Raw genomic sequence first — 72,089 nt, forward strand, 5'->3', positions numbered from 1 at the left:
TTTCGGGCGCCAACGTTGGTCAGGACAGCCGTGTGGACAGTGCCTAACCAGCTCCCCTAATTGTGCAACTCCGTTCCTAACAATTCGTATGTATTTTTCAATCGTAGATACGTGTGTATACATGGGTGTATGTACTTGATCCTTAAACTCTGAGCGATGCACTCATTGTGTGCCCTCTGCCCAGTTTCCTTCAGGGCAGTGGTACTCGTTAGGACCTGGAATAGGCACTGGGGCTTCAAAGAAAGCAATGCCAGCCCTCTGTGCTGCTGCTTAGACAGACCTGGCCGTCAGCAACGTAAAGGAAGGCGGAACTGTGTTAGGAAGACAAGTGCACCTTCACAGCCCACCTGGCAGAGGGGCAACGTTCATGATTTGGTTTTTGTGTTTTGAACGAAATGAGATCCAGCTTTTTGCCCTCCCCTCCCTGGCTGGGAGGACATCACAAAGCCGTTTGGGGGGACGCTGGCCACCACCACCGTTACCACTCCTGCCTCCCCATTGTATAGATCGCGAATCCCAGAGCTTACAGCAATGGAGTGGGACCCGGCCCTTAGTTCAGGGTGTTTGCTCTCACTTCCCTTCCTCTTGTTTCCCAGGGCTGAGCCTGATCCTCCGTCATCTGTCAAGCGTAGCTGCCACCAAGAAGCCTCTCAACAGTCCAGGCTGCTTCAGCCTGGGTCACAAAGCTCCAAAGCCAAGAAGTTCAGTGATAAGTTCCAGACAGCCATATACCACATCATCAGAGGTCGTGACACCTTGAGGCATGCGTGGGGCAGGTACTGTCTCCTCCACTCACAGAACCTTCCATCCTCCAAGTCTCAGAACCCAGTTCTCCTTGGGTCCATCTATGCCTCTGCCCACTCTTTACCTCCTGTAACTTTCTGTTATCCAAAATGACAGCCTATATGTCCCCCCACCCCTGCCACCCTGGATTTAGAGAAACCCCCAGGCGGGGGGTGGGGGGGGGTGTTATCTTTTACTTCCCTCATGATAAATCTGTAAATATATTTCTTTTTAATCTATGGGATTAAGAATCAATACTTTTTATGCTAAGTGAAATAAGTCTGACAGAGAAAGACAAATGCCATATGATCTCACTTATATAGGGACTCTAAAAACAAACAAACAAACAAACAAAAAGAAACCCAGACTCTTAAATACAGAGAATGAAGTGACGATTAGCAGCAAGAGGCAGGTTAGGGAGGGTGAGGCAGAGAATGGGTAAAAGGAGTGAAATAGGCAAAAGGGATTTATCGGTACAGAAAAATTTAGGATAGGGGTGACTGGGTGGTTCAGTTGGTTAAGCATCCAACTCTTGATTTCAGCTCAGGTCATGATCTCACAGTCATGAGATCGAGCCCCACATCGGCCTCCATGCTGAGCATGGAGCCTGCTTGGGCTTCTCTCTCTCTTTCTCTCTCTCTCTCACTCTCACTCTCAAAATAAATAAATAAATAAACATTAAAAATTTAGGATGACTTTGGTCGGAAGGATAGAAGTAGAAACTAGAGGGATCACAAGGTGAGCTTTTGGGATGCAGACAATGTTACTTCTTGATCTGGGTGACAGTTATACAGATGAGTTCACTTAAAATTGATTGAGCTGTATATGATTTATGTGCTTATCACCATGTGTTATACTTCAGTCTTTGAAAGTTTAAAAAACCCAAATGCTAAAAAGGCATATAGTAAAGGGGCGACTGGGTGGCTCAGTCGGTTGAGCAGCCGACTTCAGCTCAGGTCATGATCTCATGGTCCGTGAGTTCGAGCCCCGCGTTGGGCTGTGTGCTGACAGCTCAGAGCCTGGAGCCTATTTCAGATTCTGTGTCTCCCTCTCTCTGACCCTCCCCTGTTCATGCTCTGTCTCTCCCTGTCTCAAAAATAAATAAAATGTTAAAAAAAAAAATTAAAAAAAAAAAAAAGGCATACAGTAAAAAAAAAAAGAAAAAGAAAAATCCCTTTCCCACACTTGGTGTTCTATGGCCCATTTCCCCTCCCCAGGTGAATAACGTGTTTAGGAGCTACAGCACCTTGTAAGCATTGGTAGTATTTAGTGCTATTCCACTTCTCCTCCTTGCAGGTACATGGTCTCATTGCATTTCCCGGCCCTTCTGGAAACATAAGGAACTTAAACTGGTTGATCGGGGTTGTGTAACTAGTTGTAGCCAGTAAGTTGTAAGCAGAAATGATGCGTGTCACTTCTGGGCCAGAGTGTTTGACTGCTACAATGAGATCCTGTAGACTTCTCTTTTCCTCCTACCACAGTGACGTGCATGTTTTAGTTAGTGTTCTCCATCTGCTTTGGTCTCCGAGGGATTATGACAAGGAGCCCACTCACAACGGACACAGGCGAGAGGCATGAGCAAGAAATAAATGTTTGATGTTTTAAGCCACTGAGATTTAGGGATTGATACTGTACTGATTCAGAGTGATACCTCCTGGGAGGTGTGTGTGTGTGTGTGTGTGTGTGTGGTCTGTATTTCTCTGAAAAGTACACCAAGACAAGAAAGTTGAAGTAGACACAGAAATATGAGGGGAAATATGCATGTAGGTAATATATCTGTATCTGTTCAGGTATTTTCCACTTTATGGAAACCCAAACTGAAAATTGCTTGCACAGTAAGACTACTGCTAATATAAAAGAGGTATGGTGCTTCTAGGATTGCTTAGTTCAGCTGCTCAACTGTGTCCTCAAAGACCCACATTCTTTTCCCTCTGCCATTCTTGGTGTGCTGACGAACTCCTGTGTCGGCTACAGCAGATTCATGTAATTCGTTCCCTCCCTCTCCCTCTCTCTCCCGTACATACTCTTACCCACATACACACATCCAGAGACAAATAAGAGACTATCCAACAAAATGCTGAGAATGACAAAAGAAGCAGATCGAGCTTATTGAGGAGAGTATCGTTTTAGCAATTCCGTGATGGTGAGCGGAAGTCTCTGTTAATGGTTGGTGTATTTGTTATTGGAGATTTTAACGCAAGAACACCAAAGTGTTCTTTTGGTGGACAACCCCCAAATCAAGGAAGACCTGTGACAACCAAGGAATGACATTTGCTATTTCCCGGTACCTTGATGCTGCCCGGTGCTAAGCTCTGTGGTTTCGAGCGAGTTACTGACATCTCTCAAGCTCACTCTTCTTCTCCTGCCCATAAAGGGATTAACAGTTGCACCTCCATCACTGCTCTGCCGTGAGGCTTAAGTGAATTAATACATATACAGTACTTAAACAGTTTCTGGCACGTAGTAAATGCTGTGGAGCCAGCAACCATTATCATTATAATAGGGCTTTGGGGAGAATTAAATAAGTTAATGCATGTAAAGGACTTGAAATCATGTCTGACATGTAGTAAGTACTCAATAAATCTTTGCGGCTGCTACTACAGCTATTATTATCATAGCTTTAAATAAGAAGATTGTAGAAGTTAAGGAGGGTAAAATAGAGCTAATCCTTTAAAAATGAATTTGTCAGTACGAAGTATCGTTGTCATGGTATTGGGGGGTTTTTTGACTGTACAAGGTAATTTTAATAAATCAAGATCATTTTCCTTGGTAAAGGTGAGAATACAATTTTGTTTCTTAGAAGCAATGTCTACCATATCGTTTCCATAAGAAATAAGAGCTGGAGAAGTTGCTATTCAGAGATCAGGATCAAAAGAGAGAGATTCTTCAGGATGTTGGAAGAATGTGAACACCAGGATCATTTCTGCCTGTGACATTGACTTGAGTCTTGGTGGGAACTTTTGGCTCCATTCATGCTGACTAGGTCAGCCCATGAAAGTACAGTATGCGCTTTCTCAGATGAGTGGCTTTTATGTATGTGTGCGTGTGTGTGTGTGTGTACACACGCTTCGTAAGACAGTGTCTAAAGAACGCATCAACAGAAGCAGATGCACGTTTCCTGTTTTTGAATCTGATGCTGAGCGGGCATTGATAAACGCTAACTGGCATTGCTTACGGGTGTAAAACTGATAATGGAGTTGGATCTGATTAGGAAAATGAAGTCAGAGTTCTCAGTGTTCTTGTGTCCCACCCTGAGATAGGTAAAAAAAAAAAAAAAAAAGGGGGGGGGGGTGGGGGTCGTCTACCATCCTGTCACCAAAGAATCATTCATTAACCAAATAATGTAACTTAAAATAGTACATGGCATCTAAGGAGTAAACTAGTACGACAAACAAATACAAACAAAAACATTTTCCGAGCACTCTGATGTGTTAGCCTCTCTCTAGTTTCCCCGGGCTGCTAGGGTTGAGAGGCAGTGTCTCATGGAGCATTGTGGTGGAAAGCGGCAGTGAACTGGTAACAGCTATGAAATGGTCCCTTAGAGGTAGGGAGGGCTGTGACTTTGCTTTTATTTTGTTGTTGTCGTTTTGTTTTAATTTTTTACTTTGAAATAACTTGAGACTTAAAAGTCTTTAAAAATTGGAGCACCTGGGTGGCTCATTCAGTTGAATGACTGACTTTTGTTCCCCGCTCGGGTCACGATCTCACAGTTCATGAGTTCGAGCCCCATGTTGGGCTCTTTGCTGATAGTGTAGAGCCTGCTTGAGATTCTCTCTCTCTCTCTCCCTCTCTCTCTTTCTCTCTCTCTCTCTCTCTCCCTCCCTCCCTCTCCCTCTCCCTCTTTCTCTCTCTCTCTCTCTCTCTCCCTCCCTCCCTCCCTCCCTCTCCCTCTCCCTCTCCCTCTCCCCTCCCTCTCTCCCTCTTCCTCCCTCCCTCCCTCCCTCTCTCCCTTTTTCTCTGCTTCTCTCTCCTTCTCAAAATAAATACACATTTTAAAAAGTATTTCAAAAATAGTATAGAAAGTTCACATGCTGCCATTGATCCAGAAGTTTCTTCAATGTGAACAAATTATGAGACTGTAGCATAAAATTCTCCCTCAAAACCAGGAGATTAACATTAGTACAATGCTATTCACTAAACCACAAACCTTATTCCAATTTCACATACTTTTACATAACAAGAAAAATGGCAAGGGCAAAAACTTGAAGAGCAGATCTAAAAATGAAGGCTGCGTGTATTGGAAATGGTCAGTTTAATGCACTCTTTTCTCTTTCCTTGAAAAATTGTCTTTTTTTTAAAAAAAAACTGTCCAATTTAAAAAAAAAAAACTTTAACTGCCAATATTCCTCTCTCTTCTCTTCAGTAGGCTCTTTCCCAGGGAAATAGGGTTGTTAAATTTAGCAAAACTTAATGCAGGGCACATAGTTAAATTTGAATTTCAGATATGCAGTGAATATGGTTTTTGTTTGTTTGTTTGTTTTAGTATGACTGTGTCCCATGCAATAGCTGGGACATACTTCTGTTTAAAAATTATTCTTACTTCTTTGAAGTTCAAATTTACCTAGGCTTCCTGTATTTTATCTGGCAATCCTACAGGAAAAGAACATAAACATGGAGAGTGGAGCTTAGTGTACTGCACCTGGGAAGGGTGATGATGGCAGGATGTCTTCAAGGTAAGGAGATGCAAAAATTATTTCTCCAACATTCTTGACCATGTTCTACTAAAGGGACAATTTCTCTATCAGAGGACAGAAAACAGGTGCATGGAAAGGAAACTCATTAAACTATGTCTTAAACTATTTCGAGTTATTTCAGGAAACTGTTTACTGCAGCTATTACCTGGGCCTGACCCACCTCACCCAGACCTAGTATGTGGGTAAAATAGGGGTGAGTGAGTGGAACACGTGGACAATAAGCATGGGGGGGCCTGAAAATGCAAAGGGAGAAGCAAAAGCCCTCAGTACTAAAAGCAACATAAAGAGACTGACCTTTTCCCCATATTGCCCTTAAAAGAAATAAAACTGTGGGCCTATTTCAGGTGGTAATAAAACTGAAAATATGCCAACCAGGCCAGTGCCAATTTCCTATAACTGCCTCTAGGACCAACCTAGAATCTAAAACAGACTACTCAAGATTTTTTTCCAATGAGCTTGCTGCATGCCTAGCTCCAACATAAAATTTCTAGAATCCAAAGCAGTAATTAAAGAAACACCATAAAAAGCATCCTGAGGCTTTCACCAATGGAAATCCCATAATCTGACAAGTCTCCTTGCCTGGGAAATGTTGGCCGCTGCCTTAGTTAAACTCTGTCACTAGCAATGTGCAGAGTCTCTAGCTCGGTGTCAGGGGCCTCTTCCCCTCCTGCTCCAGTCCCCTGCCCGGCCCCTGTACTGCACCGTCTCTACCCTGGATGGGAGCAGCTGGCCAAGCTCAGAAATTGATCAGAGTGCCCTGAGAGGGCCCGTTAGTACCACGTGGAAGCTGCTCTTGCCACCTGAGAACTGCCCATCATGGGAGCACCATCCCCTCCAGCGTATTTTTAATTTCCAACAAGGACTTTCCTCAGTGTGCTGCTGTTTTTCATTTCTCTGTATAAATCCTCTCTGTTTTTCCAACTGCTTCTGCTAGTTCCCTTGGAAGGCCTAACTTTCAAGTGATCTGATCCCACCATATGTGTTGACATATGTCGATGATGCAGGCAGGTCTAGTCTAAGGACCCTGAGGGGGTCTCGCAGGACCAGCCAAGAAGGTCCTTGGCTACACGCAGGATAGAAATCAATCACAAACCAGTGGGAAGTGAGAGCAGAGCTTATCGAAGCTATAGAGACATCACAGATACAGACAGTGTCTGGGAGACAGAACGGAAAGAAGAGACAGTCTCATCTCTGCTTGGGGTCTCGGGTTTTTATTGAGGATTGTGGTCTGGCCTGTGCGTCCTCTTGGGCATCCAGGAACCAGTTAGAACAAGGACAGAGGTCCAGGTGTCCTCCATAAGTCCTTAGAGCCAGGGGTCTTGGCGTCCAGCTGTCTAGCACCGGTGGTCTGGAATATGCGCACGATGGCCTCATCCCATCATTCTTACCCAGTCCTTCCTTCGGTGTTCTCTCTCTTGTGCTGGAAGACTCTAAGGAAATCATCAACTTCTCGTCCCTTACAAGAAGGACGTACTCTCTCTGCACTCTGAGCCATGTGGAAAGTGGGGGTGCAGGGCCCAGCAAGAATAGAGGCAGGAGAAGGAGCAAAAAGCAGATTCTTCTGGAGTCCTTCAATCTTCTTGTCTCACCAACCTCTACCTTTCAGAAGAGTCCGTGAAAAGCATTCCTACTGCGTAGAGGTTCCCGAGGCATTGTGGGTGGTTGAAGGAACATAGGATCTTGAGGCAGAAAACCTGGACCCAAGCACTAGCTTTCTCCCTTACTCGCCACATGACTCTGGATGACTTACGTAACTAACCTCCTCAGATTTGCTATGTATCAAGATGGGTATGGTTCTTCTGGCTTGTCTCACGGCCTTGTTACACGGAAGAACTAGAAGGAAATGAGAGTGGTTTGTAAACTATAAACCTGCTGTGCTAATAACGGCAAACATTTCTCAGTATTCATCATGTGCTACGCATTGAGTTTTAGGTGCTTATCTCGTTTAATTTTCACAGTAATCTCACGCTAAATACTGTTATGCCCATTTTACAGATGATTATACTGAGTAACAGAGAGCATAAATATCTTTCCAAAGCATCATAGTAAATGGTGGCCTTGGAATTTGAACCCAAGCCATCTGGCAGCCATGCCTACTATGCTGAGAGACTTCCCGGTGTAATTAATGGGTTAAAGTCAATATTAGAAATTGAGGGTAAAGGTACTCTTTCCCCGGCATCACTGGTGCCATCACCTTGGGCTCTCCTGTTACCCTTTGCTTCTGTACCTCTAATTGTAGGTCCCATGGTGAGGCTGACTTGGAGGAATCAGAACCACTCCTTGCCTAATAGGTTTTGTCTGTGTCTACCTGTCACATTTTAGGGGACATACCTGGCTAACAGCATATCCCAAATTGCACCCTAGTGGGATCTGCCATGATAGTCCCGCTTTCCTAAGACTGACAACAGAACAGAAACAACTGAAAACATCTATGGCCCTGAACCCTCAGACATGCCACTGGTAGCTCAGTTCCATGGGGGATTTCTCAAATGTCCAAACAGTAAAGACACGTTCTTGAGGAAAAGCATTCTCGTGGATTCTGAAGATCACTTCCTCAGAACCCCGGTTTGAAAAATGCCAGTGTGGGCTAGAGAAAACAACGCTGAGCCCGCACTTAGGAAATCCAGGTTCCCATCCTGCCACCGCCGTGACCCAGCCAGGGCGTTACTGTTGCCTCAACCATAAAATGAGGTAGGCCCAGTCAGTGCTTCAGGGGCCACAAGCCCAGTGGGGGCAGGCAGCCACCTACAGGAGTGTCCAGACCTGGTGAAAGGCAGTAGTGTGTCACAACCACCTCAGTTCACTATGGCCTTGAGAGATTGCAGGCACCGTCTGTCCTCACCTTCTGAGTTTTTAAGAGGAGCCTGACATCCATGACTTCATACACAAATTTATTGACTCTGGTGTTGGAAATGAGTACAGCAATGTTTAAAACATTGAAGAGCCAAACGAAAAACACCTCCGTGAGCCAGAGGGAGCCCTGGCTGGAAAACTGGGTGGAGATTCTAAACAAGATCAAGGTTTTCAAGCTGCTTCCACCGAAGAGTTCCATAGAACTTTCCTGAAGGTTCTCTGGAGGTCGGGGGAGGCCAGCTCTTCCCCAATTTCGACCAGAACAGCTCAAACCGCTTTTTTTTAAAAATGTTTATTTATTTTTGAGAAAGAGCGCGTGCGCACGCGCGTGAGCAGGGAAGGGGCAGAGAGAGGGAGACACAGAATCTGAAACAGGCTCCAGGCTCTGAGCTGTCAGCACAGAGCCCGACGTGGGGCTCAAAGTCCTAGACCACGAGATCTTGACCTGAGCCAAAGTCAGACGTTCAACCTACTGAGTCACAGGCGCCCCCCATCTGCTTTTCTAGTGATATTCCACAGGTTTAAGAATACTTCCACTGCTAACAACTAAAATACTTAATATTTAACGGCACTTATCTGCCACTTGGTAAGTGTAGATAGAAAAGTCTTGAGGCTGTGCTTTTTTTTTTTTTTTTTTTTAAATTTTTTTTTTCAACGTTTTTTATTTATTTTTGGGACAGAGAGAGACAGAGCATGAACGGGGGAGGGGCAGAGAGAGAGGGAGACACAGAATCGGAAACAGGCTCCAGGCTCCGAGCCATCAGCCCAGAGCCTGACGCGGGGCTCGAACTCACGGACCGCGAGATCGTGACCTGGCTGAAGTCGGACGCTTAACCGACTGCGCCACCCAGGCGCCCCTGAGGCTGTGCTTTTTAAAACTCTTCAGTGGGTGCAGACGGCTGGAACAAGGAGATGTCATACCTCTTAGAGGCAGTAGCTCACTGGGTATGTGTCTGGACGCCCTGTTTTGGTGGGCTCAGCGTTACTATGCACCACTATATTTCATTACAACTGAAGCACGAAATACCAGTGTTAGACCGAAAAGCCTGGCTCTCGAGAAATACCGAGTTCAGCCAGCCAGCCTGTTTCAGTCCCAGTCAGGTTCTTTGAGCTTATTTAGTAGCAAATGGCGGTAGCGTTAACTGTCCCGAAAATGGCTCTCTACAAGGCGATTAGTCTTGAAGGCATTCTCCCCCTGCTTATAAAGCCCTCACTAGACCTTTAACTGCCCATGTGTTTATTCTGTGGAGAAAGAAGCCGGCACGTTTGGGAGAGCATGCGGCAGAGAAGCCAGAAGTGACACAGCGATCTTAGTGCCCGGGAGCCTCCCCTGCAAACATGGGAGGGACGTTTCACCACGTGCATTCAGTGGAAAGAACGGAGGGGTGACAATAACGGCAGACCCAACAGATAAAAACTGCTGTGTGGATGCGGCAGGGAACCAGCGTGTGCCTGCGTGTGTGTATGTGAGTGTGTTAGTTACAGACTTAGCTACCTTTATTCTCTCAGTGATGATCCAAGTGGCTCTACAGTTCTTCTACCGCATTATCAAACCCCTAAGCTGAGGGCGGGGGATTATTTAGGATAGGTTCACTAAGTGAACCAAAGTGAATGGAGGAAAATGGAGGAAAGAAATACAAAGATAGGAGCAGAAGAGTCTCTTGAGCATTGCGATGTGATTAGCTTAGTAAGTTTCTCAAAGGGAAATCTGGAGGGTCCATCACAGAGGATCTAGAACTGAGATAAAACCATCTCATGGTACTCCATTTATAAAGGGCGTTATGTGGAGAATGGGAACAGGAAGCAAAGGACTGTGTGATAATTTCCCGAACCTGCACATGCCTCTAACCCTCATACCCACAAATCTGCAGACCTCACTCAGTGAGATTTCCAGGATTCACTGCACTTCCCATAATACAGCCTTCTTCTCTTGAGAGGGAAGATGTGTGGGCTCCATAAATCTTCTTTGGTTTGATCCAGTTTGTGCCATATGTGGCATAAGGTGGACCCTATTTCAGCCCTGGGCCAGGTCTCCATGCCTTAGCATCTTTCTGTCCGTTTGGCTAAGTAAAGTCTAAAACCTAGGGTGGCACCGATATCACCAAGTTCCCTGGAGGTCTGGCTCGATCATGTTCTCTCTTTTTTTTTCCCTCCCCAGAAGAGTTCATATGGATTTGGGAATGGAGACATCACAATAATGTTCCGTACGAAATTCTCTCCCACGCCGTAGTGCACTTTCCATTCTCAAAGGCTTTGAGACTCTGTTGTGCCTCTAAATGAGATCAGTGGCTTGGCCTTTCTTTGCTTTTGATGCAAACCCATAATTCTGGGTGGGCTGCAAAGCAGGAGGTATGCTTCTCTTTTCTGTTTGGGATGACAAACAGGCATCTCTGTCTGTCTGGGATGACACGAAGGCAGCACCACTAGTGTGTCGTGAACCGGAGCTCAAATGTGAGAAACACCAGTGGCAGTGCTAAGTCAACCCTCCTCTCTCCTGAGTTTCTAGATATGTGTATTTTAAGTGTAAACCTAAGCACGGAAGTTGCTGAGAAAAGCACTGTTACTGAGATGTTTGTTGACAGGCCCCGTATATCAGATGTTCTTCTGCCATTTCATGCAAATTTATGTTTTGACAGGTGCCAATTCATTTAGTTGGCAGGACTTACTCTATTGTTTTTCTCTTCAGTCCTCTTTGAATTTCCTCTACAAGGTACAGATACCAAGCTGATGTACTAGGTAGATTTGTTGGCCAGAAGTGATCATCAAAAGACAAAATTGACAAGTTCTAAAACAGATCCTAGCTGTCCTTGCACAAGCTAGTCTGTGGTATTTTCTTTTGTAAGGTGGCTTAAATTTAGTTTAATTGTTTAGTTAATTCTTTGTCTTTCCTCTGGTAAATTATTGATTTCTCGGCCTTGAAATGGAGATTCAGATAAATACTTGGCAAAACAGATCTGATGAGCACATTTGCTTTACCAGAAGGGAAACTTCCATCCTCTCTAATGGCTCTGTGGGCCTCACTCGAGTGTTATTTAAGTAGCCTCTTTGGAGAATCCCAACACTCACTCTCTCCTTGGCTGTAATACCCTGAGGAGAATTCTGTTTCCTTCTTCATGTCAGTATAAGGAGATGAGTTTCGTAGAAGACGACAGTCATTGGGACAAGTCTTGGCCTCCTCACTTGATTTAAAACAAAGATAATGGCGGGGCGCCTGGGTGGCGCAGTCGGTTAAACGTCCGACTTCAGCCAGGTCACGATCTCGCGGTCCGTGAGTTCGAGCCCCGCGTCAGGCTCTGGGCTGACGGCTCGGAGCCTGGAGCCCGTTTCCGATTCTGTGTCTCCCTCTCTCTCTGCCCCTCCCCGTTCATGCTCTGTCTCTCTCTGTCCCAAAAATAAATAAAAAACGTTGAAAAAAATTAAAAAAAAAATAAAACAAAGATAATGGCTATGTTTCATCAGTAATATCTCCAGAGACTAAAATTTTCTGAGTTTCCTTTCTAAGGGAGAATGTAGAGAACCCAGCACCTCCATCCCCTACTTTTAAAACTTTTCCTTTGTAAGAAGGTGCTGCCCTTTGCATTCTCCCACTTAATTAACTTCTGTGTGTGAAGCTGGACCCCGAAAGCCTAAGCTACATATGCCCTTCTTGGCTCTCATAATCTTACGGATATTGGGACAAGGTCATTCCTGTGGAACTTTATGGACTTCACATCTCTCAGAACTTGTGCCTTTTATACATTTTACCCTATCGGTCGATCTCAACCTTTGCTCACGTTCTTTTTTTTTTTTTTTTTAATTTTTTTTTTCAACATTTTTAATTTATTTTTGGGACAGAGAGAGACAGAGCATGAACGGGGGAGGGGCAGAGAGAGAGGGAGACACAGAATCGGAAACAGGCTCCAGGCTCCGAGCCATCAGCCCAGAGCCTGCCGCGGGGCTCGAACTCACGGACCGCGAGATCGTGACCTGGCTGAAGTCGGACGCTTAACCGACTGCGCCACCCAGGCGCCCCTGCTCACGTTCTTTTGACAGGGTGGTGTGAAGCCTGCCTGCATTCTGTCCTTCTCCCCTGATTAATTTGCATAGAACTTGGAGTTGCTCTTAAACTGAGAACATAGATAACTCCCTCGCCCTTGGAAACAATTGTAAACCCTCCTTACAAATTCTCTCTGCCTTCCCTAGGACTGCTAATAAAAGAATTCAGAGGAACTGGTTAACGTTCTCCATGTCTCGCAAGGCAGGAAAGCCACACAAGAAAGAGCTCGTCTTCATAGGATGTGGTGCATAGGCAGTGGTGTGCTGCCCAGACCCCCTTCCGTGAAGGAAGGCAGGGATTCGTTGGCTGTGGACGACCCCCTTGACTAAGGTCACTCCCCCACCCACGTGCCGCACTGGCTGATGTGGGAGAATAAAGGCCAGGTCGTCTCAGCACAACCTGAGACAGTTCTAAATGGCCGTTCTAGCTCCAGCAGTCCACCGGTAGGCTGAGGCTGCTGAGAGGCCTGCATTGCCGTCAGCTTCTCTCTCAGCCCACAGCTGCTTCCTCCCAGATCCCGATCCCAGAGGCAGTTCCTAATGCATGACTGCTAAAGCATCAGAAGTTGATCAAGAAGCAGGTCTATAATTTTCACCGGCTCAGAAGCCCCTTGAAGGCAGAGGTGGAGCTACTTCAGCTCTGGCCTCTTGACTAGTGCCTGGCAGTCTCGAATGCACTCTAATGACACGTGACAAAATACACGGGAATCAAATCAAAGTGGAGTAGGAAGCATGGTGGGTCCTGAGCCCTGCCAGTAGCCACCCACATGACTGTTGGAAGCTTTGTTGGGTCTCTGTTTCCTCAGAGGTAAAATGAGGAACTTTAACTGGATCATCTCCACAATCTGTCCTAGCTTTAAAGATTATTGATTTGTGCTTATGACAAATGTTTAGTCACAGAGGTGGATAGAATGGATTAGAGTGACCTCTAATCCATCTCTCTCTCTCTCTCTCTCTCTCTCTCTCTCTCTCTCACATAATGACAGCTGTATACTAACTTGACTTTCCCTAGTACTGCTCTTCCTCCAGCTCTGCAGGAGATGGAAAGGAGCATCCCAGGAGGCAACAACAGAGCTTCATCGTCTATCACCACACCTTTCAAACAGACTACCTTGTTCTTTAGTTCATCGTGGAGGCAGAAAGGGACAGAACGTATGTATTATTCTGGCCAAATTTACCAGCCAAAAGGAAACCTGAAAAACACTGAAAGCTTAGCTTCAAAAAGAAGGGATGCCCCTCTCATTTCAGTACAGATGATTGACTTTGAAGATGAGCTTTGTCCATTAGTCCAAAAGTCACAAATATTTTCAGGTTTTGTTTTGTTCTAGCTAAACTCCTATACTGGTAAATCTAACTTCTCGTCAAGTAACACAGATATAAAACACTTAAGAGTTAGGCAGTCTTTTGATAGAGAATATAAAGTAATTGTCATAAAGATATTCACTGGATTTGAGAAAAGAGTGGAGGGACCTCAGTGACACCTTCAACAAAGAGAAAACATGAAAAAGAACCAATCAGAGGTGAAGAATTCAAGAACTGAAATTAAAAATATACAAGAGGGAATAAATAGTAGACCGCAGAAGGCAGAATGGATTAGTGACCTAGAGGACAGAGTAGTGGAAAGCAATCAGGTTGAATGGGAGAAGAGAAAAAAAAGAATAATAAAAAATGAAAATAGACTTAGGGAGCTCAACAATGTCAGTAAGCATAACAACATTTACATTAGAGGGATCCCAAAAGGAGAAGAGAGAAAGGGGGCAGAAAATTTATTTGAATAAACGATAGCTGAAAACTTCCTGAATCTAGGAAACAGAAATCCAGATCCATGAGGCACAGAGAGCCCCCAACAAAATCAACCCAAGGAAGTCTACATTAAGACACATAATAATTAAAATGGCAAAAAGTAGCGATAAAGAGAGATTTTAAAAGCAACAAGAGAAAAGAAAAGTTAATACTAGGGAAACCCCATAAGGCTACCTACCAGCTGATTTTTCAGCAGGAACTTTACAGGCCAGAAGGGAATGGGATGATGTATTCAAAATGCTGAAACAAACAAACAAACCCTCTGCAACCAAGAATAGGCTATTCATCAAGGCTATCATTCAGAATAGGAGAGACAAAGAGTGTCCCAGAAAAGGCTTATGGAATTCATCACCACTAAACCAGCCTTTTAAGACATGTTAAAGGAAATTCCTTAAGTGGAAAGGAAAGACCATAAGCAGGCGTAACAAAAGTAGGGAGCACAAAAACAATAAAATTAGGTATATCTGTAAATATCAGTCAAGGGATTCACAAAATAAAAAGATACAAACTATGACACTCTATACCTAAAATGTGATGGAGGGTGGGGAGTAGGAGTAAGAATTTAGTGCTTTTTGAATGGGTTCAAACTTAAGTAGCCATCAAGTTAATATAGACTGTTCTATGCATAAGATGTTATACATAGGGGCGCCTGGGTGGTGCAGTCGGTTAAGCGTCCCACTTCAGCCAGGTCACGATCTCGCGGTCCGTGAGTTCAAGCCCCGCGTCAGGCTCTGGGCTGATGGCTTGGAGCCTGCTTCCGATTCTGTGTCTCCCTCTCTCTCTGCCCCTCCCCCGTTCATGCTCTGTCTCTCTCTCTCTCTCTCAAAAATAAATAAACGTTAAAAAAAAAAAATTAAAAAAAAAGATGTTATACACAAACCTAATGGTAACCACAAATCAAAACAAATGGTAATAGATATGCAAAAAATTTAAAAATTCAAGTATATCACTAAAGAAAGCCAGAAAACTATGAGAGAAGAGAGCAAGAAGGGAATAGAAAAGAACTACAAAAACACATGTAAAACAAGTAACAAAATGGCAATAGGTACATACCTATCAGTAATTACATTGAATGTGAATAGACCAAATACTCCAGTCCAAAGACATAGGGTGACTTAATGGATAAAAAAGCAAGACCTAGGGTACCTGGGTGGCTCAGTCAGTTAAGCATCCGACTTTGTCTTAGGTCATGATCTCGCAGTTAGTGGGTTCAATTCCTGCGTTGGGCTTTGTGCTGTCAGCACAAAGCCTGCTTTGGATCCTCTGTCCCCCCACTCTACCCCTCCCCCACTCATTCTCTTCTCTCTCTCTCTCTCTCTCTCAGAAATAAACTTAAAAAAAAAAAAGCAAGACCCATTTATATGCTACCTACAAGAGACTCTCTTCAGACCTAAAGGCACATACAGATTTAAAGTGAAGGGATGGAAAAACATTTATCATGCAAATTAAAGCAAAAAAAAAAAACAAAACTGGATAGCAATACTTAAAGAGACAAAGAAAGACACTACATAATCATGAAAGGAACAGTCCAATAAGAATTGTAAATATTTATGTACCCAATGAGAACACCCAAATATATAAAGCAGCTAATAGCAAACATAAAGGAAGTAATGAATAGTAATAAAATAAGAGTAAGGGACTTTAACACCCCACTTACACCAATGGATAGATCCTCCAAACAGGAAATCAACAAGGAAACAGTGGATTTGAATAACATATTGGACTAGATGGCTCTAAAAAACATATTCAGAGCATTCCATCCTAAAACAGCAGAATACCCATTCTTTTCAAGTGCACACGGAACATTCTCCAGAATAGATCACACGTTAGGCCATAAAACAAGTTTCAAAAAATTTGAAATATCATACATCCTTTCCAACCACAATACTATGGAACTAGAAATCAACCACAAGAAAAAATCCAGAAACAACAAACACATGGAGGTTAAATAACATGTCACTGAACAGTGAATGAGGTAACTAAGGAATCAAAGAGGAAATCAAAAAATACATGGAGATAATTGAAAAATGAAAATAGGCCAAAATCTTTGGGATGCAGCAATAGCTGTTTTAGGAGGCAATTTTATAGCAATACAGGCCTACTTCAATAAGCAAGAAAACTTCCAACCTAACCTTACACCTAAAGGAGCTAGAAAAAGAACAAACAAAATGCCAAACTGGTTGAAGGAAGGAAATACAAAGATTAGAGCAGAAATAAGTGAAATAGAAACTAAAAAAAACAATTGAACAGATCAATGAAACCAGGAACTGGTTCTTTGAAAAGATCAACAAAATTGATAAGCCTTTAGCTAGACTCATTTAAAAGAAAGATTCAAATAAAGTCAGGTATGAAAGAAGGGAAATAAAAACAGATACCTCAGGAATACAAAGAATTACAAGAGAATATTATTAAAAAGTGTATTCCAGCAAATTTGACAACTTAGAAAAAATGCATAGATTCCTAGAAACCTACAACCTCCCCAAAATGAGGAAGAAATAGAAAGTTTGAACAGACCAATTACCAGCGATGAAATTGAATCAGGATTCAAAAAACTCCCAACAAACAGAAGTCCCAGGCCACATGGGTTCACAGGTGAATTCTACCAAATGTTTAAAGAAGAGTTAATACCTATTCTCAAAACTATTCCAAAGAAAAAAAGAAGGGGAAGGATAGCTTTCCAATTCATTCTGTGAAGCCGATCTTACCCTGATACCAAAACTGGGTGAAGACACTACACAAAAAGAGAACTAAAGAGCGGTATTTCTAATGAACATAGATTCAGAAACCCTCAACAAAATATTAGCAAACTGCAGACAACAATACATTAAGAAAGCATTCACTATAATTAAGTGGGATTTATTCTAAGGATGCAGAGGTAGGTCATTATTCACAAATCAATGGGATACATCACATTAACAAGAGAAAGGATAAAAACCATATATGATCTCAATATATGCAGAAAAATCGTTTGGAAAAGTACAACATTCATTTGTGGTAAAAACTCAACAATGTAGGTTTGGAGGGAACATATCTCAACATAATAAGGACCATGTTGAAAAATCTACAGCTAATATCATACTCAATGGTGAAAAACAGCTTTTCCACTAAGATCAGGAGTAAGACAAGGATACCCACTCTCACCACTTTTATTCAACATACAACTGGAAGTCATAGCCAGAGGATTCATACAAGAAAAAGAAATAAAAGGCATCCAAATTGGTAAGGAAAAAAATAAAACTTTCACTATTTGCAGATGATATGATACTATATACAGAAAACCCTAGAGACCCTACCAAAAAGCTAGCAGAACTGATAAATGAATTCCATAAAGCCACAGGATACAAAACCAATGTATATAAATCTATTGCATTTCTATGTACTAATAATGAAGTAGCAGAACATTAAATTGAGAAAACAATCCCATTTACAATTACACCAAAAAGAATAAAATACCTAGGAAGAAACGTAACCAAGAAAATGAAAGACTTGTACTCTGGAAACTATAAAACATTGATGAAAGAAAAGGAACATGACACAAACAAATGGAAATACATTCCATGCTCATGGATTGGAAGAAGCAATATTATTAAAATGTCCATACTACCAAAATCAGTCTAAAGACTTAATGCAATCCCTATCAAAATACCAACATTTTCCACAGAACTAGAACAAAAGTAGTCCTAAAATTTGTATGGAACCACAAAAGATCCCAAATAGCCAAAGCAATCTTGGGAAAGAAGAACAAAGCTGGAGGTATCACAATATCAGATTTCAAAATATATTACAAAGCTATAGTAATCAACACAGTATGGTACATTTTTTAATCCTAGCTTCACTCTTGCAATCTGTGTGACTTCAGATGGGCTAATCACCATCTCTAAGCTTTTATTTTCTCACCTGTTAAGGAGGAGTGTAGAGGTAATAATGCATGTATCTGAGAGTATTGTGAGGGATATGTAAAGTGTCTAGCATATAAACATGTAATGGAAATTGTTCTTAATCATAGCAAGCTAGGCCACAATGAAATGGTTGATAAAATAGAAACGTCCTGTCTCTGACAATGTCACAAGATATCCCTACCTCCCATCACCCACTGTACCTCTAAGAGCTCTCACCCATTGGAAAAGGTAAAAATGAATTGGGACATCACAACATGGCACTGAAATGGCCTCCTGGCAGAGTCTGAGAGTTTTCTAATTTATTACTCAGCTTCCTAGATTTTTTAGTTGTTTTCCTTTTATCACTTAGTTGCTCCAAGTTTTGTTCTGCCAGTTTATTTCCAGTGAATTACTCCCAACCGGGGACACGTGGCAGACCCACTCCTATAAGGAGATAACTGACTGGCAATGGGTGTTGGGGCTGGACTTCAATTACACCAAGCTTAAAGTGCCTCCTTATTTTTAGATTCCTAAAAGGGACCCTGAAGAATACCCTCTTACAATGAAGAAGACTCTTTGTTGTAATTAATTGGCTCATTACTGTGTTCCCAAAAGATGTAGTGACAAATATCAGGGACATTAAACCCCATTGTTTTAACTGGCCCAGCAGACTTGGCCTATTTTGTCAACTTATTCTTCTGATAATTCCTTCTTTCACAGTTTTCAAATTAAGACCCCAGCTTGACAAGCAATTGTTTGTCAAGCACTCTGCCTTTTATCTTGTGTGACTTTCAGTTCATATGCGTATATGGCTTAATACTAACACTAGGTATTGGACTAAAAACTTGACATGTTAATCTTTGCCACATCCCTAGCCATTAGTTACTATTATTATCCCCACTTAACAAATGAGGAATCTGCACTTAGCCCCAAGTACATGCAACTTAAGAGACACAGTTGGGTTTTAATCCAGCTCTTAACACTACAGCCCAGGGTTACCAACTTTGTAGGGCTTCCTGACCTTTTTTGAGACCACCTGTCTGGTAGACTCATGAAATTTATGGACCCCTTCTCAGAATAATGTTTTAAATTTAAAAAAATAAAAGGAAGAGACAGATTTAAAAGAAAGCCATATTGAAATATAGTTATCAAAATAAAAAATTTATCATACAATTATTTTATTAATACACTAAACATTATCTAGAGGTAAATCTAATAACTACTTAAATTTTGCAGTGATAGTGGGTGTAAACAATATTTTGAGATAACTGCAACAACCATAATGTGTTACAAAAGTTATCACTGATTTCTATGGGTGACAGGTACTCCAAAAACTACTGGGGATTGTTTTCTATACCTATAACTGAAGGAAATGCTAAAATTTTCCACAGAGGTTAGTGAAAATAAAGATGTCATTTTTTTGTCAACCTAGTTTGTGGGCCCCCTGAAATCTCTCCATAGATCCCACAGGAGTCTGTGGATTCCAAGTTAGGAGCTCTTAGCAACAGACTGACTCTTAAAAATAATTTAAAACTTTTGTTTCTGCATTATCTTCCATTCATTCTATATATACTTATTGAGCACCTAGTAAGTGCTAGGCACTGTGCTAAGGACTGGGTATAAAAACTTTGAGTAAGACTTTGTGCCTACCCTTATTCCCTACTAAGATAAATGCGTAAACTGATAATGCACATCACAATATGGTACCAAGATGTAAACAAATTATTGTGGATGTGTTTGTTTGTGATTTCTTTTTTTTTTTTTTAATTTTTTTTTAACGTTTTTATTTATTTTTGAGACAGAGAGAGACAGAGCATGAATGGGGGAGGGGCAGAGAGAGAGGGAGACACAGAATTGGAAGCAGGCTCCAGGCTCTGAGCCATCAGCCCAGAGCCTGACGCGGGGCTTGAACTCACAGACTGTGAGATCGTGACCTGAGCCGAAGTCGGACGCTTAACCGACTGAGCCACCCAGGCGCCCCTGTGATTTCTAAGTATAAACTATAGTCTGTTCATTCCCTCTGGCTAAGCAGTCTGAAAGAGACTTCTAAAATTATATTATTTTTCTCTCTCATTTCTCATAAGTGCCTTCCACTATGCATCCATGCCAAATTTGGGGATTTTCCAACTAGTTGCTCTATTAGTCAGGGTCTGATTATCTAAAAACAAGATATTTAATGTAGGGAATTGGTCACACAGATGTGAAAAGTTGGAAAGACAATAGGGAATAGTGAGGCAACTGAGAGATTAGAGAAGGAAAGCTTTAACCCTGGGTTGGCTGGAGGAATAAAGGAAGGAGGTCATGTTACCAGAGCCCAGAAACTAGAATAGCCCACTAGAAGTTTGGAAACGTGGTGGAACAACATTCAGCAGGAATTAGAGCCACAGAAAATGCACAGCCATAGCAGAGAGAGGAGAAGGAATACCTTGGCTTTTTTCCTTCCTCCTATCCTCCAGTCTCTCACGGTTGCCTCCCGGTGGACAAATCCAACTGGAACGGCTGACATGAAAGCCTGAGCAGTGCAGGCTATGAGTCAGGCTCTTGCTGTATAGATAAAAGCTGGGAAGGGCGCCTGAGTGGCTCAGTCGGTTAAGCGTCCGACTTCAGCTCAGGTCACGATCTCGCGGTCTGCGAGTTCGAGCCCCACGTCGGGCTCTGGGCTGATGGCTCAGAGCCTAGAGCCTGCTTCCGATTCTGTGTCTCCCTCTCTCTCTGCCCCTCCCCCGTTCATGCTGTGTCTCTCTCTCTGTCTCAAAAATAAATAAACATTAAAAAAAAAAAATAAATGGGATGTTTAGACCATCTACATTTAATGAAAAGCTGGGAAAAAGCAAGGAATGTTCCAAAGGCACACATGCCCAAGACCAGCATAGTTGCATTTGTTCTTTACATGCCATCCTCCTTCCTGTCCCTTCTCCTAAATATATGACTCAGATCTACATTTAGTGGCTTCCACAAATACTAACAAACACCAGACTGTGGCTTTTCTTCTTTGGATCTGTAAGAGAATTTCTCAAACTTGTCAGTGCCTATGAATCTTCATTTTCTCCAGAACCTACCTTTTTGAATATCTAAAATAACTCACTATAGGGCAAGGTTCTCATATGTTCTATATGCAAAGGATGTATTCTCAACAGGGGTGATATCACTCCCAAGAGAGCAAAAATTGGTTCTTGGAAGGGGGTAAAGGAATGGGTGAAAAACCTTAGATTTTACAATGGTTTGGGATCCTCTAAAGTTCAACTCTACCTGACAATACCTTATTCCTTAGCATTTAATTTCTCTTATGAGGGAGAAATTTCATTTTGAACATTAAATAATTGATTTTTCATCTTAGAAGGCAATAATGAAAAGCAGGGAAGGATAGCAAAACATTGCCCCAAAAGGTGAAGAGTACTTTCTTCTTAACGTTCATCTCCTGGTCCCACTCTTATACCAATAGAATATTTTCACTTCCACTCTGAATCTTTCTTCATGGACTATTCTTTCTGTCCTGTTAAGAAACTCTACAACCAGAGTTGTAAACAGTAAAAATCAATTTGGGCTGATTTAACCACAACAATTTTTTTTTAATTAGTAGGGTATTGGGATCTTAAGAAACATTCCAAGTTACAACAAAATAATTTAAAATAAACTAGAAAGAATGAATTTGATAAAGAAAAAAAGGAATTTATGAAAATAAAAATAAACCACAACAACAAAAGTCCAGGTAAATCCAAAAGCTAGTTCTTTGAAAGGAATGATGAAATAAACACTTCTAAACTATAGGTAAAGAAGAAATAATTTATAAGTGAGTACTACATGCAACTCTATGGCAAACATTTTAAAATCTAGAAGAAATAATTTTATAGGAAACTCAAGAAGAAGAAAGCTTCAATAAACCAGTTACCATAACAGATATTAGAAAGTAATTAGAGTCTACCACTGGACAAAATACCAGAACCAGATGGCTTCACAGCTGAGCCTTATCTAACCTCTAAAGAGCAAATTATTCTAATGTTATTTAAAGCATTCCAGTCATTGGAAAAAAGATGAAACTCCCTCCAATTTAGTTTATAAAAATAGCATAATTTTAATACCAAATCCAGAAAATCAAAAAAATAAAAATAAAATCTCGGATCAATCTCATGCATGTATAGAAATTTATAAATTCTGAATAAAACTTGAACAAAATCCAGCAAAATGTCAAAGGGATAATACATTATAAAAGAGTGGAGCTAATTTTTAAAAAACTGAAAATAATAAAACAACTTGCATAAAGTGCAAATGGATAAAGAAATTGTGGTTTATATACACAATGGAATACTACTTGGCAATGAGGAAGAATGAAATATGGTGTTTTGTAGCAACATGGATGGAACTGGAGAGTGTTATGCTAAGTGAAATAAGTCATACAGAGAAATATAGATGCCATATGTTTTCACTCTTATGTGGATCCTGAGAAACTTAAGAGTGTGGGGGAGGAGAAGGGAAAAAAAAAAGAGAGGGAGAGAGCCAAACCATAAGAGACTCTTAAAAACTGAAAATAAACTGAGGGTTGATGGGGGATGGGAGAGAGGGGAGAGTGGGTGATGGGCATTGAGGAGGGCACCTGTTGGGATGAGCACTGGGTGTTGTATGGAAACCAATTTGACAATAAATTTCATATTTTAAAAAAAGGAATACTGTTAATATAATTTATTAAATGAGAAAACTAGAGGGAAACAATCAGATGTTAAAGGTCTTCTGATGAAATTTATTGCTTAGCCTTTATAAAGAATCAAAATTAGATTGCTCTCCCTGATGGAGGATGGCTACAGGGAGCCTGGCACCTCTGCCTACAGGATTAAAAGAAGCCAAAATGTGAGACAAAAACTATTAATCTGCCAGTCTCCTTTTGAAAGGGGAGCACTCATGAACAGCTCTGATGGAACATTGGAGCAAAGGCTAACAATTTTTCACTCACTCATTCATGGATCATTTACTAAAAACTAATATGTGCTAAGTGAAAAGCTAGATACTAAGGAAACAAAGATTAATAAGACCACAAAAAAGTAAGATTGAATTAGAAGGAAATAACTGACATATAATAAAGATTAGTTAACAAATAATAGTTAACAAATAATAAAACAATACTATCACAAATGATAAGACCATAACAATTTCTGTTAAGGTCAGAGACTAGACTGTTATGTCACCGTTGCCATTTTTATTTAACATTGACTTGGAAATTATAACAATTGAAATAAGAATAAAAAATGACAGAAAGAAGAGGTAGAAGTGGAAAACCTAAGAAACCTTGTTACAAAAAAAAAAAAAAAAAAAAAATTACAAGATCCAGGCAAAGTGGCTGGATAAAAGATAGGTATACAAAACAAAACAAAACAACTTTATCCTGTAAATAAGCCTAAAAATGAATATGAAAAGAAATTATTCCATTCACAATCATGATAAAAATTACAAAATGCTTAAGAATAAATATAATTTAAAATGCAGAGTATAGGAAATTATGAATGTCTTAATGAAGGATATAAAACTAAGATACGCATAAATGGAAAGTTTGGATACACACCAATCATGAGTTTGGATGGAAAAAAAATTTAATACAAAAATCTCTATCCTGCTAAACTAACATATAAATTTAATGAAACTAATTATTCCAATGGAGTTCTTTCATGACAAAAGGAAGGAGAAGGTGAAAAGAGAATTAAATAAATTATTTTAGAGTTTATACCAGTGGATAAATATCTAAGAATAACCAAGAAAAGTATGAAAAATAAGGTTAGTGAAGGGGAGCAGGGGGACATGCTTCAACAGTTAAAAGAATACATTATCATCTGCTTTGACAACATATTATTGGCATATGATAGACAAATCAAAATGCAATAGCACAGACCATCCAACTACATATGAGAATCAATATATTATTAAAGATAGCGTTTTCATTTAAGTGGGAAAAGTGAGTTAATAAATGGTGGTGATACAGTTATCTGACTGAAAGAAAATAAAATTGGACCTTCATCTTATACAATATGTAGAAATAAATTCTAGATGGCTAAAAGACTTAAATGTAGAATTAAGGAAAAATTACACAAATTTGAGAGACGATGTGTGGATAAGACTGAAAAAAAGACACTCAAGTAAAACAGACGTTTTTTCATATATAAATTTAAATCTATAGATAAAAAAACAAAGTCAATAATAATAAGCTTGGAAAAATAGTTGTGATCCAGAGAATATACGGGGGTTAATTTTAATATACAAGAATCTCTTTCAAGTTGAAAGAAAGAAAGAAAAATATTTAGGCAAAGGATACAAAAGGACCATTCATAAGAAGGAAAATTCAAATGGTCAACAACATATAGAAAGATAGATCTCACTAACTGTTGAGAAAAATGCAAATTAAAGTAATAATAAAGTATCATTTTACACCCACCATAATGGCAAATATTTTCAAGTATTATAACACCTGTTGCTGACAAAAATGCTACAAGAAATATGAATTGTTTTAACCTTTTGGGAAAGCAATCTGACAATATCTATTCCATTTAAATACATAACGAACACACCCCTTTTGAATATTTAGAGGGAAGAGAGCAGAAAACCACATTTTTAATAGTAAAACATTGAAAGCATTCTCTTTGAGATAAAAAAAAAAAAAGAATTCCTAATAACACTTATCTAATTTAGCATTATAATGGTCCTAGCCAGAGTAGTAAGACAGGTAAATTAAGGAAATTTAGAATTATCAGAGAAGACAGGCATTATTTGTAGATAACAAAACTGTAGGCATAGAAAATTTGAAAAAATCCAGAGAAATTATAATAGGGAGTTTAGCAAATTTGCTTGATACCAAGCTAATATATAATCATATTTCTAAATACTAGCCACCAGGGGTGCCTGGGCGGCTTAGTCGGTTAAGTGCCAACTTCATCTCAGGTCATGATCCCGTGGTTTGTGGGTTGGAGCCCCGCATCAGGCTCTGTGCTGAAAGCTCAGAGCCTAGAGCCTGCTTCTGATGCTGTGTCTCCCCCTCCCTCTGCGCCTCCCCTGCTCATGCTCACTTGCTCTCTCTCAAAAATAAAATAAACATCAAAAACAATTTTAATAAATACTAGCCACCAAATAGTTAGAAAATAAACATTCTTAAAAATTGTATTTATAATAGCAGCAAAAATACCAGACACCAAGGAATAATTTATCAGAAAATATGCAAGACCATTACGGACAAAACTAAAAATTTTGAGAGAATTTAAAAATTACACAAATGGAGAGACATACTATTTTCATGGATTGGAATCCTTATGCCAATTTTCCCTAGTTCAATAGATTTAGTGTGATCTCAGTAAAAATTCCAGCAAATCTTTTTTTTCATGGAACTTAGCAAGTTGATTCTAAAATTTATATTAAAATACAAGAATAGTATTTGGCCAAGAATTTGTTAAAGCCCTCCTAAAGAACAAGGTTCTTCAAGTCTTGCTCTACTACATATCATGACTTTTATAAACTTATAAAAACCAGAAGAATATAGTACTGACATAGAGATAGACGTATAGACTAAATGGAATAGGAGAGAGAGCCCAGAAATATACACTGTAACTCAGTGATAAGCTTTTTCCCTTCAAAAGAAGAATTATTACTTGCCTAGAGGAGTGTGGCTTAAAACCCAGGGGTCCTCCACTGTAATTCTCCTAGCAAATTTTCCAAAGACTCTGTCCAAGGAATCCATATAATATCTTTTCTGCCACAAGCACTTTGAGCACCACTGGATCTTCTGATAATAGGGCCAAGGGACAAAATTGCCTGTACCAATGCCTGCCCAAGATGGAAGAATTTGCTCTGGGCCCCAGTCAAAGCTACTGCCTTTCCAATCACCCAATAAATGAATCAATATAATACATTTGTGTCAGTCATTGTACTAAGGACAAGAAATCCAACCACAGTAGTTCAACCTACTGACGGGTTATTTTTGTTCCATGCTAAGTATGGAGGTGAACAGCCCAGGGCTTGTGCAGTAGCTCCCTAATATCAATAGTGTCACAGGATCCTTCAGTATTTCTGCTCCACCATCCTTCACTTGTGATTTGTGCTCATGCTTATTGTCTTATGGTCATGCCCACAGGTTGTGTACCACAGCTCCAGATAGGAGAGGGAGGGAAACAGAAAGGGGAACTACCTTTCTTAGAAATCTGGAGCTTATGCCACATTAGCCATACTCTGATACTTGGTGACTTCTAGTTGCAAGGGACTCCCTGAATATTTTTAACTGAACATATTGCTGGTCAAATAGAATTAGGGTTCCATTAAAAAGAAATCCAGAGGTGCCTGGGTGGCTCAGCCAGTTAAGTGTCTGACTCTTGATTTTGGCTCACATTATGATCTCATGGTTTGTGGGATCTAGCCCCATGTAGGGCTCTTCACTGACAGCACAGAGCCTGCTTGGGATTCTCCCTCTCCCTCTTTCTCTGCCCATTGCCCACTCTTGCACATGATCTCTCTTTTAAAGTAAATAAACTTGAAAAAAAAACCCATATTGGTTGATAATTATTAGTGCCTGCCTCAGCATCCAAATGTAGTACATACGATTTCCAAAATTTAAAAAGATCTATAAAGCCTTGTTCCTCTACTTTCTTAGTGGTAAGAAAAGCAATGGACAGCTACCTGTCCTTCATTTTGTAGAAGAATATCCCAACATTCCCCGATTCCCCAGGTCTCTCTGTCTCTGTCACACACACATGCGCATGTACCTGGAAGTTTACTAATATAACAAACCCCATAATTATATGTGAATTATTCTTTACCTTCAGACACAGTTTACCAAGGCAACTAGGCTGCATTCTACTCCCTGTTTCCAAGTTTATCAGTATGATGTTGATACCCAGTTCCATATTCTGCAGACTAAATTTGATACAAACCCAGAGAATTGTCATGCCCGTGAGACACTGTGGTGAGAGAGTATTTCTGACCCTGACAAGTGAAAACACTCCTTCTGATGTCTCTTATTTACAGGGATAGAGAAAAACAAAGGATATTCAGTGGGAATTCAAGATTCAGGGAATTCTGAGTAAACCAGGTTAGACTGCAAAGGCTGGTCTTGAGGTCAAAAACTAATGAGAATGACTATTTAGATTTGATTTAAATTATTTTAACTTGGTTTAATTATTAACCAGTAAACAGGAGTGCAAAAGAACAAAATAAAAGTTTGCAAAAAGTTGGATAGCTTCAGTAGTCCTCATGGAGTAAGGATTTTGATCTGCCATTTATACTTGAAGAGTTTTGTTCTTGAAGAGGCATAGAGGAATCCATCAGTATTCAAGGGTCCATCACATCAGTGTAGAAGGAAGTTCTTATGTTCAACAATAAGGTAATTGGATCTTCTCAAGAGTTCAATGCAGCGTGCCTGGCCATGACCTCCATGAGTCGTCTAAATCTTCCCATTGAAATTCTCCAGGCCTGCTCTTCCCCAAATCAATGTTTTATCTTTCTCTGAAGAAACCAGCTGAGGACGTGAATTCAGCTCCTCTTTTTTTTTTTTTTTTTTTTTTTACATTTTCGTTTTTGTTCCAAGTTTTTATTTAAATTCCAGCTAGTTAATATACAGTGCAGTGTTAGTTTCAGATGTAGAATTTAGTAATCCATCACCTACATACAACACCCAGCGCTTACCACAAGTGCCTTCCCTAATACCCATCACCTGTTTAAGCCATCCTCCCACCCACCTCCCCATCACTTTGTTCTCTAGAGTGAATTCAACTCTTTAGTTCAGTAATTTTCAGGTTCAAACTGTACGTTTGATATTTGGCCTTCTGCATACTTAAGCAGCAAGTGATAAGAAATTCTTTTAACAAAGGCACGGAAGCCTCTGGTTTTCAGCGTGTGCTTTGAAGTGAGAATTTGGGAATTTGAGCATGTCTTTCTTTTTATTTAAGCTATCAGTTATCATTAGAAGAAGGCATCTCATCCCATAGTCCTTGAATTCCCTGTGACTTTCATGTTATTCAATAGTGTTGATCTCTTGGACTCCTGAAGCTTTGCCTTCAATGGCAATTCAGTCTAGATACACACAGATGATGATCTGATTAACTGCTTCACCAGATCATGACAAGAACCCTTAACAACACCAGCTGGATTTTCATTGCCTTCAGCTTCCACCGAGCCAGATGACACTTTCGTGTTTGCACATGCATCCCACATTTCTCTAAGGCTCTATGGTTTGCAGCCTCTCCCTTCCCATTTCTGGATCATCCACAGTTCTTAGTTGCAAAGACGAGACACCAACTCTGTCAGATTGAAGGAGAAAATGAATTTATTAAAGGGCATTGAGGGCTCGCAGAATTTCTGTCTAGGAAGGCTACTGAGTTAAGTTTGTGGTGAGGCACCTGGGAAGAGCACTCCTGAGAAGGGACACAAGGACTTGCAGAGGCAAGAGGCTAATGGGACCCTAGGCCCCGCTGGCCCTCCCAGCACCGCTGCCCTAGAAGCTTGATCATTCTGCCGTCTCTGACCCTGAGAGACACTAGGGAGTTTGTTACGGCTCCCCCACATTCATGACTTCATCTCTCTCAAGTGGATGCCATTACTCATACCTGACTAGAAGTGGAGACTGAGAAAGCAAGTATCTGGCATTTCGGTTGCTACAGTGGAAGGTATGCTCTTTTGTGGACACCAGCTGGGAAAATCCAAATGCGGGAAAGAGTTTCAGATACTGAACAACCAAAAAGAAGGACAAACGTTTACTTTACCTTCTAATAAACCAGAAGAGGGAGGAATATTCAAGCCTCTTTCCCTTTTCCACAAGAGACAAGATCATGTCCAGCAAGAAGACATATACAGCACACATCCCGGAGGTCACTGAAACACTTCTGTACCTGTGTCTATTTCCAGGGCCTCACATTTTAAAGTCCCCGCTTAGTGTCTGTAGCTGATTCACCTCCTCTCTCCACTAGGGATTTGTCATCACACAAGGGCTTACGTGGCTGCTTCTTCCCTTCATCCAATGCTGACCTATTAACTGTTAGCTTTCACACTGGTTTTTACCACAGCCTTTTTCTTTCTCTGTATTCATAAGGACATAAAGATTCACATTCTATGAGGAAAGAACATAACAAGTAAGGGCAATTGATGATGAGAAAAATGCCAGTGCTCATATCCTTGACAGAAATATTGAACATTTAAAGTATCTGAAAACAAAAAACAAAAAACCAACCGAACAAACAAAACCCAAAACCCCAGGGAACTCTCCTTGCACTTGGAATAAGTCCAGACTCCTAACCATGCTGGGCCTCTGGGGCCCTCCAAGATTGGGCCCAGACTTTCACACTGACCTCATCTTCCACTACATGTCTGTACTGGCTCTGATCCAGCCCCCTCAGCCTTCTTTCTGTTCCTTGAACAGGCCAAGCTCCCTCTCACCCGAGTGTTCACATTTGATGTGCCCTATTCTTCACAGTCTTCTCCATGGCTGGCTTCTCAGGGCATTCGGAGTGCTCTGTAAAATAGGCCCTCTGCTTCCAGTTATCCCACCTGATCACTCACGTCTCCCCTAGGTGGTGTGTTTACCATCCCGCTCCCCACCCAATAGCACGTGCTCCCAGAGCAAGGACCTGCCAGTGATGTTCGTCGCGATCCTCAGCAGACTGCATAGTGGCCACATGTAGTAAGCTGTTAAGAAAGGTTTAATATATGAATGAAAGCCTAGAGAAAGGAATGGCAAAGTCCAAAGTGATAGCAAGTGCAGCTGTGGGCATGTCAGGGGATCGGGATACTTAATGACACAGGTCTCCAAGGCATGCTAGGATGTCCTAGATTTTCATATTTTCTGCAGATCTTTCTCCCCCTTTATAAGTTTTGTCAGAAGGTAGAAGGGAAAAATGGAACTATCTTTGGTCCAGCCCAGAAGGATCGCACGGGCAGTATGGCATTAGAAGGTGGGAGACCCAGGTTTGGTCATCATTTAAAAAGACAGTCCTTTCCAATGGGAGGAAAGCACTTGTCTGCTCTGTAATCTCACCAAAAGGGCAGCTAACTTGGGAACGTCTCAGTCTGGCCTTTTCTACGTAGTCAGAGACGGCAGTACCTGCCCTCTTCTCTGGTCGCGTGAAAACAACAATGTTCTTGGTCTCATTACATTTCAGGGCTAACAGCAGATAGCAGTCCCAGCTCCCAATCAGCTGCTTCTCTCATCAGTGTAGCGATAGCATTGGCAACTTTCACTCTATCTCAGTACTCAAAAGCTATTTATACACTGGCATAGGAAAACATATTATTTGCAGAAATGCCTCCGGATCCTCTGTCATTTATACAGAGACAGAAGATGTTTTCAAAGAACCATATTTCTGTAGTATTTTTGCGACAAAGACTGTGCAGCACACTGAACTGCCAGGTTGTGTGGGTGTAAAAACAGCCCCCATTAACTAATCTTCAGTTCTACTTTGGCTGTTTAAATATCTATTCAGGTTTTCCAGTCTGTCCATATTTAGATTTGGGGTTTTGTTCAAGATCAGTTTGCAAGCTTTAAGAGGATACTAAGGTGCCTAGGAGTCCCTTTCTCCATCCTCTCTTCCTCTCTTCTGGGTTTTATTGGAACCACACCAGTATCACTGCACTTTGGAACTCTTGCTTCAGAGAATGTGGAAGTGTTCAACTGGTTTCATTCCCATAGGCTCCTGTGTTAGTTCAGATCCTTCTAGAAGCAGATGCCAGTACAGGATTAGACGTGCAAGACATTTATCCAGGGAAATGCCAGTCAGGGGCAAAGGGGAAGGAGCTGAAGGCAGTAAAGAGAACTAGGAACGTCAAGAGGGAAGTAGTAAGTGGGGCTGGATAGGCCATCTCAGACTGTAGCTCAGTTCTAAGAATTTCTCGGCCAAGTCGATGGAAAGAGTCTTTTGGCCAGAGTCACCGTCAGAGGAGTCCCCCATCTTGCCTGCATAAGCAGCCCTGTCCTATTCCATCATTGGCTAGGATCGGCCCATGGGGAGCTTGGCTTCATCCAAGTGCTATAGGAAATTACCATCTATCACTATGCTCCCCACAGCAAGAGATCTGAGTGGTGCATTTTCATGGCCACCAAAGCCCCCCTCCCCACCCCTCAGTGTTCTTAAAGTAAAGGCAATGGCTTTTCAATTATTTTCTCTAAAGTTCCAGGGTCCTAAAGTGGGCCATCAGTCCACACAGGGAGGGAGAACAAGAGGTCAAGAACCTCTGCAGAGACCCCTCCACCTTCTTCTCCCAGAGAGGCTTTTTTCACAGTTTGATACATTGAGGGTTCTACATCAGATATCTTTTGGGGGAGAAATGTTTCAACTGTGTTCTGGATTGTTTCAGAATAAAGTAATACCACTGGTGGAGAGATTCTTTTTATAACCCAAACCCTTGATGTGTGGGTGCCCAGAGGGGAAAAATATATTTTATGCATGATGTTTATTTCCCCCAACACAATTGTGGCTTTCTGAATGCTGTTCCATGTGCCTGGATTGCCTTTCTCCCTCTATTTACCTAGAAAATCCTCATCCTTCAGACCCTTATCCACTGTCATCACCTCTCTGAGGCTTCCACCGACCTCCTTAGGCACAGAAAGCAGTTCCTGCCACCGTGCTCCCCTGGCGCTTTGTATCTTGATTACAGCACTTACCACATTTTTATAATAATTTATGTGTACATTCATGTGCTCCAAGTTGTAAGATTTTTATATTTTATTCTTTCCCTCTTTCTCTAAATGGAAAAACATCGGCATTATTCTACAAACATTCTACAAACGTTAGTAAATTCTCTTGTTTTACAACCACGACCGATACCTCTAGCTAGTTAAGAAAAAGCCATGTACTTTCTAAGTAATTTTGAATTTCCCCTATATGCTTTTAGAAGGAATAAAACTCTGACTAAAGTAAAGCCACAAAACAAAACAAAAGCGGGCATAGTTATGTAATTATGCTCTAAACTAATTATCAATATGGGATCATTTGCATGACAACTTTGTGAGCATGATGAGAAGCAAATACAACAAGAACATTTCACCTATCATTCATGAGTCCATTCATCCCACAGATACTTATTGAGAATCTATGTGTACCAGGCAATGTTCCAGGTGCTGCCACGATGAAAATAAAATGGTGAAGTGGTAAGGAGTGATAGACTACTCTAGGTCGGGCGATCAGGAAAGGAACTTTCCATAGTGTGTTAGGACCCGAAGGACATGGGGAGTTCTAAGACTGTAGCAAACCTGGCCGAGAACAGCTAGCAGAAAGGCCCCGAGATGGAAACACGCCAAAGCCAGGGTGATGAGCCTTCAGTGGGCAAGGCAAGGAGTGGTAGAAGTTGTCAGAGAGGCAGGCAGGAATCAGTTGTGTAGGGCTATGGACAACAGCATAAAGATTTTAGGTGGGTTTTTTTTTTCCTATGGGGAACAGGAAGTCATTGGAGGATTATAAGCAGACAAATGGTGTGATCTGATTGACCTTTCTCAAGGATCATTGTGGATACTGTGTATAAAATGGATTGTAGTGGGCTAAGAGTAGAAATAATACTCGCAAGGAGTCACTGGAGTCCAGACAAGGGCTAAGAGGGATTTGGATTAGAGTAGAGCAGTACAGTGCAATGTTAAAATATGCAAATAAATACTATCTATGGACGCAAGTGCACAGAGAAACATACACATCATAGTTAAAGCAGGAAAAAAAAAATACTTCTGTGACCTCAGACCTCTGTAATGTCATCCCAATTATGCTCTTGCAAGAAACAATTAAACACAACTTGTAAACCCACTTCTACCCCGGCTCTCTGCTCTCTGTTCTCTAATTATTAAGGGAAATGATTAAACTGAGTTGAGAGGGTAGGAATTTCCGTTTGAGGGTCTGGAAGGATACAGGTTATAGAAACACAGAGTCTAATCTGTAAGACTGCTTTTCTTTTTTATTATCCAAGTCTTCACTCATGAATTCAAGGAGATGTATAGTTGTGTCCCCTGAGCAAATGGACTAGTTACAATATTCTGAATTAATAAGGGGAAGGGGGCTTGGTGTTTAATTAGTTGACCATCTGTTCTATTAAATCATCTCTTACCTTCATGAGGCACAGGTCCTTAATTGAGCTCCCTTTCTCCCAAATCCGTTCACCATATTGTTTCCAGAGTGCTGGAGCTAACAGAAACTCTAATTATTTTGGCGCCCCCCCCCCACGCCCTGCTATATAAAACCTTCAAGAACTCCCCACCACCCGAAGAATGAAGTTTCCAGCTCCTTCCATGCATACGGGGCCATCTCTATCTCTTGCTACCTCAGCTCTGACCTCGCCCTCACTGCACCTTTTGCTTGCCTGAAACTGAGGAAGGGAGCCCTGCCATTCACACTTTGTACCTTTGCTTGTGGTGTTCCCTGTATCCAGACGGCCAACCTGTTCTTACATACGTGTCCACTGAGCCTCCACTCAGGCTTCACTCTTGCAACAAAGCCTCCAGCATCCTTCCAGGTTGTATTAAATGCTCCTTTGTGTTCTGAAAGCAATGGTTCTTAAAGTGTGGCCCATGGAACCCTAGGGGAGAAGGGGTTTCCTAAATGATTATGGGGGGGGGGGGCTCCACAAATTAATTTCATAATAATACTAGGATGTTATTTGCTTTTCCACTGTGTTGACATTGGTGATAACAGTGCAAAAGCAGTGGTGAGCAAAACTGCCGGCATCATAACACAAATCAAAGCAGTGGCACCAAATTACACTGGTAGTCACTCTCCACACACTACTTGTGAAAGGAAGGAAGAAAGAAAAAGAAAGGAAGGAAGGAAGGAAGGAAGGAAGGAAGGAAGGAAGGAAGGAAGGAAGGAAGGAAGGAAGGAAGGAAGGAAAGAAGGAAGGAACCAGTTGCCTTTAACAACATCGTTAATGAAGCAGTAAAAATGAGCTCACTTTATTAAACCTCAATCCCTGAATACACAACTCTTTAATATTCTACGTGATGACATGAGAAATACAAATAAAGCACGTGGGCTGCACGCGAAACCACAGTGGTTGTCACAAGAGGCACCTGTGTTTGAGTTGCAAGCTGAGCTCACCGGGTTTGTTTTTGGCTTTTTTCATACAACACCATTTTTATCTGAAGGAGCGACTGACAGACAACTAGAATGATTCAGACTTGGGCATTTGGCAGACATTTTTTGAAAAAGGAACCAAGCGAGCCTGTCACTTCAAGGAAAACAACTGTAAGTACTTGTTGCCAAAGATAAAATTTGAGCTTTCCAGCAAAAATGAGTATTTTTGGAAAGCATGTATCTGCCACTGTGAACTTGACAGCTTCCCAGTACTTAGAGACATTTCTGAGATTGGTGGAGATATTAATGAATATGTTTTAAAAATATATTGTATAATAAAATGTGTAAACATTTGGAAGATCTGCATGACTCAGTGAACCAATATTTTCCAAGGGACCAAGACATGATGTTACAAAGTCATGTCTGGTTAAATCCATTCACACTGAGAAATAGCCAATGTATTGCAATGTAGCAAAATATAAAATGTTTATTGCTATCACCCCAAATGGATTTATAGAATCAATGCAATCCCAATCAGAATCCCAACAGGCTTTATTTTTTTTCTTTAACTTGGCAAGCTAATTCTAAAATGTATATGGAAATGCAAAGAAACTAGAGAAGCCAAAACAATTTGGAAAAGAAGTTGGAAGAAATTTCTACCTGATTTCAAGACTTACTATTAATCTACAGTAATCAAGATAATGTGATACTGGTACAGAGATAGACATATAGATTAATACAATAGAGACTCTAGAAACAATTCTATATATATGTGATGAATATATTTTTAGTAAATATGCCAAAACAATTCAATGGTAAAGATAATCCTTTCAGCAAATGATTCTAGAACGATTGGATAGTCATTACCAAAGAGGGGTATAGTCATTAAAAAAGAAGGACCTCAATCTTTATCTCATAAAATATACAAAAAACTAAACTGTATCCTTGTCTTAAATGTGGGAGTCAAAACTATAAAAATTTCTAAAAGAATACATAGAAGAATTTAGTGACCCAGGGTTTGGCAAAGATTTCTTTAAAAAAGCACAAAGTATAAAAAGAAAAAAATCAATAAATTAATCAAAATTTAGAACTTTTGCTCTCAAAATGCCAAGAATATGGAAAGTAAGCCATGGCTTATGAGAAAATATTTGCAAAACAAATATTTCACAAGGCTGATGTCTAGAATTGATAAATAGCTCTTACAACAATAAGAAGACAAGTTACATAACAAAAAGTGGGCAAATGATTTGTAGGCACATCACCAAAAAAGATCTATGAAAGGGAAATAATACATGACAAGATGCTCAACATAACTGATCATTATGGAAATCAAAATAAAAGCCACAATGAGCTATCACTACATATCTGGTAGAATGGCCAAAATTGAAAAAGCCAACAATGCCACTCATTGAAGTCTCATAAATGCTGATGGGAATGTTAAACGGTACAGCCACTGTGGAAAACAGTTTGACGGTTTTATAAAAGCTTAACATACACTGTATGGCCCAGCCATTTCACTCATAGGTATTTTCTCAAGAGAAATGAAAATATATGTCCACACAAAGACTTGAACTTAAATATTTATAGCAGACTTATTTATATAGCCAAAACCTTGGTATGGTGGAGGGTGGGGGTGGGGGGACAAATGTCCACCAGCAGGGGGAAAGGATAAATAGTGTCACATCCAAACAATTAAATACTCTCATCAATAAAAAAGAACTCCTGATACATTATAAGACGGGGATACATTTCAACATAATTTTGTGAATGAAAAAGGCAAGTCAAAAAAGACTACACACTTTATAATTCCATTTAGATACAATTTTAGACCTTCAAGATCAAATGATGTAGCCACTAACCACATATGACTATTGAACACTTGAAATGTGATTAGTTCAAATTGAGTGATGCTGTAAGTATGAAATACCAGATTTTGAAGACTTACTATGAAAAAAAAGAGAATATAAAATATGTCTGGCTTAGTCCACTGGGGCTGCTTAATAAAAATACTGACCATTGTGTGGGTGGCTTATAAATAATAGGAATTTTTTTCTCACAGTTCTGAAGACTGGTATGTCCAGGATCGAGGTGCTGGCAGATTTTCTTTGTCTAGCAAAGGCCTTCATCCTGGCTCATAGATGATCATCTTCTCGCTATGGCCCACATGGTACAAGGGGCAAGGAAGCTCTCTGGGGTCTTTCTTATAAGGGCACTAATCCTGAGGCACCTGGGGGGCTTAGTCAGTTGAGCATCTGACTCTTGATTTTGGTTCAGGTCATGATCTCACGGTTCATGAGTTTGAGCCCCATATCAGGTTCTGTGCTGACAGTGTGAAGCCTGCTTGGGATTCTCTCTCTCCTCCTCTCTCTCTCTGCTTATCCCCTGCTCATTCTCTCTCTCTCTCTCTCTCAAACTAAATGAACTTAAAAAAAAAGGGCATTAATGTGGGCTCCACCCGCATGACCCAATCACCTCCCAAAAGCCTCACCTGACATATTGGGGATTAGTTTTCAATGTAAGACTTTTTTGGAGGAAACAAAAACATTTAGTCTATGGCGATAATGTTATTAATAATTTTATGTTATTATATGCCAAAATGATAATATTTTGATATGTTAAGTGAAATAAACTACTGGAAAAATTATAATTACATATGTGGCTCACATTTGTAACTCCTGTTTTATTTCTGTTGGGCAATCTCTTACAGAAGAATGCAAAGTAATCTATAGGGACAGAAAACACTGCTTGGGAACAGTTTCGGGTACATAGGAAGGAGGAATGGACTGCAAGGAGGCACAAGAACACTTTTGAGAGTAATAGAAATGTTTATCATCTTGACTTTAGTGATACATACACGAATGTATCCATGTGAAAACTCATTAAATTGTACATTTCAAATATGTGTGATTTATTGTATGTCAGTTATATCTCAACAAATCTGTAAAAAAATATAAGTTTTTTGGTGTTTTCAGATTGAACATTGCAAACAACTTTTAAGAAACTATCATTTTCAAGAGAATGATCTTTTCTCAAGTTTTTGTGTAATAGTAAAGAAGAATATCCAGAACTATTTGAAAAATAGTAAAATATTATTCCTTCTTCAAACCATATATCTATACATAAAATGTGGGGGGAGTGAGTAAAAATTGGGGGCTTTTAAAATGGATTCAAACATAAGCCACAATCATCTGAATATAGACTGCTATAGACATACAGTGTTAACATAAACCTAATGGTAACCACAAATCAAATAAAAACCTAAACTTATACCTAAAGGAGCTAGAACAAAAAAAAAATAAAGTTTAAAGCCATGGAAGGGAGGAAATAATAAAGATTAGAGCAGAAATAAATGAAATAGAGGCTAAAATGACAATACAAAAGATCAATGAAACCAGGAGCTGCTTCTTTGAACAGATCAATAAAATGGATAAACCAGCCAGATTCATCAAGAAAAAAAAAAAGGGCCCAAATAAATAAAATCAGAAATAAAAAAAGAGAAATAATAATCAATACTATAGAAATACAAAGGGTTATAGAAGACTATTGTGGAAAATGAGATGCTGGGTGCCTCGGTGGCTCAGTCAGTTAAACTCTTGATTTTGGCTCAGGTCATGATCTCATGATCTCATGGGATCAAGCCCCACATTGGGCTCTTGTGCTGACAGAGCCTGCTTGGGATTCTCTCTCTCTCTCTCTCTCTCTCTCTCTCTCTCTCTCTCTCTCTCTCTCTATTCCAAAAACCAGAAGAGGAAGGATAGCTTCCAAATTCATTCTACAAGGCCAACAGTACTCTGATACCAAAGCAGACAAAGACATTACAAAAACAGAAAGCTATAGGCCAATATCTCTGGTGAACATAGATGCAAAAATCTTCAACAAAATATTAGCAAACAGCGTATAACAATAATCAGAAAATAATGCACCATGATCAAATGAGAAATTCTAGGGATACAAGGTTCAATATTCACAAATCAATCAACAAGATATATCATTTTAACAAGAGAAAGGAAAAAAAAACATGTGATCATCACAATAGATGTAGACAAAGCATTTGACAAAGTGCAATATCCATTCACGATAAAAACTCTCAAAAGTGTAGATTTAGAGGGAATATACCTCAACATAATAAAGACCATATATGAAAAACCCACAGCTAATATTATATTCAATGGTGAAAACTGGGAGCTTTTCCTCTAAGATCAGGAATATCCACTCTCACCACTTTTATTAAATGTACAACTGGAAGTCCTGGCCATAGCAGTCAGACAAGAAAGAAAGAAAGAAAGAAAGAAAGAAAGAAAGAAAGAAAGAGAGAGAGAGAGAGAGAGAGAGAGAGAGAGAGAGAGAGGGAGGGAGGGAGGGAGGGAGGGAGGGAGGGAGGGAGGGAGGGAGGAAGGAAGGAAGGAAGGAAGGAAGGAAGGAAGGAAGGAAGGAAGGAAGGAAGGAAGACAAGGTATCCAAATTGGTAAGGACAAATGAAAACATTCACTATTTGCATATGGAAGGAAGGGAGGGAGGGAGGGAGGGAGGGAGGAAGGAAGGAAGGAAGGAAGGAAGGAAGGAAGGAAGGAAGGAAGGAAGGAAGGAAGACAAGGTATCCAAATTGGTAAGGACAAATGAAAACATTCACTATTTGCATATGACCTGATACTATATACAGAAAACCCTAAAGATTCTACCAAAAAAGTTGTATAACTGATAAATGAATTTAGTAAAGCCACAGGACACAAAATTAATATACAGAAATCTGTTGCATTTCTTTTTCTTTATTTTTTAATTTACATCCAAGTTAGTTAGCATATAGTGCAACAATGATTTCAGGGGTGGATTCCAGTGATTCATGCCCTATGTATAAAGCCCAGTGCTCATCCCAACAAGTGTCTTCCATAATGCCCCTTACTCATATAGCCCAACCCCCCTGCCCACAACCCCTCCAGCAACCCTCTGTTCTCTGTTTTTAAGAGTCTCTTATGTTTTGTCCCCTTCCTTGTTTTTATATTATTTTTGCTTCCCTTCCCTTATGTTCATCTGTTTTGTATCTTCAATTCCTCATATGAGTGAAGTCAAATGATATTTGTCTTTCTCTGATGGACTAATTTCGTTTAGCATAATACCCTCTAGTTCCATCCACATTGTTGCAAATGGCAAGATTTCATTCTTTTTGATTGCCGAGTAATACTCCATTGTGTGTGTATGTGTATGTGTGTGTACGTGTGTGTGTGTGTGTGTGTGTGTGTGTGTGTGTGTGTGTGTGTGTGTGTGTATACCACATCTTCTTTATCCATTCATCAGTCGATGGACATTTAGGCTCTTTCCATACTTTGGCTATTGTTGATAGTGCTGCTATAAACATGGAGGTGCATGTGCCCCTTCCAAACGGCACACCTGTATCCCTTGGATAAATACCTAGTAGTGCAATTGCTGGGTCGTAGGGTAGTTCTATTTTTAATTTTTTGAAGAACCTCCACACTGTTTTCCAGAGTGGCTGCACCAGTTTGCATTCCCACCAGCAGTGCAAAAGAGCTCCACTTACTCTGCATCATCACCAACATCTGTTGTTGCCTGAGTTGTTAATGTTAGCCATTTTGACAAGTGTGAGGTGGTATCTCATTGTGGGTTTGATTTGTATTTCCCTGATGATGAGTGATGTTGAACTTTTTTCATGTGTTGGTTGGCTATCTGGATGTCTTTGGAAGTGTCTCTTCATGTCTTTTGCCCATTTCTTCATTGGATTATTTGTTTTCTGAGTGTTGAGCTTGATAAGTTCTTTATAGATTTTGGATACTAACCCTTTGATGTCATTTGCAAATATCTTCTCCCATTCCGTTGGGAGCCTTTTAGTTTTGCTGATTGTTTCCTTTGCCGTGCAGAAGCTTTTTATCTTGATGAGGTCCCAATAGTTCATTTTTGCTTTTGTTTCTCTTGCCTCTGGAGACCTGTTGAGTAAGAAGTTGCTACAGCCAAGGTCAAAGAGTTTTTTGCCTGCTTTCTCCTCGAGGATTTTGATGGCTTCCTGTCTTACATTTAGGTCTTTCATCCATTTTGAATTTATTTTTTGTGTATGGTGTAAGAAAGTGGTCCAGGTTCATTTTTCTGCATGTTGCTGTCCAGTCTTCCTAGCACCACTTGCTGAAGAGACTGTCTTTATTCCATTGGATATTCTTTCCTGCTTTGTCAGAGATTAGTTGGCCATACATTTGTGGGTCCATTTCTGGGTTCTCTGTTCTGTGCCATTGATCTGAGTGACTGTTTTTGTGCCAATACCATACTGTTTTGATGATTACAGCTTTGTAATACAGGTTGAAGTCCAGCATTGTCATGCCTCCAGCTTTGATTTTCTTTTTCAGGATTGCTTTGGCTATTCAGGGTCTTTGTGATTCCATATAAATTTTAGGATTCTTTGTTCTAGCTCTTTGAAGAATGCTGGTGTTCTTTTGGTAGGGATTGTGTTGAATATGTATATTGCTTTGGGTAGTATCGACATTTTAACAATATTCGTTCTTCCAACCCAGGAGCATGGAGTATTTTCCATTTTTTGTGTGTGTGTCTTCTTCAATTTCTTTCATAAGCTTTCTATAGTTTTCAGCGTATAGATTTTTCACCTCTTTGGTTAGGTTTATTCCTAGGTATTTTATGGGTTTTTGTGCAATTGTAAATGGGATCAATTCCTTGATTTCCTTGATTTCTGTTGCTTTATTATTGGTGTTTAGGAATGCAACCAACTTATGTGCATTGATTTTATATCCTGCGACTTTGCTGAATTCATAGATCAGTTCTAGCAGTTTTTTGGTTGGTGGAATCTTTTGGGTTTTCCATATAGAATATCATGTCATCTGTGAAAAGTGAAAGTTTGACTTCCTCCTTGCCAATTTGGATGTCTTTTTTCCTTTGTGTTGTCTGATTGCTGAGGCTAGGACTTCCAATACTATGTTGAATAACAGTGGTGAGAGTGGACATGTCTGTCATGTTCCTGATCTTAAGGGGAAAGCTCTCAGTTTTTCCCCATTGAGGCTGATATTAGGGGTGGGTCTTTCATATATGGCTTTTATGATCTTGAGGCATGATCCTTTTATCTCTACTTTCTTAAGGGTTTTTTTATCAAGAAAGGATGCTGTATTTTGCCAAATGCTTTCTCTGCATCTGTTGAGAGGATCATGTGGTTTTTGTCCTTTCTTTTACTGATATGATGTACCACATTGATTGTTTTGCGAATATTGAACCAGCCCTACATCCCAGGTATAAATCCCACTTGGTTGTGGTGAATAATTCTTTTTACGTATTATTGGATCCAGTTGGCTAGTATCTTGTTGAGGATTTTTGCATCCATTTTCATCAGGGAAATTGGTCTGTAGCTTTCCTTTTTAGTGGGGTCTTTGTCTGGTTTTGGAATCAAGGTAATGCTGGCTTCATAGAATCAGTTTGGAAGTTTTTCTTCCATTTCTATTTTTTGGAACGGCTTCAAAAGAATAGGTGTTAACTCTTCTTTAAATGTTTGGTAGAATTCCCCTGGAAAGCCATCTGGCCCTGGACTCTTGTTTTTGTTGTTGTTGTTGTTGTTGTTTTGTTTTGTTTTGTTTTGTTTTGTTTTTTTAGATTTTTGATCACTAATTTGATTTCTTTACTGGTTATGGGTCTGTTTAAATTTTCTATTTCTTCTTGTTTCAGTTTAGTAATTTATATGTTTCTAGTAATTTGTCCATTTCTTCCAGATTGCCCAAATTATTGGCATATAATTGCTCATAATATTCTCTTATTATTGTTTGTATTTCAGAAGTGTTGGTTGTGATCTCTCCTCTTTCATTCTTGATTTTATTTGGGTCCTTTCCTTTTTCTTTTTGATCAAACTGGCTAGGGGTTTATCAATTTTGTTAATTCTTTCAAAGAACCAGCTCCTGGTTTCTTTGATCTATTCTACTGGGTTTTTTGTTTCGATAGCATTGATTTCTTCTCTAATCGTTATTATTTCCCGTCTTCTTCTGGTTTTGGGTTTTATTTGCTATTCTTTTTCCAGCTCTTTAAGGTGTAAGGTTAGGTTGTGTATCTGAGACCTTTCTTCCTTCTTTAGGAAAGCCTGGATTGCTATATACTTCCCTCTTATGACCGCCTTTGCTGTGTACCAGAGGTTTGGGGCTATGGTGTTATCATTTCACTGGCTTCCATGTACTTTTTAATTTCCTCTTTAACGTCTTAGTTAGCCCATTTATTCTTTAGTAGGATGTTCTTTAGTCTCCAAGTATTTGTTATCTTTCCAAATTTTTTCTGTAGTTGATTTCAAATTCCATAGCGTCATGGCCTGAAAATATGCATGGTATGATCTTGATCTTTTTGTACTTGTTGAGGACTGATTTGTGTCCCAGTATGTGATCTATTCTGGAGAATGTTCCATGTGCACTCAAGAAGAATGTGTGTTCTGCTGCTTTAGGATGAAATGTTCTGAATATATCTTTAAGTCCATCCAGTTCAGTGTATCATTCAAAGCCATTGTTTCCTTGTTGATTTTCTGCTTAGATGATCTGTCCATTGTTGTAAGTGGAGTGTTAAAGTCCCATACTATTATGGTATTATTATCAATGAGTTTCTGTATGTTTGTGATTAACTGATTTATATATTTGGGTGCTTTCACATTTGAAGCATAAATGTTTACAATTGTTAGATCTTCTTGGTGTATAGACTGCTTAATTTTGATATGATGCCCTTCTTCATCTCTTGTTACAGTATTTATCTTAAAATCTAGATTGTCTGATATAAGTATGGCTACTCCAGCTTTCTTTTGGTGGCCGTTAGCATGATAGATGGTTCTCCATCCCTGTACTTTCAATCTGAAGGTGTCTTTAGGTCTAAAATGGGTCTCTTGTAAACAGCATATAGATGGATCTTGTTTTCGAAGATGGCAGAACAGCATGGAAGTTTTTTGTGTGTCTCGCGTCCATGAAATACAACCAGATCAACACTAAACCATCCTGCACACCTAGAAAACTGATCTGAGGATTAACACGACAATCTGCACAACCTGAACCACAGAACTCAGCCAGTACGGGGTGCGGAGAGGTGAACTTGGGGAGCAAGAAGCCGCAGAGGGCTGGGAGCTGTTTTTGCATGCAGAGAGAGGACTGAGACAGGAGAAGAATACGGGAAAAGCACCCCCCTGAAAAGCAGCTGGAGAGAAAGTGGAAAAGTGGAAACAACCGCAGGGACTGAACTAGATGGATCTTGTCTTCTTATCCATTCTGTTACTCTGTGTCTTTTGATTGGAGATTTAGTCCATTGACATTTAGAGTGAGTACTGACAGATATGAATTTATTGCCATTATGATTCCTATAGAGTTGGAGTTTCTTTTTTTGTAATTTTTATTTTTTATTTTTTATTTTGTTAAATTTACATCCAAATTAGTTAGCATATAGTGAAACAATGATTTCAGGAGTAGATTCCTTAATGCCCCTTACCCATTAGAATTGGAGTTTCTGATAGTGTTCTCTGGTTCCTTCTAGTCTTTGTTGCTTTTGGTCTTTTTTTTGTTTTGTTTTGTTTTGTTTTTTTCTCCCCTCAGAAAGTCCCCCTTAAAATTTCTTTCAGGGCTTGTTTAGTGGTCAGGAACTCCTTTATTTTTGTTTGTCTGGAAGGCTTATCCCCCAGATCCTTTGGAATGCCTCTCATGGAGCCTATTTGTCAAATAAACTACTAATTAAATAAAAACAGCAAAGAAGTGCATGCTGTTAGATTCAGAGTTTAAAGTTTAGCAGGGGGAGGGGCACCTGGGTGGCTCAGTCGATTGAGCCTCCGACTTCAGCTCAGGTCATGATCTCATGGTTCTTGAGTTCGAGCCCTGCATCGGGCTCTGTGCTGACAGCTCAGAGCCTGGAGCCTGCTTCGGATTCTGTGTCTCCCTCTTCCCCGCTGATGCTCTGTCTCTCTCTGTCTCTCAAAGATGAATAACGTTAAAAAAAAATTTTAAGTTTAGCAGGGTGAAATTCTGTCTGAAGAATTGACAGAAGCAGGGGTTATCTTTTCAGAAGGAATTTTGAGATGTTTGCTCTTGGGGTCCAAATTTAATGGTAGCTTAAAATGATGATCATCATGGGCCATGATGTATGATATAAATGATTGATTCTGAAATGATCTCTTACCAGTACTTGGGAAGAGAGGCCATGAACTCCGTTATTTGACATGAGCTTTATGTGAAGGAATAAGGAATAAGAAACTCATAGGGTTTGCACGTAGTGGATTTGATTAATTTCAAAATTAAAAGCCCCAAAGGATTAAGAATACAAGATAGAGTCTTTCCCTTTTTTATACTCGATAAGAATGTTAGACTGCACTACAAATATGAATGCATCAATACCAGAACTTAAATAAAGTCATCATTTACTTAAAAAAATTTTTTTAACATGTATTTATATTTGAGAGAGAGAGAAACAGAGTGTGAGCAGAGGAGGGGCAGAGAGAGAAAGGGAGACAGAGAATCCAAAGTAGGCTCCAGGTTCTGAGCTGTCAGCACAGAGCCCCATGCAGGGCTCGAACTCACGAATCATGAGATCATGACCTGAGCCGAAGTCAGATGCTTAACCGACTGAGCCACCCAGGTGCCCCATAAAGTCTTCATTTACTTAATGTGAGGGAGCCATACCCAACAAAAAAGTCAGACACAGCCCCCTGAAAGCCAAACAGAGCCCCACTTGTGCAGGGTTCTCCCCAGGGGGAGGCATGGTGCAGGGGTTTCCAGACCTCAGCCTTCAAGTCTGACCTTACATCTTTATTTTAGGCTATGGATTTCCTGCTTTACCCTATCCCCACCATGAAATTTCTAACAGAGAGAGAGATCAATGCCCAAATTTGGAAATTTAGAGCTTACTTAAGCAATATAAATTCATCAATTAATGTTCTGTAAACATACTCCTTTCTCAGTAAAATTACTTCAGAATAGCAATGCTGTAGTCAATGGCTATCACCAGAAAATGTCAGAGGGTTTGAAACACTTGGCTTCTCCTCCCTCTGTAATCAGCCAACTTCATTATGCTTTCTACTTAATAATTATAGATCTTATTACCAGAGATGGGTTTAATAACATAAAAATAATAGGCATCACAAATTGCCTGCGCTCCCAAAGGACTAGAGATTTGTGTCATTTCATACACCAATATGAAAACGGGCCTTTTGTTTAACCCGTTTAACCCATGGGTTAAACAAAAGGCCCGTTTTCATATTTCATAGTGAAATGATAAGATTTAACAATAATGTGAGCTACACAAATCCTTTCTGAGAAAAATGCCATTTTATCCCTGCTTGGAGGAACTGAAAATGATACATCATACCTGTGCCATTAGATTTCTTTCTCTCTGCACACGAGCCAATTCATGTATAATGAATATAAAAATATGCTACCACTTTGGAATTTTTAAAATATCTTTTGTTTTTTACTATAGTGGTAATAGTACTCATTGTAGAAAATTTGGAAAACAACGAAAAGTATAGAGAAAGAGACAAAAATCACTTACAATCCCACAGTCTGAAAATTACCACTTGTTAGGATTTGGGTTTATTTATTCCAATATTTTTATAGATACATATTTTACATGGTCGAGATAATGCACTACTTCATACTGCTTGTTTTATTTAATATAACCTTGTGAGCATTTTTTCTTTTCATAAAGATCTTGGCAAACATGCTTTTTATGCATTTATCCTCCATGATATGAGCACACAAGTTACTCCAGTAGTCCCCGTTGATGAGCATTTAGATACCTTACTTTTTCAGCATTATCCGAAATACTTGATAAATATGCGTGCATATTTGTTCCATGAACTGGGACCCAAGCCTTTGAGGAAGGGAAGAGGGAGCTCCCTGTTGACTGAGGCCATGTCTCTGAGAGTTTTGAAGGAAACAGTCCTAGTAGAATTATAAGGTCAGGGGCGCCTGGGTGGCTCAGTAGGTTAAGCGTCCGACTTCAGCTCAGGTCACGACCTCACAGTCCGTGAGTTCGAGCCCCACGTCGGGCTCTGGGCTGATGGCTCAGAGCCTGGAGCCTGCTTCCAATTCTGTGTCTCCCTCTCTCTTTGACCCTCCCCCGTTCATGCTCTGCCTCTCTCTGTCTCAAAAATAAATAAACGTTAAAAAAATATTTAAAAAAAAAAAAACAAGAATTATAAGGTCAAAGAATATAAACATGTTGAGAGTTCTTAATATATACTAACACACTGCTTGCTTTCCAGAAAATTGTCCCAATTTACACTCCACTGTGCATACAAGAATTCCCATTTCACTGTATCTTTGGCAGCATTGAGTATTAATATTTTCATACATTTTTTAAAGTTTACTTGTTTGTTTTGAGAGAGAGAGAGTGAGCAAGCAAGTACAAGCAGGAGAGGGGCAGAGAGAGAGGGAGCGACAGGGAATCCCAAGCAGGCTTCACACTGTCAGGGCAGAACCCAGTGCAGGGCTCAAACTCACAAACTGTGAGATCGTGACCTGAGCCAAGATCAATAGTTTGACCTTTAACCAAGTGAGCCACCCAGGCACCCCGAATACTAGTATTTTTTAAGATGGAATGGTATATCAATGGATTATTAGTGAATTTGAACATTTTAGTTCCGAGGTATTTTAACTCAATGCAAGAAGCATAAAAATAAATTTTTGTAGAATACTTCCTGCTAAATTGATATAGTGAACACTCCTCTCAGCCAATTCTGAATACTTACAAGAAAAATACTTTGATTATCATTCTAAATGTGAAGGTTCTCTTCCTCTGGTTAAATAAAGGCAGCTTTATTTTTAACATTAATTCATGGCTTAAAGCAAAATCTTTGGTTAAGGACAGTTGGGCGTTTTTCTTGGTTCTTTTTAAAATTTTTATTTTTATTTATTTATTTATTTTTAATATATGAAATTTATTGTCAAATTGGTTTCCATACAACACCCAGTGCTCATCCCAAAAGGTGCCCTCCTCAATACCCATCACCCACCCACCCCTCCCTCCCACCCCCCATCAACCCTCAGTTTGTTCTCAGTTTTTAACAGTCTCTTATGCTTTAAGTAGGCTCCACACCCAACATGGGGCTTGAACTCCCGACCCTGAAATCAAGCATCACATGCTCCACTGAATGAACCAGCCACACACCCCAAAGTTGGGCTTTTTTCAAGCCAGAAAGACTTCAATATATTAGGGAATATGGAAGTTAATATTAGTTGGAAATTAAAAAAGAAAAAAGTTCAGAATTTTGCCCAAAAAATGTACTTTTCCAGTGGTAGAAATAATTTTAATGTCAAGGGAAAAACTTCTGAGCGTATGCAGTTAAGAAAAATACTTGCTTTGGGGCGCCTGGGTGGCGCAGTCGGTTAAGCGTCCGACTTCAGCCAGGTCACGATCTCGCGGTCCGTGAGTTCGAGCCCCGTGTCAGGCTCTGGGCTGATGGCTCGGAGCCTGGAGCCTGTTTCCGATTCTGTGTCTCCCTCTCTCTCTGCCCCTCCCCCGTTCATGCTCTGTCTCTCTCTGTCCCAAAAATAAATTAAAAAATGTTAAAAAAAAAAAAAAAAAGAGGGGCGCCTGGGTGGCGCAGTCGGTTAAGCGTCCGACTTCAGCCAGGTCACGATCTCGCGGTCCGTGAGTTCGAGCCCCGCGTCGGGCTCTGGGCTGACGGCTCGGAGCCTGGAGCCTGTTTCCGATTCTGTGTCTCCCTCTCTCTGACCCTCCCCCATTCATGCTCTGTCTCTCTCTGTCCCAAAAATAAATTTAAAAAAAAAAAAAAAAAAAAAAATGTTTAAAAAAAAAAAAAAAAAAGAAAAGAAAAATACTTGCTTTTTGCACGTCCGTGGCAAATGATTGCCTGTTCCAATCAGAAGACTCTCCTCATTGATCTCTCTACGTGTCTCCTGTGCTTTGAAGCTAGAACTTAGCATTAACAGGAAATTGACTTTTCTTTTTAACTCTTCTAGTTACAAACACCCACAAATCTACTTCTTAAAGGGCTGAGGTTCATTTTTCAGAAGTATCTCGACCTCCAAAATTATGTAAAGTGTCAAGCAATTTCTTGAGCACTTAAATATGCACGAACAAAGAGTTTTAGGTAAGAACACAACAGCCAGCAGAAGGCAAGACAGTTTCTGACCAAAGTTTACACGGTGGGATGCAGAAACCCTTGCACAGTCTTCTTCTATTCCCCACCCCACCCCACCCCACCCCACCCCCGCCTCCCCCATAGACTTGATCGATATTAAAGTTTCCCAAGGACATGCTGGTTACACTCTGTTCCTTGGGTACGTTATATCTGAACCACACAACAGATGCTGCCAACTAGGAATAATTACTCCCATACTATAGATGAAGAAAGTAAAGCTCAGAGAGGCTAAAGTTGGGAACCTACGTCTCTCATCCCAGAATCTAGGCTTGCTTTCATTTTATTTTTAACAATATATAACATATGTGTGAAGAGGGCATAGAAACACATCACACCAAAAAATAAAATAACCACCATTGCACTCACTGTCAATGTACCTTTAGCTCAGCAGCCCCCACCCCTGAATTTCGTGCTACTAATTTGCTTTCTTTCCTTTATAATTTGTCTTTATATGTCTGTAGGCCTAAACACTGTATTTTCAAGTTCTGCCTGTTTTATATTTAATCTGTACAGAAGTGATGAATCATGTCTTTCTTTTGTTATTGTTCATTTATTTATTTTTTAATGCTTATTTATCTTTGAGAGAGAGAGAGTGCAAGCAGGGGAGGGGCAGAGAAAGAGGGAAACACAGAATCCGAAAGCAGGCTCCAGGCTCTGAGCTGTCAGCACAGAACCCGATGTGGGGCTCAAACCCACAAAACCTGAGATCATGGCCTGAGCTGAAGCTGGATGCTTAACTGACTGGACACCCCGGTGCCCCCAATGTCTATCCTTCTAAGAAAAATTCCTTTGTCATGAATTGATCACATACCTCTTGCTATGTCTCTACTCCTAGGCTTTTAAAACCAAAAAGGCCTAGATTCATAGTTTTAAGGTAGGCTTGCCAGATTTAGCAAATAAAAGTGTAAATAACATTTCAGCATGTAGATACCATACAATTCCGGGGACACACTTCCACTTAAAAAGCGTTTGCTCGGGGCGCCTGGGTGGCGCAGTCGGTTAAGCGTCCGACTTCAGCCAGGTCACGATCTCGCGGTCCGTGAGTTCGAGCCCCGCGGCAGGCTCTGGGCTGATGGCTCGGAGCCTGGAGCCTGTTTCCGATTCTGTGTCTCCCTCTCTCTCTCTGCCCCTCCCCCGTTCATGCTCTGTCTCTCTCTGTCCCAAAAATAAATAAAAAACGTTGAAAAAAAAAAAAAAGCGTTTGCTCATTATCTGAAATTCAAATGTAACTGGGCATCTTGTATTCTGTCTTGCAACTGTTTTAAAGAGACTTATTATATCAATCTTGATACCTGAATGCCGAGTGCTAACGACACTGGAAGATAATCAGCATCTTTCTAGTGACCCCCACAACACAGTGGTGGAAATTACGTGGATTCTAAACTTAGAAATGCAGGTCCTAATTTCCATTCCATGGGCTTTTGGTTATGTGGTCTTGGACAAGTCCCTTAAACTTCCTGAGCTTTGGTTTGTTCAGGATCAGGAGAGACTTCCTCAAAAAAAAAAAAAAAAAAAAAAAAAAAAAAAAAAAAGCTAAATCAAATGCTAACATCCAGACTTAGAAACCAAGAAATAATAGCATAAGCACATTCCTTAGAGATATGCAGGGACCCCTAGAAATCCTGAAAACACTAAGTTAAAACTCCAAATGTTCGCCTCTGAGATGCAGAACCATGAATGGAGTGTGGGCAGGAGTAGAGCAGGAAATGCTCTTTCTTAAGATAAGTGCTCTAGTGGCATTTCATGTTTTTAACATCAATTTACTTCGAAAAATTTTCAGTCGTTAAAATAGAAATTGAATGGGGGTTAAAAAGAAAAAGCAACCCTGTGAGAATGAGTTCTAAAATGATAATAAATTGGGATAGTCATAATGCCTCCCTCGAAGAGTTAAGGATAAAACAGGAACGTGTGTATAAGAATTCTAAGAAAATACCAAAGTTGATCTCATGCCCATCATTTCAGATAAGGGAAAGGAATGGTAATACCCTGCCGTCTTGGAAGAAATTGACAGCAGAATTTCCCCCCAGCATTGTTTTATAGGTCACTCAACCTTGACAGGCCAGCGTCTGTTTAGTCTTTTCTAGTTCAACGCTCACAAGAGTACAACGCTCCTGAAGGCCTTTGTAAATATTTTTCACTGCCAATGATGAATTCAAGTTTTAATTCCAAAAAAGGAGAACTCCTCCCGGGCTCCTGGTGGAGGGCAGCGTCTTGAAGAAGGCAAGGTGCCCCTCCCAGCTTATCTGTGAAGTAGGTAGATTCCCACCACTCCAGTGAGGAGCCAACTGCCCCGAGCCCTGGAGCTGACCGCAGCTTCTGCGAGCAGCAGCGCCTCCTGGGGACGCGCCGGGGAGATGCAGCGAGGGGCTGGTGCCGCAGCTCCGGAAAGCGCATCCTCAGGCTGCGCTCTGCCCTCTAGTGGCAGCAGGTGCTAGCTACTCTTCGAAAGTGCTCACTCCCCTCCAGCGCGTCTTCTCCCTCCTACAGAGCAGAGAATTTTGAGTCCGGAACACCCAACGCCCGCCCGAGAGAACTAACTAGGGAGAGAGACAAATGAGAAACAGTGCAGAGGGCACGTGTTGTTGAGATGTGGATGAGAGACTGGGTTTCCACTTCCTTGAGTGTCTGTCCTCTGAGCTAGCGTGGTTCCCTGGAAATTAGAAAAATAAGGCTAATGCACACAGCAACAATGCATTTAAGTCACAGGACTTGCATTCTGAGATTTTTGTTCTGCCAAAATTTGGGGGCTTTATGAAATGATGATGACAGTAAATGGTGATTTTTTTTTTTCCTTTAAGGTCCCATGTCGTCTCCCAAATGCTTTGCAAATGTTTACCCATTTGTTACATCTCCACTTCTAGGAACCACTGTTCCAACCCACCATGGCAACCTTTCACATCCTAACCACAGAATTATTTTCAGTTGGAGTGGACGTCTACAGTTGTCATATCCTGGGAAAATAAGGTATTCTCTCCATGTTACTGATTTGAGACCTAGGCAGGATAAGCCGTCTGTCTGCCATAATTCAAGGCTTTGCGTGTAACAGGTTTTCAGAAGGAGTAGGTCTTCAGAGTCTCTTTAGTGAGTATTAGACTGAACACGGGGAAGTTTGGGACAGTTGTTATCGCTCCTGATGGCTTTCCTCCTGGCTGGCATATGACTCAGACTAGGGTTGGAGAGGAATTACTGGGTGGGGTGGGGAGGAAGGCTTCGCATGCTGCAGAGAGAGAGAGAGGGAAATAAAGGCCTACGAGAAAATGGGAAGGTTCTATACCATGGAGGGGGCAAGGGAGGGAGCCTTAAAACTAGCTGTGAGGTCAAACACATGTGGTTCCCAGAATAACCAGGTGCTCTGAATACAGGGAAGAGCTAAGTAAACCCCCGCTGCTAACACGAAATCCAAGCAGTGTGGCAAAGTGACCTTCAAAACGTTCTGTAAATTTCACCTTCCACAAACTCTGTTTTACCCTTGCAGAAAAACTGTTTCCATGTAATGATGTTAGTGAGGACATAGAGAGATCGGAACCCTCCTGCATTGTTGATTGGAACACAAAACAATGCAGTTTCTATGGAAATCAGTGTATCACTTCCTCAAAAAGTTAAACATGGTATTACTATATAAATCATCAATTGTATTCCTAAGGATATACCTCCAAAGAACTGAAAAACAATGCTCTATTCATAATAAGCAAAAGAAACAACCCAAATGTCTTTCAACCGATACATGGATAAACCAACTGTGGTATATCCATGTAATGGAATATTACTCAGTCCAGAACAGGAATGAAGTACTGACACGTGCTACCATGTGGATGAACCTCAAAAATGCTATGCTAAGGAAAGAAGCCAGACACCAAAGGTCATATATCCTATGATTCCATTTATATGAAATAGCCAGAATAAGACCTGCCTGTGGATTGTTCTGTTCTGTGGATTCACAGAAACAGAAAGCACATTAGTGGTCACTAGGGGCTGGGGACAGCAGAAAACAGAGAGGAGACTGCTTAGCAGGTACACAATGTCACTTTAGGGTGATGATCATGTTTTAGAATCAGATGTGATGGCTTTACAACATTGTCAATGGACTAAATGCCATTGAACTGTATACTTTTAAATGCTAAACTTTATCTTATGGTACTTACCTCAATAAAAGTGAAACAAATTATAATGGTTTAAGAATCTATTTAATGACTAGTTACTCTAGTTATAAAGAGATAATGAGAAGATAATGAGAGAAATCTAAGTAATTTTCATGAGTTCCGCCTGAATTTAAGTAATCAAATTTAAAGGGTTCTCTTTTTTTCAACTGGTTGTATATTTAAAAACACTACACTACTACTAAATACAAATCACTACCAAACTTTAATAATTTTATAATCATGGTGCACCTGGGTGGCTCAGTCAGTTAAGCATCCAACAGTCTCACAGTCTGAGAGTTCGAGCCCTGCACTGGGCTCTCTGCTGTCAGCACAGAGCCTGCTTCAGATCCTCGGTCTCTCTTTCTCTCTGTGCCTCTCACACTCATTCTCTCTCTCTCTCTCTCTCAAAATAAATAAATAAACTTTAAAAAAAATTTACGATCACCCCTGAAGTTCACTTTCATGACCTTTGATTATCATTGTGCAAGTAACATCAGGATGAATGTGAATGAAAGGATTTCTGGACTCCATCCGCTGTAGTCAAATTGCCATAGTTTATAAAGCTTACCTACTCCACCACAGTAGAGAGAAAGAAGTTAGAATTGGTTAAAAATCGGTTAAAAAAATTGGTTAAAAAAAATCATTAAGACCTTTGGAAATGGGTGTGTCATTGAATGCCTTATTTCACTGATTTGAAGCTGCACATTTTTTCCCATATTTTAATATTGCTGAAACTGAGATGCCTCTTACACCCACCGAGGCCAGGTGGCTGTCATGATGTAGCTGTCATTGCTACGTTGTAGCCTAGTGCTAACTAGGCATCAGAACATTCTTTTTGATTTTACAGATTTTATTTTATTTTTTATTCAAGTATAATCAACATACAGTATTATGTTAGTTTCGGGTGTACAATATAATGATACAACAGCTCTATACATTACTCAGGGCTCTTCACAATAATTGTGCCCTTAATCCCGATCACCTGTTTCGCCCATCCTCCCATCAAACTCCTCTCTGGCGACTATCAGTTTGTTCTCTGTATTTAAAAGTCTGGCTTGTTTGTCTCTTTTTCCTTTGTCTGTTTTGTTTCTTAAATTCCACATATGAAGGAAATCATATGGTATTTGTCTTTCTCTAGCTGGCTTATTTCACTTAGCATAATACCCTCTAGGTCCATTCATGTTGCTGCAAATGGCAACATCTCATTCCTTTTTATGGCTAAGTGATTAATATTCCATTGTATATATATCACCTCTTCTCTATCCATCCATTTATCAATGGACACTTGGGCTGCTTCCATATTGTGGCTATTTTAAATAAAGTGCAAAAAAAAATCATTTGCAAATATCTGCTCCCATTCAGTAGGTTGCCTTGATATTTTGTTGATGGTTTCCTTCGCTGTGCAAAAGCTTTTTATTTGTGTGTAGTCCCCCTAGTTTATTTTTGCTTTTCTCTTGCCAGTGGAGACATAGCTACAAAAATGCTTCCATGGCTGATGCCTATGTTTTCTTTTCTTTTTTAAGATGATACAGTTTCTTTTTTTTTTTTTTTAATGTTTACTGATTTTTGAGAGAGAGACAGAACACAAGTAGGGGAGGGGCAGAGAGAGAGGGAGACATACAATCCGAACCAGGTTCTAGGCTCTGAGCTGTCAGAACAGAGCCTGATGCGGGGCTCAGACCCACAAGCTGTGAGATCATGACCTGATCTGAAGTCGGACACTTAACCAACTGAGCCACCCAGGCGCCCCACCTGTTTTCTTCTAGGACTTTTATGGTTTCAGGTCTCATATTTACATCTTTAAAGCCATTTTAGTTTCTTTTTGTGTATAGTGTAATAAAGTGGTTTCATTCTTTTGTGTATAGCTGTCCAGTATTCCCAGCACCATTTGTTGGAGAGACTGTTTTCCCTGTTGTATATCTTGCCTCCTTTATCGAAGATTATTTGACCTGACAGGTGTGGTTCGTTTCTGGGCTCTCTATTCTTTTCTGTTGATCTAAGTATCTACTTTTGTGCCAATACCATTCAGTTTTGATTACTATAGCTTTTTAGTATATCTTGAAATGAGGGATTGTGATTCTTTCCCCAGCTTTGTTCTTCTTTCCCCCAGATTGCTGTGGCTATTTGGAATCTTTTGTGGTTGCATTCAAATTTTGGGACTATTTGTTCTAATTCTGTGAGAAATATTGTTGGCAATTTGATAGGGATTACATTAAATCTGTAGATTGCTTTTGGTAGTATGGACATTTTAACAATATTGCTTCTTCTGATCCATGAGCACAGAATATCTTTTTGTTTGTTTGTGGCATGTTCAATTTCTTTCATCAGTGTTTTATAGTTTTCAGAGTACTGTCTTTCACCTTCCTCAGTTATGTTTCTTCCTAGGTATTTTATTCTTTTTGTTACCATTGTAAATGGGATTGTTTTGTTAATTTCTCTTTCTGCTACTTCATTATTAGTGCTTAGAAATGCAACAGATTTCTGTATATTAATTTTGTATCCTGAGATATTACTGAATTTATTTTTTCAGGTCTAGAAGTTTCTTGGTGGAAGCTTTAAAGTTTTCTGTATATAGTATCAGGTCACCTGCAAATAGTGAAAGTTTTATTTTTTCCTTGACAGTTTGGATGCCTTTATTTCTTTTTCTTGTCTGATTGCTATGGCTAGGACTTCCAGTTGTCTATTGAATAAAAGTGGTGAGTGTGGATATCCTTGTTCCTGATCTTAGAGGAAACACTCTCAGTTTTTCACCACTGAGTATGACATTAAGCTGTGAGTTTTTCACATATGGCCTTTATTATGTTGAGGTATGTTCCCTCTAAACCTACATTGTTGAGAGTTTTTATCATGAATGGATGTTGCACTTTATCAAATGTTTTTTCTGCATCTATTGAGATGATTGTATGGTTTTTATCATTTCTCTTGTTTTTTAAAACTTTTTTAATGTTTGTTTTTTATTTGTGTGTGAGAGAGAGATAGACAATGAGTGGGAGAGGAGCAGAGAGAGAGTGGGAGACACAGAATCTGAAGCAGGCTCCAGGCTCTGAGCTGTCAGCACAGAGCCCAATGTGGGGCTCAAACCCACAAGCCATGAGGTCATGACCTGAGTTGAAGTTGGCCGCTTAACCGCCTGAACCACCCAGGCACCCCTATCATTTCTCTTTTTTTTTTTTTTTTTTTTAAATTTTTTTTTTTCAACGTTTTTTATTTATTTTTGGGACAGAGAGAGACAGAACATGAACGGGGGAGGGGCAGAGAGAGAGGGAGACACAGAATCGGAAACAGGCTCCAGGCTCCGAGCCATCAGCCCAGAGCCTGACGCGGGGCTCGAACTCACGGACCGCGAGATCGTGACCTGGCTGAAGTCGGACGCTTAACCGACTGCGCCACCCAGGCGCCCCTATCATTTCTCTTATTAATGTGATGCATCACGTTGGTTGACTTACAAATACTGAACCACCCTTGTATCCCTTGAATAAATCCCACTTGATCATAGTGAATGATTTTTTTTTCAAATTTTTATTTAAATTCTTGTTAGTTAACATTTACTGTGATCTAGGTTTCAGGAAATGAATTTAGTAATTCATCACTTGTAAATAACATCCAGTGCTCATCGTAACAAGTGCCCTTCTTAATATCTATCACCGATTTAGCCCATCCCCTACCACCTCCCTCCATCAACCCTCAGTTTGTTCTCTGTCATTGAGTCTCATTGTTTGGGGGTGCCTGGCTGGCTTAGTCAGTTGAGTATCCGATTCCTGGTTTCAGCTGGGTTCATGATCCTGGGATTGAGCCCAGCATTGGGCTGCATGCTGAGCCTGCTTTGGATTCTATCTCTCCTCTCCCTCTACCCCACCCCCACTTGAACTCACACACGCACTCTTTCTCTCTCAAAATATAAAAAATAAAAATGGGGCGCCTAGGTGGCTCAGTTGTTTGAGCTTCCGACTTCAGCTCAGGTGATGATCTCGTGGTTGGTGAGTTTGAGCCCCACAACAGGCTTGCTACTGTCAGTGCAGAGCCTGCTTTGGATCCTCTGTCCTTCTCTCTCCACCCCTTCCCCCTCTCAAAAATAAATAAACATTTAAAAATATAAAAACAAAAAGAGTCTCATGGTTTGCTTCCCTCTCTTTTTTTCCTTCCCATATATTCATTTGTTTTGTTTCTTAAATTCCACATAGGAGTGAAATAATATGGTATTTGTCTTTCTTCGACTGACTTATTTCACTTAGCATAATACTCTCTGGCTCCATCCACATCCTCTCAAGGGCAAGACTTCACTCTTTTGGATGGCTGAGTAATACACATACCGCATCTTTTTCATCAGTTCATCAGTTGATGGACATTAGGGCTCTCTCCACACTTTAGCTATTATTGATATCACTGCTGTAAACACTGGGTTGCATGTACCCATTTAAATCTGTATTTTTGAATCCTTGGGGTAAATACCTAGAAGTACAATTGCTGGGTCATAGGGCAGTTCTATTTTTAACTTTTTGAGGAACCTCCATTATATTTTCCAGAGTGGCTACACCAGTTTGCATTCCCACCAACGGTGTAAGAGGGTGGCCCTTTCTCAACATCCTCACCACCATCTTTTGTTTCCTGTGTTAAGTGAATGATTTTTTAATGTATTGTTGTACACAGATTGCTAATATTTTTTGATGATTTTTGCGTCTATTTTTTATCAGAGATGTTGGCCTATAGTTTTCTTTTTTTGTAGTGTCTTTATCTGATTTTGGTACCAGAGTAATGTTGGCCTTGTTTAGAGTGAATTGGGAAGCTATCCTTCCTCTTCTATTGTTTGGAATAGTTTGAGAAGAATAAAGATTAATTCTTTAAATGTTTGGCAGAACTCACCTGTGAAACTATCTGGTCCTGGACTTTTGTTGGGAGTTTTTTAATTAGGGATTCAATTTTATTGCTAGTAATCAGTCTGTTCAAATTTTCTATTTCTTCCTGATTCAGTTTTGGAAGGTTATGTTTCTATCAATCAATCTATCCTTTTCTTCCAGGTTGTCCAATTATTGGCATATAAGTTTTCATAATGTTCCCTTGTAATCTTTGTATTTCTGTGGTGTTGATTGTCATTTCTCCTCATTAATTTCTGATTTTATTTAGAGTCAGTGTGTCTTTCTTTCTTTCTTTCTTTCTTTCTTTCTTTCTTTCTATGAGTCTGGCTAAAGGTTTATCAATTTTGTTTATCTTTTCAAAGAACCAGCTCCCGGTTTCATTGATCTGCTCTATTGTCATTTTGGTCTCCATGTCATTTATTTCAGCTCTAACTTTTATTATTTCTTTCTTCTACTGTCTTTAGGCTTTGTTTTTTCTTCTTTCATTGGCTCCTTTAGGTGTAAGGTTAGGTTATTTGAGATTTTTCTTGCTTCTTGCTGTAGGCCTCTATTGCTATAATCTTCTCCCTTAAAACAGTTTTGCTGCATCCCCAAGATTTTGGACTATTGTGTTTTCATTTTCATTTGCTCCCATGTTGTTTTTGATTTCCTCTTTGATCTCTTGGTTGACCCATTCTTTATTTAGTAGCATGTTATTTAGCCTCCATGTATTTGTGTTCTTTTTCTTGTGATCAATTTCTAGTTTCATACTGTTGTGGTTGAAAAAGATATTTGATATGATTTCAATCTTTTTTGATTTATTATGATTTGTTTTATGGCCTAACATGTGATCCATTTTGAAGAATGTTCCATATGCACTTGAAAAGAATGTGTACTCCACTGTTTCTGGATGAAATGTTCTGAACATATCTGTTAGGTCCATTTGGCCCAATGTGTCATTCAAAGCCACTGTTTCCTTATTGATTTTCTGTCTGGGTGATATGTCCATTGATGTAAATGGAGTATTGAAGTCTCCTACTATTTTTTAAATAAAGCTTATTTATTTATTTTGAGAAAGAGAGAGAGAAGTGGGGGGGATAAGCTGGGGAGGGGCTGAGAGGAAGAGAGAGAGAATCCCAAGCAGCCTCCACACCCCTTGCTACAGCCAACATGGGGCTTGATCTCATGACCACGAGATCATGAGCTGAGCTGAAATCAAGAGTCAGATGCTTCGGGCTCCTGGGTGGCTCAGTCAGTTAAGTGTCTGACTTCAGCTCAGGTCATGATCTCGCAGCTCATGAATTCGAGCCCTGCATCAGGCTCTGTTGACAGCTTGGAGCCTGGAGCCTGCCTCAGATTCTGTGTCTCCTTCTCTCTCTGCCCCTCCCCCACTCACACACACACTCACACACACACACACGTTCTCCCTCTCTCTCTCTCAAAAATAAAATAAACATTAACAAAAAAATTTAAAAGAGTCGGATGCTTAACCAACAGAGCCATCCAGGCACCCCATGTCCCCGACTATTGTATTACTGTCAATTTCTCCCTTTATTTGTTAACAGTTGTTTTATATATTTAGGTGTTCTCATGTTGGGTGCATAAATATTTACAATTGTTATATCCTATTGTTGGACTATTCCCTTTATCATTATGTGATATCCTTCTTTGTCTCTTGTTACAATTTTTATTTTAAGTCTATTTTGTCCAATATAACTACTGTTCCTCTAGCTCTCTGCTTGCATTTGCATGGTAAATGACTTTCCATCCTGTCACTTTCAAACTGCTTGTATCTTTCAGCCTGAAGTGAATCTCCTATAGGCAACATATAGATCGATCTTTTTTCTCCATTCAGTCACCCTATGTCTTTGGATTGGAACATTTAGTCCATTTACATTCAAAGTAATTAATGATAGGTATGTTATGTATTTATTGCTATTTTCTTACTCATTTTACAGTTGTGTTTGCAGTTTTTGTCCATTTGCTTCTTCTGCTCTCTTCCCTTGTGGCTTGATGGCTTTCTTTAGTCATATGCTTGGGTTCCTTTCTCTCTATTTTATTTAATTTTATTTGAGAGAGAGGGATGGGGGAGAGGGGCAGAAGGAGAGAGAGAGAGAATAAATCTTAAGCAGGCTCCACACTCAGCATGGAGCCTGCCGTGGAGTTTGATCCCAGGATCATAGGATCATGAGATGCTTGTCTTCATGACATAAGCCAAAATCCAGAGTCAGAAACTAAGCCACCGTTTCTCTTAAGTTTTTGCATATCATTACAGGTTTTTGATTTGTGGATACCATTAGGCTCACATATAACATCTTACGCATATAACAGCCTGTATTAACTTGATGGTCCCTTCAGTTTGAAGTCATTCCAAAAGCACTACATTTTTACTCCCCCTCCCACCCTGTTTCATGTATATGATGTCATACTTTGCATCCTTTTATCTTGTGAATTCCTTAATTGACCTTTATAGATTTTAAATTGATGTTACTGATTTTGTGCTTTAACTCCTGTACTGGTTCTATAAGTAATTAATCTACTATTGTTATCATGTTTGTATTTACCCGTGAAATCTTTTCCATTCATAATTTTCTTACTCCTGATTATGGCCTTTTCTTTCCATTCAAAAAAATCCCTTTAACATTTCTTGTAAGGCTGCTCTAGTGATGATTAATTACTTTAACTTTCATTTGTCTGGGAAACTCTTTATCTCTCCTTTTATTCTCAATGATAGCCTTGCTGGATATTTTTGGCTGCAGATTTTTTCCTGTCAGCACTCTGAATACATCAGGCCACTCCCTGCTGGCCTGCAAAGTTTCTGCTGAAAAATCTCTGGTGCCCTTGTATGTAACTGTTCTCTTTTCTCTTGCTGCTTTTAAAATCACGTGTTATCACTACTTTATGCCATTTTAATTATTGTCTGTCTTGGTGTGGACCTCCCTGGGTTGATATTGTTGGGGACTCTCTTGTTTCTTAGATATAGAGGCCTTTTTCCTTAGCCAGAATCAGGAAGTTTTCAGCTATTGTTTCTTCAAATAAATGTTCTGTTCACTGACCCGTCCTTCTGCTTCCTCTACTCTACTCTTTGTTCCCTCTAGTGCATTTTTAATTTCACTTATTGAGTTCTTCATCTCTGATTAGTTCTTTTTTTATATTTTTTTATCTCTTTGAGGGTCTCACGGCAATCTCCACTCTTTTCTGAAGTCCAGTGAGTATTACTTCGAATACTTTATCAGGTATATCGATTATCTCCATTCATTTACCACTTTGGCTGTGGTTTTGTCCTATTCTTTCGTTTGAGACATATTCCTCTGTCCCCTCATTTTGTCTCACTCTCTGTTTGTTTCTGTATATTAGGAAAGTCATTTACATATCCTGGTCTTGAAAGTAGTGGCGTGGCCTTATGAAGAAGGGATCTTGTGATGCCTTGTGGCACAATGTCCCCCGTTCACCGCTTCAGGGGTGTCTTCTCTGTGGGCTACATGCACCCTACGGTTGTGGCTGGGCTGTGTTTGCCTTTAGTCCAGTCAGCTGCAATGGTCCCCTTTGCCTGTTGTGGGCCTGGTTTGGTCCCTGCGTTGTTGGGGGGCCGATCTGGGGCCACCATCGCTTATAGCCGGGCAGTGTCAGTACTTAGACCAGATGCCTGCCCTCAGCCCATTTGCAGCTGCACTGAACTGCAGGGTGCTCTCCCTGCCTTGTTCCCTGAGGCTTTTGTTGGTGGCCAGGGCCTGCAGTCAGGCTGCCCCCAGATGCCTGCCCCTGGGCTGTCTGCTGGGGCTGCAGTTCACCGATCAGCAGGGCACTCTCTCTGCACTGCCATTTATAAGGTTTGGCTGCTAGAGCTGCAGTTGAACCGGTGTGTGTGGTCATGTGCCTCTCTCTCCAGGGCGGGAGTCATTTGGGAGTGGCCTAGACCCTGCTGGGCTGCTTATGGCATGAGAGGTGGCAGGAAGTGCTTTTTAAACTGCTGCTTCTGGGACGCCTGGGTGGCTCAGTCGGTTAAGCGTCTGACTTCGGCTCAGTTCATGATCTCATGGTCCATGAGTTCCAGCCCTACGTCGGGCTCTGTGCTGACAGCTCAGAGCCTGGAGCCTGTTTCGGATTCTGTGTCTCCCTCTCTCTCTGACCCTCCCCCGTTCATGCTCTGTCTCTCTCTGTCTCAAAAATAAATAAAGGTTAAAAAAAATAATAAAATAAAAATAAATAAATAAACTGCTGTTTCTATGCTGTATCTACATGGGGTTGTTTGTTAGGCTGTCTCTGTAAGGTCAGGGACTCAGTTTCCCATTAACTTCAGGCTCTCCGAGAGCCAAGCTTGATTTTAAAGTACAGCCCGCTGGTTGTAAAAGCCTCACGAAGGGAAGACCCACTGGTTTTCAAAGCCAGATTTATGGGGACTCATCTTCTCAGTGCAGGCCCTCCTGCTGGCTTGCCTGCTGTGGGTTCTGTGCCTCTCTCCCCTCTGGGCTCGTGGCGTCCCTCCCATTTGTAGTTAGTGTCATGGGGAGTTTGGTTCCCAACCGTGTCTCCATCCCTCCTGCCTTTTTCAATGTGGCCTCCTCTCGGGACTAACTGTGGAGAGTCTGACATGCCTGTTAATCTCGGGATCTGCCTAGTCCGCCACCTTCCGGATATTCTTGATCAGAAACACGGATATTAATGACTCCGTGTCAAAAAACGATTCCAAAGAGTTGGATTCTGAATATGAAAAAGTTTTAGGGATGCTTAACAAATTCATTTCAGTTCTGTTTTCCTTTTCACGTCGTATGAACGTGATATAAAATATCTTTGCTAAATAAGTCTTTAAAAGTTCTTACAATGAGTGTAACGTAAAAATTCAAGTGATAAATCACTTGGTCATAGTTTCACAGCATTTTTTTTCTGCCTCCATAGAACATAAAATAGTGAACGATGTGTAATATATTCAGTGATGTCTTAGATGTAATCAAATGTGATAATCATTTTCTGTAAAAATCTTAAACCCTTAGAAAATTATCTATAGTTCCAAATATTAACACTAGTGTACCTTCTTATTTACGAGGAAGCATATTTTTTAATTCAGTAGAGCTTACCCCTTTCTATAAATGTTTACTGGAAATCTGGAAAAAGGAAGAACTATGTTAGGTACAATGTGGAATATCAAAATAGGTAAGACAGCCCCAGTCACCAAAGAATCTACAATCTAGTGGATAATTGATATTACTACTCTGGTGTGTTTCACTCGTGTATTCATTCAAAAATATTTACTGAGCAATCCACCTAGGACTGTACCCTTGCCTTGCTTTCTATCCTTCCCCACCTTGTATCCCCCTCCTCCTTGCCAGTCTGCCCTGGGAGCACCTCTTTACTAAATCATTTTCACACAAATCCTTGCCGCAGGGTCTGCGTTTGAGGCATCCAACCTAAGACAAACACAGAAGTGATATTTGAAGCCAGGATCTAGGTAAACTATAAGATATCAAGAGACTTGATATTCATAATTACTGTCTATGTTTGATGTTTTAAGAGATTTGGGTGTTACCCTTTTTTTGTGGAACAGAGGCAGTTCTGAACCTTTCCAAGTATAGTTAACCCTTGACCAACATGGTTTTGAACTGTGCAGGCCCACGTGTCTGCAGATTTCAAAAGTGTAAATATAGCACAGTAGTGTAAATGTATTTTCTCTTCCTTATTTTCTTAATAACATTTTCTTTTTCCTAGTTACTTTATTATAAGAATACAGTATATAATACAGTATATACAGTATATAATACATATACAAAATATGTGTTAATTGACTGTTTATGTAAGCCTTCTGGTCAACAGTAAGTCTGTTAGTAAAGTTTTAGGGACATTACATGTGGATTTTTGACTACCTGGGGGGTTGGTGCCAAACCCCCGCATTGTTCCAGGGTCAGCTGTATAAAGTCTGCCCTTAGATTGCTGACTTGATATAAAAACACTCAAGACTCAGCTGGAATAGCATTTCCTACCTAGGTCATCCCCTTGATATATACATATTGGCTTCTAGATGCAAGCACAAAAATGCACAGAGGTATATGAGTGTGTGTGTGTGTGTGTGTGTGTGTGTGTGTGTGTGTGTACAGACCAAGGACAAAGCAATCCTATGTGTGTTGTTGGCTATCAAGGCAAGGTGAAGAACAATCTCAAACTAGACTAGAGAATACATCCCGGATTCTCGAATTGTTTTGCCAAATATTTACGAGTAATATGGTCACATTCTGAAAAGGAAAAGTGACCATAAATGCATATCATTATTCACTCAGAAATACTTATTTTAGGTCACTTACTACATGTCAGGCACTGCACTGGGTGCCGGGGATACAATGTGAACTGGCAGACCTAAGCCTGGTCTCACTGCACTGAAATTTTGAAGGAGAAGGAGAGCCAAACACTAACTAATGACCTAAGTAATTCTTTATTTACAATTATTTGTGTTAGGAAAAAAAAAGGACACAGCATTATGAGAGTAGATAAGTGCGAACTAAAGTAATAAGAAAGGCCTCTCTGAAGAAGCACAACCCAGGCTGAGCCGGAAGGACAAATGGAATCACACCGACATAGAGGGTGTGTGTTCTGGACGTTGGGCCCCAGACGGTGTTGGCCTCAAGCTCAAGCCCTTAATGATATTGCAGCTGTGCTCCGGCCCCAAGAACTACCCCGGCAGCTTTGCCCTCCCAGGCCCCTCTTTTTCCGAATGTGGATTTTGTCCTCGTCTGAGGTTCCCTACCCGGAAGCCATCTGCTCACCTCTCAAGATGCAGTTCACGCTACTTCCTCTTGGAAGCTTTTTCTGACTCCAAGGAATGTTAGACACCCCTGTTGCCACGTGCTTTGCACATTCCTGGCACGTCATAGGTACCTGTAGAACATTCGTTAGGTAGTTAGTGAATAAGTATGATAGCACCTTATTAGGTGGCCTTTTTTTACCTGGTATTCCCACCCCAAGACTGAGCTCCCTGGAAGTTAGGACGATAACTCTGTCAGCGAGCACACAACAGGCAGATGCGGGGAGAGACTGGGAGCTGGCGGGCCACGCAGGAAGTCACCTTTCCCGAGGGGAGCGGTAGTAGGAAGGGACTGGGGAGGAGATGCTGGGCAGGGAGAACTGGCCGCATCAGGACCTGACTTCCCGTGGGAGATGCACGCTGGGGCACCTGCCCCCAGAGGCTGCAGTTTTCACAAAATCTCTGTGATGTTTCCCTAGAACTCTCCAGGGGCACATGAGTTTCCTAGTTAGGCAATTAAGAAATAGTTACATTCTCCAGAGAATAGCTAAATGCCCTAGATGCTTTCTCCAATTCTGATTTAGCGAAAGGGTGAGATGGCTATGCCCAAATTCCTTTTCGGTTAATTCCCACTAGTTTTGAAATAAAATGACCATCGAATAGCACCCCAGCAGCATCAAAAACCTAAGCTTTTCCTAGAAATTCCACCATATCTTCTCCTAGATTCTGGACTTTCCTCGAATAACTCGAGTTAATGTTTCATTTTTTACTGCTCCGTCCCCCTGCTGCAGCTTTAATTACCAATAAGGTAGACAATGCTGTGGGTTTACTTGTTCGTTAAAAGTTAGTAAAATGAAAAAAATGGGGAGTGTATAAAAACTTAGACTGTATTACAAATTTTATACCACAAGTCAGGAACCAAAAAACTTAAGACATTCGAGGCACATGAATGTTAATTTATCTCCCCGGCACATGTCTTAAAAGATGTTTCAAATCTAATCCTAAATCCAAACTAATCATCTATAATGTGGGTGGGTTAGCATTCGTGTACTTTATCTTTTGGTGTTTTTAATTCCATGAACCATATTTATGAGTGACCGTTCTAGGTATACTAAGCATTTATGAGGGCCATTCTATGCCAAGAACTGTATTTTATATCCTTATGTATCTAAAACTTTAATCTTTGCAAAACTCCTGCAAGCTGTTGTATTACTGAAAGGGCGGGCCTACGCCAGCCTACTCCATCTTGTTCTGTGTCCTTCACCTTGACCACACCTCCTCCCCTTGAGTAACCCCCCCCCTCACCTGCCTAACAGGACTCGGACCCTTCCCCAGGACCCTTCCCCAGCCAATCGGCTGAGGCCATAGCCATTACCTCACCAACTGCCCCTAGGCCCCAATAAAACCTTTGTCCTTTTGAAACTCGCTCTCTTTCCCTGGTATCTCACCGCTGCGTCGGTGCAGGTTGGGGGATTGAGCTCGAGCTGGCTCGAATAAAGGCTCTTTTGCTTTTACATCGGACTCGGCTCCCTGGCGGTATTTGGGGATCACGAATTCTGGGCATAACATTACCGTATCTATTTTATACCTGAAGAAACAGGCTTAGAGTGGCTCAGTGACTTGCCTGAGGCCACACAGTTCATCAGCAGTGGAGCCTGTTGGGAATTCAAATCCACTTGGCTCCAAAGCCTCCCCACCATGCTGCCTGTCACTAAGATTGAACCACACTGCAGGTCAGCTCCAACATAGCAACACATTCAATGAAAACACTGAAAATCTTCCCTAAAACAGGCAAGTAGAATTAAACTGTCTTTCATGCTGGCTGTGGTCAAAGCAGAGAATAAGCCCCAGTGAACTGAACAGTTTCAATGAGCAAAAAAAAAGCTGATTCCCAACAAGAAATAGTGTAAGATGTAAGCACCACAAAGATATATACTTGCTTTAAAATGGGTTTCTCGGGGCACCTGGGGGGCTCAGTCGGTTAAGCGGCCGACTTCAGCTCAGGTCACAATCTCGCAGTCCGTGAGTTCGAGCCCCACGTCGGGCTCTGGGCTGATGGCTCAGAGCCCGGAGCCTGCTTCCGATTCTGTGTCTCCCTCTCTCTCTGCCCCTCCCCCGTTCATGTTCTGTCTCTCTCTGTCTCAAAAATAAATAAAATGTTAAAAAAAAAATGGGTTTCTCTTTCAAATGTAACTGTCTTCCCAGAAGGTCATGACCCTGTGTTAGATGCCACCAGAGAATACAATTGTAACAACATTGCAAGCTTCAGTGGGAGGTCTCTTTACAAGTCTCACCGTCTGTGAGAATCTTTCCTCTGTATGTAATGATGCTTTGTTATTGTGTGGAACTGTTCTCCAAAGCATTTAAAGGTAATTGATTGCTTATTAATATTTACAATAGCCCTACCGGTCGTTTGAAGCTGAATGCTTTTTTCTTTCTTTCTTTCTTTCTTTCTTTCTTTCTTTCTTTCTTTCTCTCTCTCTCTCTCTCTCTCTCTCTCTCTCTCTCTCTCTCTCTTTCTTTCTTTCTTTCTTTCTTTCTTTCTTCCTTTTGTTCCCCGGAAGAACTGATGTGTAGAAAAATCAGGGAGACCCACTGGATGCTGAAATTACGTACTCTTCCCTGGCTCCGAGTCCAGTGTGATTTGTGCCCTTGAAGATTATCATTTATTGGTTAATCTGAGAAAATAATAAGGATAGATACTTTCCTTAAGACTGCAAGATGGAAATAGTACCCTTGGGGTCCCTTTGTGGCTCAGTCAATTGAGTGACTCTTGATTTTGGCTCAGGTCCCAGGCTCACGGAATTGAGCCCCACATGGGGCTCCATGCTGAGTGTGGAGCCTGCTTCAGATTCTCTCTCCTTCTGGCCCTCCCCCAGCAAATAAAAATTTAAAAATAAAAAAAAAAGAGTAAATTTCAGCTATCATAATTTTACATTTTTAATAGTAAATTCATAGTATCACTAAGAAGCAACTTCAGTATATATTTTTATCATGGAAGTTCAGGATGAATGTTTTGAATCATCATTACAGACTCAAATTTCTCATTTCTCTCTCAAAGCATACTTGCTTTATAATACAAATGTGACAGGAAAATACTAAATGTCCCTTTAAAAATTTTTTTAATGTTTATTTATTTTTGAGAGAGAGACAGAACGTGAATGGCAAGGGGTAGAGACAGAGAAAGAGAGAGGGAGACACAGAATCTGAAGCAAGCTCCAGGCTCCGAGCTGTCAGCACAGGGACTCCAACTCATGAACCACAAGATCATGACTTGAGCCGAAGCCAGATGCTTAACTGACTGAGCCACCCAGGAACCCCTCTAAATGTCCCTTTTTAAAGGAAGATATATACAGAAGTGATAAGGAAAGGTTAGTTCTCAAAAAGAGAGAGAAAGGACCCTCTAGTCTGGGCCTGCTCCAGCTCTGGCCATCCTGATAAGGTGGCCCGATGCAGTGCACCCTGGGACTCCATGCCCACACCCGCTCCAGCTCCAGCTGGCCTGCCAAAGCCACCGGGCACACACAGTCTACACAGGGGATGCTCCTATACAAGGCGACTCCTTCAAGACTGGGAGAGGTAGCCATTCTGCCTGATTAATAGAAACAGACCCAGTAAGCCAAACAAAATGAGGAGACAGAATATGCTCCAAACAAAAGAACAAGGTAAAACCCCAGGAAAAAAACCCTAATGAAATGGACATAAGTAATTTAATAAAGAGTTCAAAGTAATGGTCATAAAGATGCTCACCGAATTCAGGAGAAGAATAGAGGAACACTGTACAAACTTGAATAAAGTATTAGAAAATAAAAGAAAGAACCAATCAGAGGTAAAGAATACAACGCCTGAAATGAAAAATACACCAGAGGGAATCAGCTGCAGATTAGAAGATGTGGAAGAACAGATCAGTGATCTGAAAGACAGGGTAGTAGAAATCACCCAATCAGAACAGGAAAAAAGAAAACAAGAATAAAAAATGTAAGTATAGTTTAAAGAACCTCTGGGACAACATCAAGCATACCACCATTTGCATGTGGAGGATCATAAGACTACTAGGAACAATTGCACACCAACAAATGGGAAAACCTTGAAGAAATGGATAAATTTTTAGAAACACACAACCTTCCAAGACTGAATCATGAAGAAATAGAAAATCTGAATAAACCAATTATAAGTAATGTAAATATCCCCAAAACAAAAGTCTAGGACCAGATGGCTTCACGGGTGAATTCTACCAAACATTGAAAGAAGTTGATGACTATCCATCTCAAATTATTCAAAAACACTGAGGAAGAAGGAACACTTTCAAACATATTTTATGAGGCCTGATACCAAAACTAGGCAAAAACATCACCAGAGAAAAATCACAGGCCAATATCCCTGATGAACGTAGATTTTTAAATCCTCAATAAAATATTAGCAAACCAAATCAATAAGACATTAAAAGGACCATATACCATGATCAAGTGGAATTTATTCCAGGGATGCAAGGATGGTTCAACCTCCACAAATCAATCAGCATGATACATGATGTTAATAAAATGAAAGATAAAAATCATATGATCATCACAATAGATGCAAAAAAAATCATTTGACAAAATTCAACATCCATCTATGATAAAAACTCTCAACATGGTATAAAAGGAACACACTTCAACATAATAAAAGCCATATATGACAAACCCACAGCTAACATCATACTGAATGGTAAAAAGCGGAAGCCTTTTCCTCTAAGATCAGGAACAAGACAAGGGTGTCTCCTCTTGCCACTTTATTCAACAGAATATTAAAAGTCATAATCACAGCAATTACAAAAGAAAAAGAAATAAAAGGCATCCAAATTGAAAAGGAGGAAGTAAAACTGTCACTATTTGCAGATGACATGATACTATGTATATATAACCCTAAAGACTCCAACCAAAAAACTATTAGAACTAATAAGTGAATTCAGTAGTCACAGGATACAAAAATTAACATGAACATTCTCCACCCTTCCTTCCTTTTTCTGTCGCTTCCACCTCACCCCCCACCACCTATCCACTCCATCTCTTCCCCAGTCTTTACTGCAAAATGATTCAGTCTCTTACAGAAAGTCCTCTCTTCAACTCTAGTCGCTCCGATTCTATCTCTCTGGCCATCCTGCATGACAGGCTTAGAGAGACCATTCTGAGATGCGAAGGCCAGTCGTTTGTTTTGGGAAGTGAAGGTTGGCAGATAAGGAGGTTTAAACTGAACTGGAAATTATAATCGTTTTCCTTGTCGGTGTAGGAGGGTGACGTGGCAGAAAATCTGCCCACCCTTCATGTTGCTATTTTTCACCCCAGGAGATATGTTAAGACAATAGCACAGGGGCTGGCACAAAGTGAAATCTCAGTATTTGTCGGTGCCTCTGTTCCAGACACCTATCGCTACATTACACACTATGCCAAAATGAAGTCGCTTAAAAAAATAATTACTGTCTCTCATGGTTCTATGGTTAACTGAGCTCACCTGGCCAGTTCTCACTTGGGGTCTCTATTGTGACTGCAGTCACGTGGCACCTGGGCCCAGAGTTATCAGAAATCTCAACTGGACGGGGCACCTAGGTGGTTCAGTCGGTTGAGTGTCCGACCTCAGCTCAGGTCACAATCTCGTGTCTGTGGGTTTGAGCCCCACATTGGGCTCTGTGCTGACAGCTCAGAGCCTGGAGTCTGCTTTGGATTCTGTGTCTCCCTTTCTGTCTTCCCCTTTCCCCCTCTCTCTTTCTCTCTCTCAATAATAAACATTAAAAAAATTTCAGGGGCGTCTGGGTGGCTCAGGTGGTTAAGCATCCGACTTTGGCTCAGGTCATGATCTCACGGCTCCTGAGTTTGAGCCCTGTGTTGGCTCTGTACTGACAGCTCAGATCCTGGAGCCTGCTTCATATTCTGTCTCCCTTTCTCTCTCTGCCCCTCCTCAGCTCGTACTCTGTCTCTCTGTCTCTCAAAAAATAAAATAAAACGTTAACAAAATGAAAAGAAAAAAAAGAAATATCAACTGGACAGTCCAGTGTCTTGACCGGGATGAGTTGAAGAGCTGGGGGCTGGTTTCTCTGTCCTTCTCCCTCTCCTGCCCTCTGTCTCCATATGGTCTTTCTGTGTGATTGATGTGGGCTTCCTCCTGGGATGGCAGTCACAGGGTGGTCAGACTTCTTATGCTCTATCTGGCTTCTTCAGAGTGAGCATTTCAAGAGATGTAGGTAGAAGCTCCTTATGAAGTAGCCTCAGAACTTACAAAGGCATCACTTCTGCAAGTTAAAAGCAAGTCCGAGGGACAGCCCAGATTCAAGGGGAGGAAACACATAAGGACAGGAAAAGGGGATGGATAGCTGATTGGGGGCCATCGTTGGAGACCGCCTATTACAGAGCTCACCCAACTCACCCAAAAGCATTTCCTCCCCATTTGGGAAATTTAGAAATAATAAAAATAATTTATAGTTAATTTTTAAAAACATTTATTTTTTAAGTTTATTTATTTTAGTAATCTCTACATTCAGTATGGGGCTCTAACTCATGACTCCAAGATCAAGAGTCACATGCTCTTCTGACTGAGCCAGTCAGGTGACCCTAATTTTTAGTTAATTTTTGCTGGAGAATAAAAAATGTGGGTCTTATTGGCAGCCTCTTACATTAAGCCACAAAATTCAATATCAGGGTGCCTGGGTGGCTTGGTCAGTTGAGTGTCCAACTCTTGATTTCAGCTCAAGTCATGATTTCATGGTTTGTGAGATCAAGTCCCGCATTAGGCTTTGTGCCAACAGTGTAGAGCCTGCTTGGGATTCTCCCTCTCTCTCTGCCCCTCCCTCTCTCTCCCTCTCTCCCTTTTTTCTCTCTCAAAATAAATAAACAAAAGCCAACAAAGTGCAAGACTCCTGACATTCCTTCTTGGAGAAGCAGTGTAACCCGAAAATCAGACTTCTTGAATTTGCCTCTGGACCTCACTCTCCTCTGCCTCTTAGAGCTTGAGCCGGTTCTGAATCCCAGCACTTCCAGGAGAATTTTGCATCCCAGCATTTTTGGCCTGTGGCTGCAACAAGACACGCCGGTCAGGAGACACCTTAAGCTCACCCAGGGATTCCAGGCAGTCAACACTAGTGTCAAAGGGTACAGGTAATGTGCTCTGTGACACGAACACGCTGAATAACGGACAGGTTGCTGGCAAGCATGTTTATGGAGAGATGCCAACGAGACTTGCACTTGCTTGGATTTGTCATCTTGTCTTCAGCTCCATTGGGAAACAATGCAAAACAGCATCTTAACGTGGCCTTAACTTTTTCAGTTGATTTCATTATCCTGGTAGGAATTTAAGTAATGACAGATTTCACTTGGGTGAACAAATAAAAGCAGTTTTGCAGACAAATGCAATAAAACCTGCTAAGTAATCCCAGGAAGCATGGCCAGCTAATAAACGTGAGGAGACCGATTTCAAGATGGGTAGGAGGGGACGGGGGACTGTCCTCACGGTCCCTTAGGAGGAAGGCAGACCAGGCTCCACTGATCTTCCAACAGACACTTAGAAACCAACCGACAGAAGCACCAAAAGTGCCCAAAGCCTTTCTAGGTTTGACTGTGGGGTCGGGGTATGAGGACAAGTTTTGGGGTAGGGGTGAGTTCCTTCAGGGGAATAAGAGGTCTGTCGTCCCTTTGATATCTTGTCCCGCCTTCGTGGTACAGATAGAGCAAGGGAGGGAGGGCAGAGCTGTCATCCAGTAGGGTGTTTTGGGTCAAGCAACAGAAACCAATATTGGCCAACTTGAACAAAAAAGGAGTTCACTTAGAAGGATGTTGGGACACAGAAGGAGAAAGGCAGTTTCACAATGGACAGGCCGAGGCATCTCCAAAGCCCTCAGTAGCGGGAATTACTGAATGGTCTTGTCCAGACATCCCTACTAGAAAGGATGAACCACCCCAGCCATGCTGTCTTTTTGCCACTAAATTTAAAGAGGAAGACAGCAATTCGCCTGGCAGGGGTTGTTTGCTCAGCCATTGGCTACAGACAGGATGATCACCGTGTTGGAAAATCCCATTCAATACATCCGGTGGAGAGGGGTAATCCCTCCAAATGAGTGCCCAAAGAAAGTTAAAGGATGGTTGACTGCCCAAAGCAACATGTCTCTGTTACAGAAGTCAGTATCAACCTGCATTCCAGGGTTGGAAGACCAGCCAGGTGCATGGTCCTTCCTCAACAAGACAGAATCATCAAGCACAGGGCTG

The 72,089-nt window shown here is 40.7% G+C and overlaps 1 long non-coding RNA gene across 1 annotated transcript; it reads left to right on the forward strand.

The window, feature by feature from the left end:
• The first annotated feature begins 5,350 nt into the window (after nt 1–5,350).
• On the forward strand, nt 5,351–51,301 carry LOC131513751 (uncharacterized). Its single transcript, XR_009262765.1, has 3 exons — nt 5,351–5,456; nt 34,119–34,218; nt 51,019–51,301. It is a non-coding gene; the product is annotated as an uncharacterized LOC131513751 (long non-coding RNA).
• The last annotated feature ends 20,788 nt before the right edge of the window (nt 51,302–72,089 follow it).

Source organism: Neofelis nebulosa, chromosome 6 (genome assembly GCF_028018385.1).
Source record: "Neofelis nebulosa isolate mNeoNeb1 chromosome 6, mNeoNeb1.pri, whole genome shotgun sequence".
In the NCBI taxonomy this organism is placed as follows: domain Eukaryota; kingdom Metazoa; phylum Chordata; class Mammalia; order Carnivora; family Felidae; genus Neofelis; species Neofelis nebulosa.